Source organism: Macaca fascicularis, chromosome 7 (genome assembly GCF_037993035.2).
Source record: "Macaca fascicularis isolate 582-1 chromosome 7, T2T-MFA8v1.1".
Taxonomy (NCBI): Eukaryota; Metazoa; Chordata; class Mammalia; order Primates; family Cercopithecidae; genus Macaca; species Macaca fascicularis.
This window is the reverse complement of record NC_088381.1, coordinates 137,453,106-137,524,612: the sequence shown is the minus strand read 5'-3', so window position 1 is coordinate 137,524,612 and position 71,507 is coordinate 137,453,106. Positions and strand designations below refer to the sequence as shown.

Here is a 71,507-nt window from a genome sequence, read left to right as displayed (position 1 = left end):
AGACCAACCTGACCAATATGGAGAAACCCCGTCTCTGCTAAAAATACAAAATTAGCCGGGCATGGTAACACATGCCTATAATTCCAGCTACTCGGGAGGCTGAGGCAGGAGAATGGCTTGAACCTAGGAGGCGGAGGTTGCGGTGAGCTGGGATAGTGCCATTGCACTCCAGCGTGGGCAACAAAATAAAGATTTCTTACTTTCCATATCCCCCAATAGAGTGTGTTCGCCAGTTACCAAGGGAGATGGAGGAACAGGAACCTGAGAGGAAGCCTGCCTGGAAGAAGGGGTCCGCTGGTCCTCAGTCCCTTGTGAATGCCTGGCCTCTAGTGGTGGGAGTAAGAATGCAGCCTCTGCCCTCCAACCTTAGGTCAAGACGCTGAAACCCTCTCCCTCCACAGAGTACAATCGTGGCATTTCCCAGCACAGAGCACAGGACAGCTGGGACAATCCTTGTGGGACAAATGGACGATGGACAGAAGCATCTGCTTCCAACGGGAGGGTCTCCACCATCCCCTTAGAACCTATGCCCCCTTTGGATAGTATTTTATGACACCCCCCATCCCACTACCATGAAATGAAAATCAGCATAATCTGCCTACACACATAATTGCAAAAAATAAATGCATGCATAGGTTCACCAAAAGACATGTACAAGAATGTTCACAGCATCATTATTCATAATGGCCAGACTCTAAAAACAACACAAATGGATATGGTGTGTCCACATGATGAAAACAAACAAACTTCTGCCAGGCGCGGTGGGCACAGTGGCTCACACCTGTAATCCCAGCATTCTGGGAGGCCAAGGCGGGCAGATCACTTGAGGTCAGGAGTTTGAGACCAGCCTGGTCAACATAGTGAAACCCCGTCTCTACCGAAAATTCAAAAATTAGCGGGGCGTGGTGGCGGGTGCCTGTAGTCCCAGATACTCGGGAGGCTGAGGCAGGAGAATCACTTGAACCTGGGAGGCGGAGGTGGCAGGGAGCTGAGATCGCACCACTGCACTCCAGCCTGGGAGACAGTGAGACTCTGTCTCAAAAAAAAAAAAAAGAAAGAAAACAAACAAACTTCCAATTCACACAACAACATGGATGAATCTCACAAATATGATTTTGGCTGAAAGAAACCAGACATGAAAAAAGCATGCACCGTATGATTCCATTATATCAAGTTCAAAGGTAGGCAAAATTAATTTCAGGTGTTAGAAGTAAGGAGCGTAGTTATCTAGAGGAGTTGTGACTGGGAGGCACCATGAGTTGGACTTCCAGGATACTGAGAGTGTTCTGGTTATGAAGGTATGTTTATTTTGCAAAAATTCATAGAGCTGTACTCTTAAGATTTGTTCACCTTTTTGAAGTATGTAGTTATTCAATAAAAAGTTTACTTAAAAAAAATCAATACAATGCCCTAACTATAATATAAAAAAGAAAAGGCCGCTTGCACCTAAAGTCAAGTCATAGTAATTACAAATGCAGACAGATGTAGGTGTGGGATTTTAGTGATGCAAATGCCTTCAACAGTGTCGCTGTTATGTTCTGAAATGTTCAGCTCTTGGTAAAATGCTGAAAAATAAAGCACATTTTTCCTGTAGTTGTATTATTATTATTATTATTTGTTTTTATTTATTTTTTTTTTTGAGATGGAGCCTCACTCTGTTGCCCAGGCTGCAGTGCAGTGGCGCCATCTCGGCTCACTGCAACCTCTGCCTCCCGAGTTCAAGCGATTCTCCTGCCTCAGCCTCCCGAGTAGCTGGGATTACAGGTGCCCGCCACCACAACCGGCTAATTTTTGTATTTTTAGTAGAGACAGGGTTTTGCCATGTTAGCCAGGCTGGTCTCAAACTCCTGACCTCAAGTGATCTGCCTGCCTCAGCCTCCCAAAGGGCTGGGATTACAGGTGTGAGCCACCACACCCAGCTCCTGTAGTTGTATTCTGATCATTATAACAGGGTTTTCATTGTTATTTGTTTGTTTTTCCTACAGAAACATCTAGTGGAAGGCATACAAGGGTCTATGACTTTGTATAGGCACACAGGATGGTTCTATGCTGTACAGGGCTATCTACTGCAGACTATGCCCCTTTGTCTGTGAAATGGGAGTGACAGCAGTACCTGCTTCATAAGGCTGTTGTGAAAATGAAATGAATTCACTTCAATAAAGTGCTCAGAACAGCAGTTGGCACACACGAGCACAAAATAAGCACTTGATATTATTTGTATCATCCTGGGCCCTACCCACTAAATGTCAATGGTGCCTTCATCGTCATAACACCAAAAACACTCCCACAGATGTCCAAACAGCCTCTAGGGTTGACACTGCCCATAAAAACCATGACTTTAAACCTACTGGATGAACTGTACTTACAGCAAGTAGCAGTGCCATTCATTCATTCATTCATTCATTCATTTGCTCACAAAGCAGTCTGTGCTGAGGACTGCTTTGTCCAGCTCCTGCCCTCAAGTTTCTGAGTGGGGAGATAAAGGTCTCCACAAGTAATGACAACACAATGCGACAGTGTTTACATAGCCCAGAGGCAGCAAATTGTCTCTGTCAGGCTCCAGCCCCCTGCAGAGGGGTTTGATCTACTTTGTGGTTTGCTTTCATTTATTATTATCATTTTTATTTATTTATTTTGAGACGGAGTCTCGCTCTTTCACCCAGGCTGGAGTGCAGTGGCATGATATCAGCTCATTGCAACTTCTGCCTCCTGGGTTCAAGCGATTCTCCTGCCTCAACCTCCCGAGTAGCTGGGATTACAGGCACTCGCCACCATGCCCGGCTAATTTTTGTATTTTTAGTAGAGACGAGGTTTCACCATGTTGGCCAGACTGGTCTCGAACTCCTGACCTCAGGTGATCCACCTGCCTTGGCCTCCCAAAATGCTGGGATTACAGGCATGAGCCACTGTGCCTGACCATTGCTTTCATTTTTTATTTAGTTGCCAGTATTTGAAGATGAGAAGATTTCCTGCTTCTCTTGAAAAATCGATCACTTTGTAAACATCAGTCCTGCATGTGTATGGTCAGTAGAGCTGTCTTTGCCACAGCCCCCACCTGACCTTCATTTAGTTTTCCTACCAAGCCTTGGCAGACCTTGGGGCTTGGAGCCATCAAGAAGGTCTGTCTCCTGATAGCTACGGGAACTCAGGACAACTAAAAGCTTCCAGAAGGGGCAGAAGAGTCCCAAAGGCTCAGTGCAAGGCAGATAAAGTGGGAAGGGGCTTTCTGGGTGGAAGGAGTGGCATGTTCAAAGGTCCACGCTATAAGAGCAGTGGCATGCCCAAGGGCCATTCCCTCGTTCATGGAGACACTTGGCAGAGTCCTGAGGCCCACTACAGCAGGAGGCCAGGGGTGAGCTAAGAAAGAGGCCTGAGCTTTAAAGTTCCCAGGTCTGACACCAGCCTGCTCTCCTGCTCTGCACACTTGCTTGGCAGAGATACAAGTTCAAAATCAAAGTGAGTTCCAGGCCTGAGGTGCTGTGGGACAATGCTCACAGTCTCCTTGCCCCTGGGACAGCCCTAAGAGAGTGAGGGAAATAGCAGGAACAGCCTGGTCCTTAGGTCCCTGCAGGGCTGACTTAACGTGGTGTGAGTGAAGGGGCAGGAAAGGGCTCCCCTCACGTCTGAAACATATCATTAGGGATGTGCATCCCCTAGCTTGGTGCTTCTCAAACTTTTATGTGCACATGAATCACCTAGGGATCTTGTTAAAATGCGGTAGTTCTGAAGTGGAGCCTAAAAGTCTTCATTTCAAACAACCCACCAGGGATGCTGTGCTGTTTGTCCAAAGACCACACTTACACAGTCGCTGGAGCAGGGTTCTCAAATGCAGCACTATTGTGTGGGATAAGCATTTGTATGGGCTGTCTTGTACCTTGTAGGACATTTAACAGCACCTTTGACCTCTACCCACAAGATGTCGGCAGCAGTCCCCTAGTAGTAACAAGAAAAAAATGACTTTGGGCTGGGTGCGGCGGCTCACACCTGTAATCCCAGCACTTGGGAAGGCTGAGGCGGGTGGATCACTTGAGGCCAGGAGTTCGAGACCAGCCTGACCAACATGGTGAAACTCCGTATGTACTAAAAAATATATGAAATTAGCAGGGCATGGTGGCACACACCTGTAATCCCAACTACTTGGGAAACTGAGGCAGGAGAATCCCTTGAACCTGGAAGATGAAGGTTGCAGTGAGCTGAGATTGTGCCATTGCACTCCAGCCTGGGCAATAAGAGCGAAACTCCGTCTCAAAAAACAAAGAAAAAGAAAAGAAAAGATGACTTCAGACGTTGCCCTGCCCCGTCTCCCCTACCAGAGAAGCAAAACCCTCTGTTAAAATTTTAGAGGAACTCTTTTTTAAAAAATGTATACATAAGGTCTTCTGTAAGGCAGTGGTGTGATCACAGTCACTGCAATCTTGACATTCTGGGCTCAAGTGATCCTCCCACCTCAGCCTCCCAAGTAGCTGGGACTACAGGCACATGCCATCAAGCTCATCTAATTTTTAAATTTTTTGTAGAGACAAGGTCTTCCTATTTTGCCCAGTCTGGTCTTGAACTCCTGGGCTCAAGTGATCCTTCTGCCTCGACCTCCTAAAGTGCTGGGATTACAGGTGTGAGCTACTAAGCCCAGCCTGGAACTCTTAAAAAAAAAAAAAATGCATATGGGCTTTTCTGCAATCTAGAGAGACTCCAAGACACTGAGACAGGGCTGACCATATACTTTGTAAAGCACATTACAAAATAAAGATGCAGTGACCTTATTCAAAGAGCAGGAAAAAGGTGTTGCTAAAGGTACTAGAAAACATAAAGCTTTTGCCTTTAAAAATATTTTATTACGGCTGGGCATGGTGGCTCACACCTGCAATCCCAGCACTTTGGGAGGCCGAGGCGGGCAGATCACAAGGTCAGGAGATCGAGACCATCCTGGCTAACACAGTGAAACCCCGTCTCTACAAAAAAAAAAATACAAAAAATTAGCCAGGCGTGGTGGTGGGCACCTGTAGTCCCAGCTACTCAGGAGGCTGAGGCAGGAGAATGGCATGAACCCAGGAGGCAGAGGTTGCAGTGAGCCGAGATTGTGCCACTGCACTCCAGCCTGGGCGACAAAGTGAGACTCCATCCCCCCTCCAAAAAAAATTTTTTTTATTACTTACAAACATAATGAGGTAATAGTGATACATGAGTAACAACATAAACTCACAAATGACAAAAGAGTACTTTGATGTCATATGTCATGTAATGCAATAAATGTTAATACTTTATTAATATTATAGTATCTTGACCAGATTATCCGGGCTCACTTTTCTGCAAGTTTATTTATCAGGTTATCAAAATTTACAATTTGAGCAACTTTATTTTCAATCAATATAACTAACACTGAAAGCAATGTTAGTTGCCATTGGCAAATCCAAGATCACAAATAATTTCTGATTATTGTGAGCAAATGTACTGCACAAAAATTACCTGGGCATTGGCCGGGCATGGTGGTTCACCCCTGTAATCCCAGCACTTTGGGAGGCCAAAGCAGGTGGATCACAAGGTCAGGAGTTCAACACCACCCTTACCAATATAGTGAAACCCCGTCTCTACTAAAAATACAAAAATTAGCCGTGCATGGTGGCGGGCCCCTGTAGTCCCAGGTACTCAGGAGGCTGAGGCAGAAGAATCGCTTGAACCTGGGAGGCAGAGGTTGTGGTGAGCTGAGATCTCTCCACTGCACTCCAGACTGGGCAACAGAGCAAGACTCCGTCTAAAAAAAAAAAATTAGCTGGGTGTTGTGGCAGGCACCTGTAATCTCAGCTATCGGGCAGGCTGAGGCAGGACAATCGCTTGAGCCTAGGAGGCAGAGGTTGCAGTGAGCGTGAGATCACGCCACTGCACTCCAGCCTGGGTGACAGAGACTTGTTCTTACAAAACACAAAAAAAGCAAAAAACAAACCAAAAAACCCCCAAAACAAATAATTTCTGATTATTTAATTCTTAGGGGTTTTTTTGCCCAGCTAATTTTTGTATTTTTAGTAGAGACGGTGTTTCACCATGTTGACCAGGCTGGTCTTAAACACCTGACCTCAGGTGATTCACTGGGCTTGGCCTCCCAAAGTGCTGGGATTACAGGCACAAGCCACCATACCCCACCAAATTTTATTACATTTAGAGATGATGATTCTCATGGGACAATTTTTCCAAACAAATTTAATTCATACAAATCAGCTTCATGTAGATCTGAATTAATTTACTTTAATTACTATTTTTTATTTTAAAAATTAAAAAAATTATTTTGAGCTAATCTATGGAAGTGGCATAAATTTAGTTTTAAATGTAAGTTTACATGGCCGGGCGCAGTGGCTCACGCCTGTAATCCCAGCACTTTGGGAGGCCAAGGCAGGCGAACACTTGAGGTCAGGGGTTCAAGACCAGCCTGGCAAACATGGTGAAACCCCATCTCTACTAAAAATATAAAAAATATTAGCCAGGCGTGATGGCGGGCGCCTGTAATTCCAGCTATTTGAGAGGCTGAGGCAGGAGAATTGCTTGAACCCGAGAGGGAGAAGTCACAGTGAGCCAAGATCATGCCATTGCACTCCAGCCTGGGTGACAGAGTGAGATTCTGTCTCAAAAAATAATGAATAAATAAATATAAATGAAAGTTTATACAATGGCTTTTTTTTTTTTTTGTAGACAGAATCTTGTGCTATCACCTAGGCTGGAGTGCAATGGCACGATCTTGGCTCACTGCGACCTCTGCCTCCCTGCTTCAAGTGATTCTTTTGCCTTAGCCTCCCGAGTAGCTGGGATTACAGGCGCCTGCCATCACACTCAGCTAATTGTTGTATTTTGCGTAGAGACGGGGGTTTCGCCATGTTGGCCAGGCTGGTCTCAAACTCTTGACCTCAGGTGATTGCCCACCTCAGCCTCCCAAAGCACTGGGACTACAGGCGTGAGCCACTGTACCCAGCCCCACAATGGCCTTTTCATATTTCCTCTGACATATCCCATAATTTGTGGAGGTCACACAGCAAACTAAAAGTGGCTTCATCTTTTGTGTATAATTTAAAACACCTACTATGCATTCTTTCATTGTATCTTCAATTATAAGAAAAATTAATTATGAAATTGTTTTGCTTGTTAATAATTGGTTTCTCCAAAGCTTCATATCAAAGTGTTCTTTTCCATTGAGTACAACGACCTTTAATTTCCCTCTGTAAGTCTGTGAATATTTGCTTGCAATTTTGCAGCACTTTTCAAAACTGAAAATTCAAAATTTTTAATAGATTCTAACAATTGCCTGATATGCTTTATTACGATGTCCATATACATGCTTTTATTTTCTAATCATCTACAGACAAAGTTTACTGCCTGAGAGCCAACAGTTCTTGTCCTGGAACTTAGACCTAAGAGTTATTTATTATTACTATTATTTTTGAGACAGAGTTTCACTCTTGTTGCCCAGGCTGGAGTGCAATGGCAAGATCTCAGCTCACTGCAACCTTCACCTCCTGGGTTCAAGTAATTCTCCTGCCTTAGCCTCCCAAGTAGCTGGGACTACAGGTGTACAGCTGATTTTGTATTTTTAGTAGAGATGGGATGTCACCATGTTGGTCAAGCTGGTCTCGAACTCCTGACCTCAAGTGATCCACCCGCCTCGGCCTCCCATAGTGCTGGGATTACAGGTGTGAGCCACTGCACCCAGCCCTACAAGTTATTTTTTATACAGCCAGGGACAGACAAGCAGACTTCCCATGGTGGGTTCCAGCACTGATGTCTCATGTAGCCCCTTCTCTTTCCTACGGTTGCTGATGCCATCACTGTTGCTGCCACCGGTCTGGGCTCAGGTTCTGGCCCCCTTGGGGCCCAGCATTGCTCCAGACTGTTTCAGGTATGCATGTGCTTGCAGGGCCATCTGGCCCTTTGTTCCATGTTTCTGGTGCTTGCCCTGCCCTGTGTGTGCTGTCGCCAGGTGTCTAATCTCCACTGCTCACATCCAGCCTGCATCAACCCACTGGATTTCACTTATAAAACCCAAATTCGGAGATAAAGTTATTAAGAATTTCAAGATAGAGACAGCAGCAGATTAAACCAAGACAGGGTCCTTCTGGTACAACTGCACAGGTCGCATGCCCAAGCTGGCTCTGCACTTCGTAGTGATGGGCAGTGCATGAGATTGCTGATGCATCTCAATGCAAAATGCATGTGGCAACGCTGATTTGTATGAAGAATTAAATTTGGAAAAATTGTTCCATGAGAATCATGCTCTCTAAATGCACTGAAATTTATATTTTGAAATAATTTATCAGAATTTGGGGGGTAATTTATCAGTATTCCAATGTTGTCACATCCATAAAATACTTAGTGAGAGCAGTGCTTACTGAGAAGCTTAGTGAGACCAGTTACCATGAGAATGCGTTGGCCTCCCAGAGGCAGCAGGAGGGCAGATAGAAAGGGGAGCCAGAAGACTCAGGACAACTTTAGAATCTACATGGAGGCACCTTCTGCACAGCTCCATGGTGGGGCTGGCTGCTTGGCATCCCAGAGGGCACAGGAGTGCTCAGTTGTGGCCAAAAGCCTGTTCATAAGGACTGCTTCTTCTCATAGTAATTCAGGGAGCGACCCACCAGCTACAAGGCCTTCTACCTATCACCTCTTAACTTCCTGCATTTTCTCCATGTGCCGCTATCACATCTATTCCTTTTCCTGACTTCCCTCCAACTTCAACTTTTTCCCTCTTTGTGCTTCTCTTCCAAGTCTTCCAGAGCGCCTGCACGACTCACCTTTGCAGAATGTCTGGGAGCAGGCTCAGATCTTCTTTGGTGGTAAGAAATACTTTCAGAGAGGCCGGGCGCGGTGGCTCACGCCTGTAATCCCAGCACTTTGGGAGGCCGAGGCGGGCAGATCACAAGGTCAGGAGATCGAGACCACGGTGAAACCCCGTCTCTACTAAAAATACAAAAAATCAGCCGGGCGCAGTTGTGGGCGCCTGTAGTCCCAGCTACTCGGGAGGCTGAGGCAGGAGAATGGCGTGAACCCGGGAGGCGGAGCTTGCAGTGAGCCGAGATCGCGCCACTGCACTCCAGCTTGGGCGACAGAGCCAGACTCCGTCTCAAAAAAAAAAAAAAAAAAGAAATACTTTCAGAGAAAAGTTTATTTCAGGGGAACTAGAGAGATGAAAACCCTTCTCTCATCAGCCAAGAATAAATGGGAAAAACATGACAAAGGGGAACGGGTCTCAAAATGCAAGTATCTTTTGAAGGCTTCAGTGAAATCCAAGCCTCCAGCCTCTCAACAGCTTTCAGGGAATGTCGTCTCAGCCTCTGAAGTCACCGCCCAAGAACAAGCCCAGGTCTTGAGCTGAGATGAACAATGACAGCAAAGAGAATTTGCTTAGCTAATGGAACATCCCAGCCCCAGACACGCATTGTCAGTGATGACTCTTGGGCCGCTTCTAATAAATTATATGTGTGTGCAAGGTCTCAGTTAAAAGAGCGTTTCACATTCATAGCTACCCAATAAGGCAGGGATTATCAGCCTTACTTTAGCAATAGGAAATGAGGGCTCAGAAAAGTCAAGTAACTAGTTCAAAGTCACCAGCTAGTAAGTGTCAGAGCCAGGATTCAAACCCAAATCCAATGCTCTTTTTTTTTTTTTTTTTTGGAGACAGAGTCTCACTGTGTCACCCAGGCTGGAGTACAGTGGCATGATCTTGGCTCACTGCAACCTCCGCCTCCCGGGTTCAAGCAATTCTCCAGCCTCAGCTGGAGGTAGCTCCCAAGTAGCTGAGACTACAGGCGCGCACCACCGTGTCCAGCTAATTTTTGTGTATTTAGTAGAGACTGGGTTTCACCATGTTGGCCAAGCTGGTCTTGAACTCCTGACCTCAGGTGATCCGCCCACCTTGGCCTCCCAAAGTGCTGGGATTACAGGCATGAGCCACCGCCCCCAGCCTCCAGTGCTCTTTTCTCTGTTCTGTGGGATAACGTGTCTTTTCCCTAAAGCTGCTCTTAAGTAGATCAGTGTAGTCAGCTAAGTGTATTTTTCATCATGTGTGTTAAGGTCCCCTGGCTTCTCCTTTTTGCCCCCTTGTTTGCCCAGACTCAACTGCCCAGTGCTTCAAACTGAAGTGGCAGAATTTCAGGCAGGCCCAGGGAAAATGGCTTCTAATTGGCATACCTCTCTGGTCCCTCAAATCACCTATTCCAAAAGGCAGTAAGATCAGCTCTGAGTGGCTGGGCTTTGTGTGCAAAAACGTGGTTAACGGATATAGTGCCTACATTATTTCTATAATTTCTCAAATCCTGACTCCTTTGCAAACTTCAGGCATGAAGTTGTTCCCATTTTTAAAACAGGGAGGCCGAGTGTGAAGCTGGAAGAGGCAGGAATATCCGCTGAGTCCTCCGTGGGTGAGGTGTCGGGGAGGTGTTCACATGAACACTTGTTCTGTGCCTTTCTTTCACTTTGGAAATGACTCACTGTGATTCTAGTCTCTTGGGGGGACTGACGGGGGCGCTCCAGGAACCCCTGATGACCGCTGACCCTTCCTAGGTCTCTCCATTGGCGCAGTGTCTGTGGGTCTTTGTTCAATGGTTTTTTTGAGCTATCCAAATCTCAGTCCTTGCCTGCTGCCTGCCTAGCTCTCTGAATGCTCTCGATCCACAGGCAACATCTGCTCCAGAGGCTTAATCCCACGTTTGGAAGGTTTCCCTTCTAAGATCTCTGGCCTGGCACCACTCCCAGCCCTAGTCAGCAAAGAGCTGCAGCGTTTATGTGGCTTTTCCAGCAATAGCTTTGCATGGTGTAGGGGGCAGCTTTGATCTTCGTGTTGCTGGGAAGGGCTGAGAATGGAGGAGGTATACAAAGAAGAGAAGAAAGGAGGGCCTGCACACACTTGTTCAGGCTCAAGACCTTGCGCCCAGCACCTGAAGGCTCCGTACAGCCCTGAGGAGTCAACAGGTGTGATTTACACATTTAAAATGCAACTTTGATACTAACCCTGAGGCAGAAATATTTATCAGTTCTAGGAGTATACTGTGGAATTTGGAGTTAAGGGGGGTGTCTATCAACGCATCTTATCTTTTGGAGTTAGGGGATGTCTATGAATGTACCTAGTTTTCATCTAGTTATGAGACATTTAAATGTTTTGTGATCATATTAACAAAGACACTATGTCTACAGTCCTACTCTCTGGGTGCCTCAGCTTCATAGATTATTCTAAAGTCTTGCTGTATAATACGCCTCAGAAGAGGACACGGCTTTTGTGACAAGTGATAACACAGATGCTCAAAAACAAGAAGTAATTTGACAAGGTTACAGAAATTTTGCAGAGAAAACCACATAATTAACAATCCATGCCAGGCGCATTTGGGAGGCCAAAGTGGGTGAATCACCTGAGGTCAGGAGTTCGAGACCAGCCTGGCAAACATGGTGAAACCCTGTCTCTACTAAAAATACAAAATTAGCCGGGTGTGGTGGTGGGCGCCTGTAGTCCCAGCTACTTGGAAGGCCGAGGCAGGAAAACGGCCTGAACCTGGGAGGCAGAGGTTGCAGTGAGCCAAGGTCATGCCATTACACTACAGCTTGGACAATAAGAACGACACTCTGTCTCAAAAGAATAGCAAAAAACCAACAAACAAACAAATAAAAAATCCAATGACTCCCAGACCCCCCAGATTTACAAACTCAAGGACCCAAGTTCCCCATGGGTCACCCTAGCCTCAGAACCCTGCAGCAAGTCCTCCAGACCCTTCTATCTTGTCCCAGACCCCAAAAACCCTCCTGCCCTCTTCCAGCAGGCCCATCTATAGCCTTTCTAGAGGCACTGAATATTCAGTTTGGGAATCCATCCTTGGATCTCTCAGACTCCCCCCCAACACACATGGTCTGACTCTAGCCTTCCTGATGTCCAGTTCTCCCTAGAGCCCCTTGGAGCCATGAGTCTCAGTAACACCCACCCCCAACCCACCCCAACCTGTACAGGACTGATTCTTTCACTGGGTCCAGGAACAAGATTCAGTGAAAACCCATTGCCTCTGACTGGTCGCCTTCTGCAGCTTCCCTAGGGGACAAGAGCACCTCCCAGGCTCTTGCATCTGCACCCTAGAAGCCTCATTTTTCTCTCCCTGAAACTGGCATTGCTGGATGGAAAAATGGTCTACGCACCTGATGCCAGCCCTGGATAGGATCCTCTGTTCCCATAAGAGGGCCCTCAATGCCAGTGAGTGGTCCTCCCATCCCATTGTCACTTTGGTAAGGCACTACTTCCTCTCCATTCCACATGAGAGGATTTGCAAGGATCAGACCTTGGAAAACATATCTGGGGTTCAGTGGGGGCCATGCCCATCCACCCAGAAAGACAGCCACTTGCATGTAAAGTGTGTGTTCTTCAGATTATCTCTTTGCTATCTTGAGGTCTTAACTGGCTGTTGGCCCAGCACCGTCTGTAACTGTGTTTGAGTGTGAATGTCTAAGAAAACCATGCTTGTTCGCAGCCTGCCATAGTTCCCTCCACTCGGCACTGCCGTATGCCTCACATGTTTACAAGAACCTGCTGTAGAGAATACAGTTATCTGGCTGACATCTGAACATTTTTAAAACAGAGGGCTTTATGGTGAGTGAGGCAGCTCATTTTCAGTCAGATCTTCTCTGGGAGGTGTGAGGAAGGTATTCTCCAGCAACTGGTCCCCTCCCCAGGGACAACCATTGTTAACTAGTCTTTGTACCTCTATGAGCTGACCTGGATTTCAATCCTGATTCCACTAATTATCTGGGGTTAAAAGAGGGTAGGTATAAACCAGTGCTCACCTCTGCTAAATGAATTATTGATAGGCATCAAACATCTTTAAAATCCCCAGTTAAATTATTGTCTGTCCTTAACAAGGCAAAGCAGCTATTTTTTTTTTTTCTTTTTTTTTTTTTTTAGACAGAGTCTCGATCTGTCGCCCAGGCTGAAGTGCAGTGGTGTGATCTCGGCTCACTGCAACCTCCACCTCTCAGGTTCAAGCAATTCTGCTGCCTCAGACTCCCGAGTATCTGGGATTACAGGCGTGTGCCATCATGCCCGGCTAATTTTTGTATTTTTAGTAGATATGGGGTTTCACCATGTTGGCCAGGCTGGTCTTGAACTCCTGACCTCAGGTGATCCACCTGCCTCAGCCTCCCAAAGTGCTGGGATTACAGGTGTGAGCCACCATGCCCATCCGAATATCATTTTTTATGAGGGTTATACATACATATATCTGCTGTTTGTACTAATTATCGTTTGAAGCATAAACAAGAACCTGATTTTGGTGCCACTAAGTTGGGAAACTGGGAAACAGGAGTCACTGGAAGACTTCCTTCCTACTGTATATCCTTTTGTATTGTTTGAATGTTTTACCATTTGTATGGTTTCTCTATCCAAAAATAAACTTTTTTTAAAATGTAAAAAAAAAAAAGTTGGTGGGGGCAGCAGGCGCAGTGGCTCACACCTGTAATCCCAGCACTTTGGGAGGCCAAGGCGGGTGGATCACGAGGTCAAGAGACAGAGACCATCCTGACCATCCTGGTCAACATGGTGAAACCCCGTCTCTACTAAAAAAAACCCACAAAAATTGGATGGGCGTGGTGGCATGCACCTGTAGTCCCAACTACTCAGGTGGCTGAGGCAGGAGAATTACTTGAACCTGGGAGGCGGAGGTTGCAGTGAGCCGAGACCATGCCATTGCACTCCAGCCTGGGCCACAAGAGCAAAACTCCATCTCAAAAAAAAAAAAAAAAGGAAAAGAAGAAAAAGAAAAAAACACAGAACAAAGTCCACATTCTTTAACCCAGTAATTTTACTTCTGTGACTCTATCCAAATGAACCAATCAAAACTGCACCACTCGTAAGGAGTGAAACATGAGAAATACACAATATCTCACATTGGGGGATGTCTCAATAAGCTATGGGAAAATATATGAAGGGATTTTATTCAGAAAATGGAAAGATGTTTATGTACAGTTCTTGACGTCATGTAAAATGCTTATTGTGTTAAAAGAAGGATGGTATTACTTACGTATTAAATATGTAACTTAGGTTTGTGCAAGCACTGTTTTTAGTGTTTATAACTACTATTGGCTCATTTATTCCTCAAATAACTCTCTGTGGTAGACACTAATATTACCCTCCTTTTTCAGATGAGACTGAGGGATGGGAGGTGGAATCCCTTGCTTAGAGCCATACAGGTAATAAAAGGCAGAGCTGGGATCCAAGCCCAGGCCAAGCACCCAGAGTCCGCCTCCAGCCCCCCTCCTCCACTGCCTCGCTAAACATCTATCTATATAAGCACAGACACATCAATAAAATCATGCATATGCACAGTATGATTTCAATATGTTTTCTTCCCTCCCCTCCTTCCTTCCTTCCTTCCTTCCTTCCTTCTTTCCTTCCCTCCCTCCCTCCCTTCCTTCCTTCCTTCCCCTGCCCCATCTTTCTTTCTTACAGAGTCTCAGCCTCCCAAAGTGCTGGGATTACAGGCATGAGCCACCACACCTGGCCCCAGTATATTTTCTTAAGCCTAGAAAACAAATTATGCCAGATGTCATCAATGACTGCCTATAGTAGATATGGGATTTAAATGATTCCTTTTCCTTTTTCTAATACTTATTTCTACTTTAGATATTGCACATATCTCTTTTATCAATGAATAAAAAAGAAAGAAGTAAAAGAAATCTCATTCCTTGTAACTCCTTCCCACGGACCCTAGATTTTTCTGGAGGCGGTGCTTGTGCCTCCCCAGATCTCTGCCAGGAGTAAGTGGTTTTCCCGCCCCATCCTGCTCACCGTCCTGGTGGCAGTTCTCCAGGCGAGACAGTCTAATTTGTCCATGTGCAGCCTGGGAGCATGCAGATCTCCCGGTGGGTCTGACCAGCACACAGGGGAAAGAGTCCATCCCCTTCTCCACCCCAGACACTACTTTGTCAGCGCAGTGCAACTCAAGATCATGTGAACTTTACCAGACCAACTGAGACTCCAGCCTCTCTCACTCAGACCCAGTCTAAGCAAGTCCACAGTACCCTGGGCCCAAGCACAAGACCTGATATTGATCCTAATCAATTTCTTGAAACTCAGCCTAGAAGCACAGATCACTTAATCCATTCAAGTTGATGCTGTTTCTCAAAGATGCCAAACCTACCCCTGCCTACGGGCCTTCCCCAGACACTCCCCACCTGGCTCCTTTTTGCCACAGATGTCACTTCTGAAGAGACATCTTCCCCAGTCACTCAGTGTAAAGTGGCCCTATCCTATTGCCTCACTTTATTTTTATTTTTATTTATTTATTTATTTATTTATTTATCTATCAACCTCATGGGCTCAAGCGATCCTTTCATCTCAGCCTCCTGAGTAGCTGGTACTACAGGCGCATGCCACCATGCCCAGCTAATTTTTTTTTTTTTTTTTATAATCGGGGTCTCACTACATTGCCCAGGCCGATCTTGAACTCCTGGGCTCAAGGAATCCTCTCACTTCAGCCTCCCAGCATGCTGGGATTACAGGTGTGAGCCACCACACCTGGCCACGACTTTATTTTTTATAGCACTTCTGTGAAATTTTTAAAAATTGGTTTACTTCTTTATTCTCAGTCTCCTTCCAAGGATATAAGCTCCATGACAGCAGGACTTTGTCTGCCTTACCTCACATGTCGCCCAACACTTGGAAGGAGTTCAATAAATCTTTGTTGAATGGATGGATGGACGATGGATAGAGGAGTGGAGTTTGTCAGTGCTGGTGAGACTCTCAGACGGTTTTCCAAGCCCAACTCACCACATATTAGCTATGTGACGTTGGGCATGTTGCTTACCCTGCCAAGTCTCTGTTTCCTCATCTGTCACCTAGGGACATCCCTCCCACTTCTTAGAGTCATCATGAGAATACAACGCAAAAGTGTGTGGCAAAGTGAAATGGGCCAGACATATAAATGCTAACTATGATGATTTTCATTATCTGTCTGCCCAGATTAGAGTCATCTTTGATCACTCTATCTACATCCAAGTTATCAATATCCCTTCAATGGCACAGCACTCAGGACAACACTGCCACTAGAGATGCCACCATCTGGCTATAGTCTGATCGGATGTATGCGTCCCCATCCCATCCGCAGAGGGTCTACAGGGGCTTGCTTCTTGTTGCCAGCACTGCCCGGCTCTGCAGCCTACTCAAGAAAAGAAAATGAAAGCAGCCTGACTCCATTCATCATGATTCCTTCTTTTCCTTTTGAGGCTCACAGACCGACCTTTGGCCGGCCTCGCCCAGGGCTGACGTCAAGTTCATCTTTTTCCCTTGCTTGGGCTGGGTCCTCTTGCCCAGCGATGGAACACTTGTGTACCTTCACCTGGTGCCCTGGGCTGCTCTGGACCCTGGCCTCTGTCTGTGCCAAAGCAGGAAGGACAGACTCAGGGTGTTGCCTGTTTGCTCTGGTGGGGAGGCTGAGGAGTGCAGTGACGTAGGGAGAGAAGAAAGATGGACCCATGTGGCAGGAGATTGTGCTCAGGGTAGAGTCAGCAAAACACTGGCCAGATTCCCCAAAACTCCGGCCAGAAAGTGCCTGAGATCTCCGTTTTTAGATTCTGTTCTTTAAAGAGACTTCATCTGTATGCGTCCTTGAGTAGAAGGCAAGTGCTCTGTGAAGGGGATGCGTTTTTCTGCTGTCATCTTAGGACAACTTATTTGAGGAGAAGGAGACTCTAGTTCCCGCAGCCATTTAAGAAGGGGGCGGGAGGGGCTGAGCTAGGAGGTTTTGGGGGTGAGGCCCAGGTAGAAGTTTGTGGCAGGGAGCGCTGGGATGGGAACCCACATGGGGCACCCCACAAGTTGATGGAGATAGGGGGTAAATAGGGAGTGCAGGGATGGAAGGCGTTCTCTTCTCCCCACCCACTTTGCCTGGCTGACTCCCATGTGTCCTTCATATCTCAGTTTCAGCACCAGTTCCTCAGGGAAGCCCTCCAGGCCTCAGAACAAGTAAGATCCCCATGTCATTCCCTCCCAGAGCCTGCACTTTTTATCCATAGCCCTTACCACAGTTACAGTTAAGGCTGTCGCAAGGTGTGCAGGTATCTCACCTCCATTCACAAACTCTCTGCGATGACAGTGGCCAAGTCTGTCTGTTAACCACTGAGTCCGAGCACCCAGCCCTGGGCCTGCACACAGTAGGCACTCAGCAATGTGGAGTGTTGTATGAATGAATACATGAATGGAAGAATGGACAAATAAAACTGGGAGGACACAGTGCAGAGGCACTGCAGCCCCTTCTCATTTTTCCCTGGCCTAGTTGGACACAGAGGACTTGGGTAAGTGGGGGAGGCTGACATTCCATTTCCCATGCTGGGGCAGGGGAAGCGGGTGTTTCCCAAAGATCCATATTGTCATTGTTCCAGCTGCATAATGAATAACAGCCATTCCTCCCCAAGGATGAAGTCATTTTCCCAGAATCAACATAAAACCTACAGGAAAGGAAATAAACATTTAATGCTCACCTACTATGCCAAGCAGTTGGGTATCTTATTTGATTCTCACAATCATTCTGCAAAGCAATTATAATTCTTATTTTTACAGATAATACAACTGAGGCTCAGAGACAATGAATAATTTGCCATGTTCATTTTTTAAAAAAAGAAAGGCCAGGCACGGTGGCTTATGCCTGTCATCCCAGCACTTTAGGAGGCTGAGGCAGGATAATTACTTGAGGTCAGGAGTTCGAGACCAGCCTGGCCAACATGGTGAAACCCAGCCTCTACTAAAAATACAAAACTTAGCCTGTCATGGTGGTGCATGCCTGTAGTCCTAGCTACTCTGGAGGCTGAAGCAGAAGAATTGCTTGAACCTAGGAGGCAGAGGTTGCAGTGAGCTGAGATGCCACCACTGCACTCCAGCCTAGGCAACGGAGTGAGTGAGATTCTGTCTCAAATAAATAAATAAGAATAAAAAAGAAAGAGCTGAAGTTTGGATACATGTATGTGGTTCCAAGCCCGTGCTGTTTGTAGTACACCAAGCTTTGGTGGCAGAGGGTGTCATGGCGAGACATCACTAGTTCTCAGTGTCGGGGAGTGCCCATGGCTGACTCCCTGCTTGCCTCTCAAAAACTGAAGGCGTAGATGAGGAGAATCTCCCAGAAAAGGAGGAAAGCAGAAGAGTATGAACAGAGAAGGGGGACTGAGTGTACTTCCATTTATTCATCAAACTGTTACTGAATATCTATGTCAGACACAGAGGCTGGGGAGGAAATGTCGTAAAATAGAGGTTCTCTCTTCACGGAAGTCACTGTCTAGTAGGTGAACTGGATAAGAAAATAAAACATTACAATTCAGTAAGTTTGGGGTTGTAGGGGGTTATTATTTATTCCTTTTTTATGTTTGAAGTTCTTTTTTATCGATGTATTTTGTTTCCTTGTTTTTTGAGACGGAGTCTTGCTCTGTCGCCCAGGCTGGAGTGCAGGGGCGCAATCTCGGCTCACTGCAACCTCCGCCTCCCGGGTTCAAGCAATTCTGCCTCAGCCTCCTCAGTAGCTGGGATTACAGGCTCACACCACCACATTCGGCTACTTTTTTTGTGTTGTTAGGAGGCGGGGTTTTGCCATGTTGGCCAGGCTGGTCTCGAACTCCTGACCTCAGATGATCTGCTCACCTTGGCCTCCCAAAGTGCTGGGATTACAGGCATGAGCCACCACGCCCATCTCACCCAGGAGTTTTGATATCACACCTAATCACACACTGATTTTGTTGATTCTCTCAAACCAGAGCTACATGGAGATGACCAGAGGAGGGACGCCACCTGGTGGTAAAAGTGTGGAGTGCGCATTGAGTTCCCTTCTCAAAATTTGCCTCCAGTAAACAAAACAATCCTGCCTTCTAGTCAACCCTATCAAAGAGCTGAGCATCAGGGAAAAACTCCGATCTCCAGGAACAAATGGCAATAAAAAGTAGAAGGCAGTGTTTCCAAATGGAGCAGAGGAACTGAAATCCAAGTTAGAGACATGATCTATAAACACACAGGAAAGCAACCAAAAGAAAGCTTGGATTTGCTCATCATTTCATCTAAATGTAGTGATGATAATAATGACTTTCCACTTACTGCATTAATACTACGTTCCAGATGCATGGGTACGCTGTGCTATGTGCTGAACATATTTAATCTCCTTTAATTCTCAGCAACAACCTTATAAGGGAGATATTACTATACCCATTTTATAGTGAACAAATGTCAGTTCAGAAAGTTTGAGTAATTCCCAGGATCACACAGCCAGGACCTGATAAGCTGGAATTTGACTTCAGGTTTGTGGACTCTGAAACTCACGCTATTAACCACTAGGTTAGACACCTGATAGATATGGCTATTCAACAGGTTGAAAGTGGATCTCATCATCTTTGCTTCTCTTCCTCCTCCACTTCACAACTTAGCAAACAGTATGACCTGTCCTCCCCACACCTATCCAGTTGACCAAACCAGACACCCAGGCGACTTTGTTTTTGTTTTTGTCTTTGTTTGAGATGGAGTCTCACTCTGTTGTCCAGGTTGGAGTGCAGTGGCACCATCTTGGCTCACTACAACCTCCACCTCCCGGGTTCAAGCAATTCTCCTGCCTCAGTCTCCCAAGTAGGTGGAGTTGCAGGCACCAGCCACCACACCCGGCTAATTTTTTTTTTTTTTTTTTTTTTTTGAGACGGAGTCTCACGCTGTTGCCCAGGCTGGAGTGCAGTGGCGCGATCTCGGCTCACTGCAAGCTCCGCCTCCCGGGTTCCCGCCATTCTCCTGCCTCAGCCTCCTGAGTAGCTGGGACTACAGGCGCCCGCCACCGCGCCCGGCTAATTTTTGTATTTTTTTTAGTAGAGACGGGGTTTCACTGTGGTCTCGATCTCCTGACCTTGTGATCCGCCCGCCTCGGCCTCCCAAAGTGCTGGGATTACAGGCTTGAGCCACCGCGCCCGGCCCCCGGCTAATTTTTTATATTTTTAGTAGAGACAGGGTTTCGCCATGTTGGCCAGGCTGGTCTCAAACTCCTGGCCTCAAGTGATCCGCCCACCTCAGCCTCCCAAAGTGCTGGGATTACAGGCATGAGCCACTGTGCCCGTCTCACCCAGGAGTTTTGATACCACACCTAATCACTCACCAATTTTATTGATTCTCTCTCATAAATTCACATTATTTTCCCTATGCTCTCTATCCTCGCTGCTGCTGCCTTAGTTCAGGTCATGCCCATCTCTTGCCTGATCAGAGGGTCTCCTAGCAGTCCCTCTGCTTCCCAGCACATGTGTGATTATTTATTTATTTATTTATTTATTTTGAGAGAGAGTCTCACTCTGTCACTCCGACTGGAGTACAGTGGTGCGATCTCGGCTCACCGCAACCTTCGCCTCCCAGGTTCAAGAGATTTTCCTGCCTCAGCCCCCTGAGTAGCTGGGATTACAGGCACCTGCCACTATGCCCAGCTAATTTTTTTGTATTTATGGAAGTTCTGTATTTATGGTTCCACAGGCTGTATAGGAAGCATGATGCTGGCATCTCCTTGGCTTCTGGGGAGGCCTCAGGAAACTTATAATCATGGTGGAAGGCAAAGGGGAAGCAGGCACATCTTACATGGCTGGAGCAGGCAGAAGAGACAGAGCAGGGAGGTGCTACACATTTTGAAACAACCAGCTCTCATGGTCACTCACTTACTCACTATCACGAGAAATAGCACCAAGAGAATGATGCAAAACATTCATGAAAGACCATCCCCATGATCCAATCACCTCCCACTCGGCCTCATTTCCAACACTGGGGATTACAATTGACATGAGATTTGGGCAGGGACACAGATCCAAACCATATCATCCCTTTAAAGAAGTAATTAAGGCTGGATGTGGTGGCTTATGCCTCTAACCTCGGCACTTTGGGAGACCAAGGGAGGATGGCTTGCGTCCAGGAGTTGGAGACTGGCCTGATCAACATAGCAATACCATCTCTAAAACATAAAAAGTAATTAAGTTAAAGTGGAGTCATTAGGGTGGGCCCTAATCCAATGTGACTACTATCCTTATAAGAAGAAATTCGGACACAGGAAACAGAGGGACAAATGTGAAGACATAGTGAGAAGGCGGCCATCTGCAAGCCATGGAGAGAGGCACCAGAAGAAACCAAGCTGCTGACATCATCATCTTGGACTTCTGGCCTCCAGAACTGTGAGAAAATACATTTTCACTGCTTCAGTCACCTAGTCTGGGGCATTTTGTTACAGCAGCCCTAGCAAACTAATACAATCAAGAAAGGAAATCAGACTCAGCAAGGTTGAGGGACTCGCCTAGTGCTGTATAGCTCCTTAGAAATGCATTCATCACATTCTGCCTGTGACCACTGTCTTATGTTATCAGCTGTTGCAATGGATTTAACTCTTATTATTTAACTTCTTGAGTGTTTGGGTCTTATTGCTCCAACTGGCACTCAGGGTAAGGGGCCCTGTCTTCCCCTTCTCAGTATTCCCAGATATCCTAGCTAAGCTTGGTGCATTTTAACAATAACTTTTTGATGCATTTGTTGTTGTTGTTGTGTGGTTGACTGACACATTTAGATTGGTAAAAAGGAGCCTGATGGCTGGGCATGGTGGTTCATTCCTGTTATCCCAGCTGCTTAGGAGGCTAAGGTGGGAGGATTGCTAGATTCCAGGAGTTTGAGGCCAGCCTGGGCAACATAGCAAGAATTCATCTATTAAAAAAAAAAAAAAAAAAAGTAAAAAGTAAATTTGAAAGGAGCCTGATGGTAAATTCCTGATCCCCAGCACACATACACAAAGGTAAATTCCTGATCCCCAAAGGACACATATTCTGCCTGTGATCACGCATATTCCAGAAGTAGAAGATGACTCATCTCTGAATGTCTAAATATATACATTGGGATGACCGGTCTAAGGCATCATGGAAGGCAATGGTGCATAATGGTTTAAATTAGAATTGTCCATTAAGAAGAAAAAGGAGGGGGGGGCTAGGTACAATGCTCATGCCTATAATCCCAACACTTTGGAAGGCCAAGTGGGGAGGATTGCTTGAGCCTGGCAGTTTGAGACCAGCCTGGACAGCATAGTGAGACCTCATCTCTACAAAAAATTTAAAAAGTAGGTGGGCATGGTGGTGCATGCCTTTAGTCCCAGCTACTGGGAGACTGAGGTGGGAGGATCACTTGAGCCATGGGGGGTCAAGGACACAGTGAGCCATGATCGTGCCACTGCACTCCAGTCTGGGCAATAGAGCAAGACTCTGTCTCAAAAAATAAAATTAAATTAAAATTAAGTTAAAATTTAAAAAGGAAAGAAATACATCAGCACGCATGTGTGCACGTGTGTGTGTGTGTGCACGCGTGCATACATGCATGTTGGCAGGCAGGGGCATGGGGAGAGGCCAGTGGGAACAGTGGCTGTAACGCCAGTTTAGCCTCTCTGAAATGGAAGAGGCCTAAAGGGACTGAGCAGAGAAGTGGCTTATGCCAGAGGCGGACGGCCCAGCAGGAGAGGCAGAGACTGGAAACAAGCCTGGCTCCTGAGCACCGGCCCGTTCTTTCAAGCACAAGCATTTCACAGAGGAGATGCCTGTGGGGCAGCACCCCTGGTGCCTGGTCATACTCAGGAAGGAGGATGCTTCTGCAGTATCATACAAAAGGCTGGTGGATGGAACGAGGTGTAGCCCTTCACAGAGTGAGAGAAAAGCTCATTGGATTAATCGTAAGGCTCCCTCTAGATCTCCTCACCGATGCAGCCCCACAGTTAAGGGCAGGCTGGGCCTCTCCTGTCCCACGACACAGTTCTTAAACATGAGCATCACCTGCTTAAGAAGCCTAACTCTGAAGATTCACCAAAGCAGCTTAATGGCTCAGGGTACTTTAGGTAGTTTTATGGTACACACAGTGGGCAAAGTAGCACTACTTAGATCTCGTTCCCTCTCGATGCATCCAGCAGGAGGACTACCACGTACTGGACCCTAAGCAATTGAGAGCAGAAACAGACAAGAACCTGTACTCCTGCAGCTTGCAAGTCCTTGCCACCTACACACCAAGATGTAACAGTGGTGTTCTTTCAGGAATGATTTTTCTACATGTGATTTTTTTCTCCTTCCTTTTCCTGTACTTTTTAATTTCCTCCTTTGATGAACATATATTACTTCATTAAAGTATGAAATAAAACACTTTACTTTTTTTTTTTTTTTTTTTTTGAGACAGAGTCTCGCTCTGTCGCCCAGGCTGGAGTGCTGTGGCCGGATCTCAGCTCACTGCAAGCTCCGCCTCCCGGGTTCCCGCCATTCTCCTGCCTCAGCCTCCCGAGTAGCTGGGACTACAGGCGCCCGCCACCTCGCCCGGCTAGTTTTTTGTATTTTTTAGTAGAGACGGGGTTTCACCGTGTTAGCCAGGATGGTCTCGATCTCCTGACCTCCTGATCCGCCCGTCTCGGCCTCCCAAAGTGCTGGGATTACAGGCTTGAGCCACCGCGCCCGGCCAAAACACTTTACTTTTAACAACTATTACATTTTACCTGCTGGTTTGTGTCCTAAATTTCTTCTTAAGGCTTTAGTCTCAGAAATTGGGAATGGTTACACATTAAGCTGTATGTAGTTCTGGGTCCAATCAAGATACAGAAACCAGATAGCAATTTACACAGAGAAGCCTAACACAAAGAGGTATGAAGCTATGAAAGAAGAGTAAATGTAAAGATATAAAGAGAACTCTAATGGTTCCCCAAGGCTGAAGGAGAGTATTCAAGGAAGGACAACTTGGAAGGAGAGTTCCCTCCTCAAGACTGGGGAGCTGGGTGCAGTGGCTCATGCCAGCAATCCCAGCATTTTGGAAGACTGAGGCAGAAGGATCACTAGAGGCCAGGAATTCAAGATCTTGTCTCTCCAAAAAACAAAACAAAAAACAACAACAACAAAAAAAAAGGATTGGAGTTCAGACCTCCTTAGAGGAAGTATTGTTATAGCCCATTGGGTGGCACAGAAGTCTGCCCAGGGCAGAGCCACTCCAATGCTGTTGGGCAAGCAGGAAACTATAGGTGAGCTGAGGCTGGTGGGAGGGAGCCAGAGCGCCACTATGGGTATGAGGCCTGGAACACCTGGTGTCCACCTCAGGAAGGCACTGGAAGGTGGTCACCAGGCCTGGGCCAGGGCTACAAGGTCACCAAGGGGCTGTTCTGGAAATGCAACTGGAGCACAGTACCACAGACGTTCCCACACAGCTGTACTGCCACTAACCACGCAGCAGGGGCAAGAAAAAGCAAATAGCACCACACGCAGGATTGGGAGGAGCAGCCCCCTTCCTCCTGCAACATCACCCTGGTTCCTCCTACTGGCAAGCCTTCATATTGGGCTCACTCTCAGGCAGAAAACGCTTACAGGACATCACCCCAGAGCAGGTACTGGAGGGAGAATTTGGAGCTATGAGGCAATACATTGATAACTGGCCCAAGCTGTTATCAGTCATTAGGACAGGGGTTGGCAAAGTATTTCTGTACAGAGCCCGACAGTAAATACTTCCAGCTTTGTTGAGTCAGACAGTGTCTGTCCAAACTACTCAAGTCAGCCATTGTGGTGCAAAAGCAGTACGGATACGATACAAACAACTAAGCATGACTGTGTTCCAGTAAAACTTGATTTACAAAAACCAAGCAGTGGATCTGGCCCACAGATCATAGTTTATCAACTCCTGATGTAGAACTTTAGAGTGAAAAAACCTCTGTTCTGCAAATTCGACTCTACTGAGAGGAAGGCGAATGGATGAGCGTGAGTACACCGAGCTGAAGTGGGTGGTGGGGGCTGTGCAAGAGGAATTTAAATGGAGAAGATGATGTCTACACCGCATGGGTATTTGTCTAGAACAGTGAGCTAGTAATGTTAAAGGACCCGATGGCACACCGAATTGTTATTATCTGTCAGGGTCTGTGCAAGGCAAAATAACAGTCCATATTGTGCCTTCCTTTTTGAAAGACTGGAAGTTGAGGCTCAGAGAGGTTAAGAAACACCTAAAATCACACAGCCTGGAGGAGCTGAAATTAGAACTACCCATCTGCCTTTTTTTTTTTTTTCTTTTATTGAGACAGGATCTCACTCTGTCACCCAGGCTAGAGTGCAGTGGTTGCAATCCTAGCTCACCACAGCCTCGAACTTCTGGGCTCAAGTGATCCTCTCACCTCAGACTCCCACAGTGTTGGGATTACAGGTGCCAGCCACGGCACCCAGCCCCATCTGTTTGCCTCCCAAGCCCACATTTTTTACCATCATGTCCGCTATCCCTATTCATAAGAAGCAGGTGAGTGTTCCCAAATTGGGCTGCTCTCTTTACTGGGGACTATAATAAAATTGAATTAACGCTCTTAAACTATGGCAGTCTAGAGCTCCCAACCTGAAGTGAAATCCATTACCTGAAATGTCCAAGGCACTTAAAGATGAGAAGTGGGAGATACCTGACAATTCGATGGCACCGCATTGACTGCCAAGTCAGTTCCAGCAAAGTGGCTGGATAGGTCGGTGTCCTATTTCAAGGCCCCCTTCCCCTGCCCTCTCCTTGCATAACCTTCCCAGATGAAGAATCATTCCTTAATCAGAGGTAGAACATTTGTTGGGCTTCCCCTTAAGAACTTACAAATACTGCAGATGTTGATTCTCACCATGTCTGTAAGATAAGGTTTATCAAAATAAATGGTAACCAGCCGGGCGCAGTGGCTCATACCTGTAATCTCAGCACTTTGGGAGGCTGAGGCGCATGGATCACGAAGTCAGGAGATCGAGACCATCCTGGCCAACATGGTGAAACCCCATCTCTACCAAAAATACAAAAATTAGCCAGGCTTGGTGGTGTGCACTTGTAGTCCCAGCTACTCAGGAGGCTGAGGCTGAGAACTGCCCGAACCCAGGAAGTGGAGGTCGCAGCGAGCCAAGATCACACCACTGTACTCCAGCCTGGATGACAGAGTGAGACTCCATCTCAAAAAAAAAGAAAAATGAAGGAAGAAAAGAAGGAAGGAAAGGAAAGGAAAGGAAAGGAAAGGAAAGGAAAGGAAAGGAAAGGAAAGGAAAGGAAAGGAAGAGAAAGAAGGAAGGAAGGAAAGAGAAAGAAAGAAAGAACAGAAAGGAAGGAAGGAAAGAAAGAAAGAAAAAGAAAGAGAAGAAGAGAAAGAAAGAAAGAGAAAGAGAAAGAAAGAAAGAGAGAGAGAGAGAGAAAGGGTAACCGTTGTATCACTGCTTACTGACAATGTGCTGGTCTAGGTACTTTGCATATAGCTGTTCCAGTTCTGATAATACTCTTGGTAGGTAGGCATTATTGTCCCTATTTAACAAATGTGAAAACTGAAGGATAAAGTTAACATGTACATAGTTTTTCCACAGCCATGATTAACCATTGAGGGAGGCAATTTAATAAGATTCTATGCAAAGAGGGGGAAAATGAGGTTTAGAGAGGCCAACTTGCCCACCCTATTCATCTCCATCTGAATCTGCATGTCTGCAGACACTCAGTTTGGTGTGGAAATATTAATACAATGCATGTGATCCACTTCAGAATCAGACAGAGCCAGGTCCAAATCCCAGCCCCACCTCTTACTAGCTTTGTGACCAACTGCTTGTTTTCTCTGTTGAGAGCAATTTTTCATGTCATTTCTACATCCTTTTTTTTTTTTTTTTTTTTCCGAAAGGGAGTCTCACTCTGTCATCCAGGCTTAGTGCAGTGGCACCATCTCAGCTCACTGCAACCTCCGACTCCTAGGTTCAAGCAATTCTCCTGCCTTAGCCTCCCAAGTAGCTGGGATTACAGGTGTGTACCACCACACTCAGCCGATTTTTGTATTTTTAGCAGAGATGGGGTTTCACTATGTTGGCCAGGCTGGTCTCAAACTCCTGACTTCAAATGATCCACCCGCCTTGGCCTCCCAAAGTGCTGGGATTACAGGCGTGAGCCTCCGTGCCCGGCCAATTTCTAAATGTCTTATAAAGAGGACTATTTTCTTCCTTCCTTTTTTCTTTTTTTTGAGACAGAGTCTTACTCTGTCACTCAGGCTGGAGTTCAGTGGCGCGATCTCAGCTCACTACAACCTCCACCTCCCAGGTTGAAGCAATTTTCCTGCCTCAGCCTCCCAAGTAGGTGGGGTTACAGGTGTCTGCCACCATGCCCAGCACATTTTTGTATATTAAGTAGAGACGGAGTTTCACCATGTTAGCCAGGCTGGTCTTGAACTCCTGAGCTCAAGCAATCCATCCAACTCGGCCTCCCAAAGTGCTGAGATTACAGACATGAGTCACTGCCATGAGTCACCCAGCCATCCTTCCTTTCTTGACAGAGTCTCACTCTGTTCCCTAGAGTGAGAGGCTGGAGTGCAGTGGTGCAATCACAGTTCACTGCAGCCTCCACCACCCAGGCTCAAGCAATCCTCCTACCTCAGCCTCTAGAGTAGCTGGGACTACAGATGTGCACCACCATGCCCGGCTAATTTTATTAATTTTTGTAAAGACGAGGTCTCTCTACGTTGCCCAGGCTGGTCTCAAACTCTTGGGCTCAGCCAATCCTCCCACCTTGGCCTCCCAAAGTGCTAGACTGCAGGTATGAGCCACCATGCCCAGCTGGACTATTTTTCAAGGATGATAGAGATAGAATATCCCTCCAGCAAAGAAGGGAGATTTGTTTGCAGTCCAGAATAATAAAGATAATGCTGTCACTGGGACAATGATTGAGCAGGTTTGCTAATAGCCCTGTTGAAAAGTTTAGGGTTTACTAATCTGTACCTAATTCACCACCTGTCTATGACCCATGGGACGTGTGGAGCAAGGGGAGCCAACAAAAGCACGACCTCATGCTGCCTGCTGTATGAGTAACAAAGTCGGTGGTTTCTGACCCAAGAGTCTCCTGTCTTCTGCCAGCATCTACAGAATGGTGGCAGGCTCACCTGTTGGTATGTAAGCAGGGTAAAATTCCAAAGCCTTCATGTTCTTAACACTACTACCCAAATGTCAAAAGCATCAGTAATTCTAACCTCCCACTGCACCTCAGCCTCCTGCACTTTGGCATCTGCCCCAGTGCAATACTAAGCTGTTTTTACCATGTCACCCAAGACTCACAACTGCCAGTTTCAGTGGGTATTTGACTCCAGGTGAAACCCCCTGGACCTCTGCAGCCCTTAACATGAGGGGCGCACTCTCCTTCTGCAGCGCCCCACTGGTAGCTCACACAAGACCACACTTGGCTGTCTGTCCTTGTTGCACTCCTTGCTGGTCCCCTTCGTGCATTCCTTTTCCCTTAGCAGCCCCATCCATGCCGTGTCAGCCCCTCTCATTGTTCCACCTGCCCTCCCTGAGTGATCTCACTCACACTATTGGCTTTAGGAACCGGGTATATGGTCACGATGTCCTAATTCTAGCTCCAGTCCAGATCTCTGACACAACTTACCGGTCACCTGCTAAGCTGCTCCACCTTAATCAGGAGGTCCGAAAAGGAAACCATCCTTCCCTGGCCCTCCCCATCACTATGTGCCATATTCCTCCTGCCACTGTTCCTCTCTGGCCCCAATCCTTCCTGCCTGGGGTGACCACCGTGTCCAGCTAACTGGGCTTCCTGCCTCCTCTTGGCCCTGGCCAGAGTTATGTTCTTAAAATAAAAACCAAATAATGTCCTTTCCCCCACTTAAAACCCTTTTCTTTCTCCTCATAGCCTACCTGACAATGTCAAGGTTTTTTTTTTTTAATTTATTTTAATTAAAAAAAATTTTTTTGAGATGGAGTCTCACTCTGTCACCCAGGCTGGAGTGCAGTGGTGAGATCTCAGCTCACTCCAACCTCTGCCTCCCAGGTTCATGCGATTCTCCTGCCTCAGCCTCCTGAGTAGCTGGGATTACAAGTACATGCCACCACACCCAACTAATTTTTGTATTTTTAGTAGAGATGGAGTTTCACTATGTTGGCCAGGCTGGTCTCGAACTCCTGACCTCAAGTGATCCATCTGCCTCACCCTCCCAAAGTGCTGGGATTACAGGTGTGTGCCACCACACCCAGCCAAGGTTATTCAATGCATAGTTCAACATGCCCTCTAATGTTTTATCCCATCCTTTCCTTAACTTCCCTCCATCAAGCACTCCTCCAATCTGTCTCCTATGGCCACTACCACTCAAAATGGAAAAGAGGTGGGCAGGAGATGTCTCAAAATAATACTCATTCTATGGCACTAACTGGTTATAATTATTATCTATAACCAGGAAGTCATAAAACATTGCATTAAACACCAGTTACACATGTTCCACCTGCCTCAAACCTATGAGTGTTCTTAGTTTTTGTTTGTTTTTATTTTGTTTAATTTGTTTGAGACAGAGTCTCACTCTGTCACCCATGCTGGAGTGCAGTGGTGCAGTCATGGCTCACTGCAGCCTCAACCTCCTGGGCTCAGGTGATCCTCCCACCTCAGCCTCTGGATTAGCTAGGACTACGGGCACAGGACACCACCCCAGCTAATTCTTTAAAATTTTTTTTAGAGACGGGGTCTCGCTATGTTGTCCAGGCTGGTCTCAAATTCCTGGACTCAAGTAATCCACTGGCCTCGACCTCCCAAAGTGCTGGGATTACAGGCGTAAGCCACCTTGCCCAGCCTGTTTTTAGTTTTTCATTGGAAAAAAATCACACTTTGCATCAGGCGCCATATTTCCACCCAATTATTCGCTATCAAGTTTGTTTGCTCCTCAAGATTTCCTTTAGAAACAATCTGAGCAATTCCTTCATTCTACCCAGTTAGGCTGCTGAAAGACTAGGGTTTCCTGGTGATCTATATATCAGTATCTATCCATATCTATACCTACATCTACCTGTATCTGTGTAGGGTGTATATATACATATTATATGTGTGTATATGCATACGTACGTGTGTGTGCATATACATTTAAACAAAAATTTCTCCTTCGTCCTCGAAGCAAACAAACCAGCACCCTCGAGTGTCCGCCAGGAGGCGCAGGGGGCAGCGTGGGACCCGCGGTACCTCCGGGGTTGTAGAGGTGTAGAGCGATGCAGCAGCGACGGAACCCGGCATCTTTTTTAAAGAATCAGTGTGAGGGAAGGGTGCAGAGCCGCGTTATTTCAGGGAGACTTTGTCGCACTCCCTCCCCCTCCTGCGTGTAGGTAGCATCTGGGGTGCGCGCGCCCTGTTCGCAGACCCCATGGAGAGACGCTGGCGGCGGCAGATGGGGCTCCTTTCGCGGTTGCAGCCGGCAGTAACCCGACCCCGCCGGCGCAGAGACTGAAGAAGCGCAGGGGACAGCGGCAAGCTGCGAACAAAAGCCTTTGGCGCGGGGCCGAAGCCCAGGACGCGGGGTGAGTAAACTGGCTCGGGTACTGGCTGGCCGCCTCGCGCCTCGCTCGGGAACCTGGGCGGCCAGGTTCATTGCGCTCCGGGAGCCCACCCACTGGGATGCTGTGGGGGAATTCGGAGGGCACCCGAGGGCGGGTATCTGAACCCAGACTGGGGTGGATGGTATCTTTAGCACATTCAGACTTGGAGGAGATCCGGTGCGTCTGAGAGCATCCAGGCACCTTCTCCATCTCCAGCAAACACCCGGTGGGGGTGGAGGTGGGGGCGGAGGCAGCATGCAGAGCCCTCTGCAAGCCCCGCCAGAGCTGCTAGAGCAAGAATCCATTACCCCTCCCGGAAAGGCCTTTGGGGACTTCTCCCAGCCCTTTAATCACCCGGGGGCCCTGCGCCCGAGTCTCCTTTGGCAGGGGAAATCAACCATAAACTTCTTCCCTTAGGCAAATGGGGTCCCTTGGGATGCACAGGCCTCTTGCTTTTTTGTTCCTGCAAAGCTGCATCCCCAGTAGCCCGCCTAAGCCACAAACAAATACGCTAATCCTCCCGGGAATCCTCCAGCGCCTCCCTCGCCAGCTCCTGCCTGCACCTGGATCTTTTCATCTTAACTTGCAGCAGAAAGGGGATGCATCTAGCGGGCCAGGTGCCCAGCGGAGCCTCGCCACAGGCCTCCATCCCGCATTCCGGGGCTGAGGGAGACCCAGGCTGCTCTCTGAACACGAGTGTCTGCCCCACCCCCATCCCCGTTCTGGCGTTCAGCCTGGGCTTTCCGACATCGGTTTTATGATTTACGTTCCACCAAAGCCTCTGAGCCTAATCCGAAAGCGGATTAAGTTGGGATGGGGTGACTATGGATGAGGAGGGGGGAACAGCTCTCAGATGTATTCCTCGATGTCCCTCCTTGTGATCCGCAGAGATTCCAACAAAGGACTGGGCTCAGCCATGGTGGACCCGGTGCCTGAAGAAGAGAAGGCAGGAGCGGAGCCCGGTGACTCCGGAGGGGACGAGGCCGCGGCGTCCGTGCCCCCTGATGCCCAGGGCGCCCAGGAGCCCGCAGCCTCCTCGGCCTCGGCCTCCGCGGCGGTGCCCCGCAAGGCAGAAGTCCCGTGTGCAGCCGCAGAAGGCGGGCGGCGGGAGCAGTCCCCGCTGCTGCACCTCGACCTCTTCAACTTCGACTGCCCGGAGGCGGAGGGCAGCCGCTATGTGCTGACCAGCCCCCGCTCGCTAGAGGCCTGTGCCCGCTGTGCGGTCAAGCCGGTGGAGCTGCTGCCACGGGCCCTGGCCGATCTGGTGCGCGAGGCTCCGGGCCGCTCCATGCGGGTGGCCACTGGCCTGTATGAGGCCTACGAGGCGGAGCGGCGCGCCAAGCTGCAACAATGCCGGGCCGAGCGCGAGCGCATCATGCGCGAGGAGAAGCGGCGCCTTTTCACACCTTTGGGCCCCGCGGCGGCTGCGGCCGCCGCCGCCGCCGCCGCGACCTCGGCACCTAGCGCGGGCAGCAGCAGCAGCTGCAGCAGCGCCAGCCTTCCGGCCTCGCCCGCGCCGCGTGCGGCCCGCAAGGCTTCCCCCAGTCCCTCCTCCACCCGGACCCAACCTCCGCCAGCGGGTTCTCGGACAGGCAGGAAGAGCCATTCGCTGGACTCACTGTCCCGCCGGCGTGAGGGCGCCCTCAGCTCCGAGTCGGGCGCATCTTCGTCATCCTACAGTGGGGAAAGCTTGAGGGAGCTGCGCTGGCCGCCTCGGGCCTCGGCCAGGAACAGCTGCCCGGCGGGGTCGGCGTCCTCCACCACCAACGCTCCGGGCCGCCCGTCCGCCCTGACCCTGGTTCCGATCACCGGCCGCAGCTTCAGTCTCGGCGACCTGAGCCATTCGCCACAGACCGCTCAGCACGTGGAGCGCATCGTGCGCCAAGTGCGTGCAGAGCGCGGCCTGCGCAGGGTGCCGGAACGTGACCGGAAGATCGCGGCGCTCATGCTGGCGCGGCACCAGGAGGAGCTCCTGCTGCTGGAGCAACGCGCGGCGGCGCACGGCCAGTGGGAGCTGCAGCGCGTGCACGCCGAGCAGCGGCGGGAGCGCGAGGAGCGGGAGAAGCAGCGCGCCCTGGAGCAGGGCCGCAGAGCCTGGGCCGCGCAGGTGGAAGAGCGGCGAGGCCGCCGTGGCCGCGAAGAGCGCGAGGCGGCGCGGCGGCGGCAGCGGCAGTACGAGCGCAGCGAGGAGCGGCGGCGGGAGCTGGCCGAGCGCCAGGGCCTACTGCGGCGGGAGCGGGCGGAGCGCACGGCCCGGGAGGATCGGCTGCGCAAGCTTCAGCAGGAGCAGAACCTGAAGCAACGTGAGGAAGGCCTGCAGGAAGGGCGGGAGCGGGCTGAGCAGATCCGCAGGGAGCGCGCCCAGCGCGCGGCCCGCGCCAAGCAGCGGCAGGAGGGTCAGCTGCAGCGGGAGAAGCGGGAGCTGAGCCGGGCCGAGCGGGCGCGTCACGAGGCGCTGCTACAGGGCCGGGCCCGGCAGCAGCGCCAGGAGCGAGAGGGCCTGCGGAACTCGCTGGAAGCCAGCTTGGGCCGCGCGCAGGAGAACTACGAGCATTTGGTGGAGCAGCGCACCCGGGAGCTGCGAGAGCGGGCCCGACGAGAGGAGCTGCAGGGTCGGCGGGCCAAGGAGGCGGCAGAGCGCAAAGAGCGGGAACATCAGGCGCACCTGGAGGCGCTGGCCCGGGCGGGGGAGCGACGGCTGCAGCACGCGACGCAGGTGGCCGAGGAAGCAGTGCAGCAGAAGGCGCGGCGCGTGGGCCAGAGCCGGCTGGAGAAGGAACGAGCCCAGCGTGCCAACAAAGAGAAGGTGGAGAGGGACGAAGACTGCCGCCGGCGAGAGCTACTCCAGGCCATCGGGCGCAAGCTGGAGCGCAGCGAGCAATTGTCGCGGGAACGGCGCAGTGCGCTAGAGAGCTCCCGCTCCACAGCCCGGGCCTCCTTCCACGTGCGCGAGAAGGTGCGGGAGGAGACCAACACACGTTCCTTCGACCGTATGGTGCGGGAAGCCCAGCTACACGCCAGCCTGGACCGCAAATAACTGCAACTCTTCGCTAGTCAGATTGGCAAGCACAGCCCCGTGGGGCCTCCCTGGACCACTTTGACCATCGTGGGAGTCCCTGCTCAGTGCGCAGCGCGGTGGCCTCTCAAGGCTTCTGACCAATGAGGCAACAACAGTACAGACATGTGGGACCTATCAGCTGGCCCTCTTTGTTTTTAAAACTTACTTCGTTTGGAGATGACAGCACAATCTGCCCGCATCCACCCTTGATGGCTCCTGCACTGACCCTTGCCAGACTTCCCTATGTGTCTCTTGGGCTGGAATAGAGAAGCTTGGGGGAAAGGGGCTGATCAGGACTGGTGAGAGAGCCCCCCAGGAGAGGGCAGAGGTGGTTGTCCCCACCCCTTCTGCAGCAGTTGCCCCAGGCACCTGTTCGACATTGGTGTCTGAGACAGAGTTGCTACTGCTGAGGGAACATCACCCTGGCTCACCTCCATCTTTCAAAATATGGCAAGCTGCACAAAGCGCGGAGGCCTCGCAGAAAAACACAGCTCCTCCAGGGTGTCAAGCAATGCCCAAATGATCCAAAAAACAGTTGATTTTTTAGACCTGACTTTTAATCGGCCACCTGACCAAATTCTCACCAGTTTTGATAGTTTTTCAGTTCAGTCCCTTGGATTTTCTAGTTAGACAATCATCTGCAGATAATGTTCGATTTTTGTCCTTTGCCCCCTCCCTCCTTATTCTACCAAGCGGCACAGGAAATTGGTTGGTTTGGTGATGCTGTTTAGCTTTAATAGAAGCCCCCAGCCCCTGGAGGGGGTGGATTCCTTTGGCAGCAGTGTTCTATTCCATTAAGCTTCCTTGCAGGGTGGGGCCCACTCCATGAAGACAGCAGTCATGCCTTAAGAAGCAGAGCTACCTTACGTGCCTGCCCAGGCTGTTCCTGCCTAAATCTCCAGCCCTGCATGCAGTCTCAAGGGTGGGCCCCAGAGAGTTTGGAGTGTAGGATTCCCTCTGTGAAGGAATCATCACTTCTCTGAGGACAATTAGGGTATCCTTGGCTGCTTTACTGTGGTGGCCGAAGAGCTGGAATTACCTCTTTGTTGAGAGTTGTGTTCACTATCAATGGCCGTGTACCTTCTCCACCTGCCCCCAGGAAATAGAGTCTCCCCGTTAAATTTCCTGGTACCCCCTCAACTATGCCTGAAAGTATTTCACCCTCTCAATGCCTCACCTTTCCCATTCTCCAGATGGGACCATCAGTATTCCTCTCCTGGTACCGCAAGGCCTCCTGGATCCAAAGCACCATGTCAGTATTATTTGTTGGTCCTTTTTGTGCCTTTCTTGACCTGGAGGGGGAGGCAGGAGGATTGCTGTCAACCTAGTTTCTTTCTGGGAATATGGATCCCTAGTGTTGGAAGGGGCAGTGCATAGTGGACAGATGGTCATTTAGCCTCTGGGGTGAAATACTTGCAATACCAGGTCACTCCATGGTCCAAAAGGTCACATTCAGTTGTCATCAGGCAATTTTAACCCTTAGAGTGCTTCCCTTCCATTAAGCTGAAATTGCCCCACTGCCATATCCACCCATTGACTCTGCCTTCATCAAGGAAGGTGGGAAGTAAAACATCACTTTTTACATTAAACCAGGATCAGGAATAAAAAGTTACCAAAAAAATAGAAAGAAAGGAAACAGGGTAGTGAACTACTACATTAAACGTATTTCATATATATTCTGCTGGGTAAAATTGTCCCTGAAATGGCTGATTTTTACACACACATACACACACACTTTGTCAACCCTTCACTCCCACCCCATCACATGCCAACAAGTATAAAAGGTGTATTGTGTAGAAGGAAGCAGTGCTTGGGTGTTAGGTTTAAGATGTCATGAAACAAGGAAAGGAAATAAACCTGTGTACCGAGGTTTATTTCTTGAATGGGTGAATTTTTTCCTTAAATTTTCTCCTTGTTGGTAACCAGATTGTCAGTGAGTTGAAATAATTGGTATTATCCATGAGTCAGAAGCATTTAACTAAAAGGTTAATATGATTCTGGTTCTTACCTTGTGGTTCTTGAGTTGGTAAAGGGCTTTTGAAACCTTCATAGAAAATTCCACTTTAAAACTACTTACTTCAAAGTATGTGCATTCATTGGAGGAGGCAATCTGATTTTTCAGACAAGGCACTGAAAGGAACATAAGTGGTCTTGCCTGGACCTTTACCCAGTTTGTTTTCTGGCTTACTGAGTGACTTTGGGTAGATTGCTTCTCTGTGCCTTGGTTTCCCCAACCTGTAGAATCAGGGATCATGATTTCTGCCCTCTCTGTCACACAAACACTGTGAGGGTTAATCAGAATCCAGATGGGTTCCCCACTTCTACAACTCTGGAACCAAAGGTGCAATTGCTATAAACAGGAAGGGTCATGTAACTGTACTGAGGTTACAGAGTGTGATGTACTGTCATGACCTGTTGCAGAAAGGTGTAGTCTCAAAAAGCACAAATTATAGTATCCCATGTGTTGCAAAGGCCCAGACCTGAATCTCACCAAATTAGAAGTCTGCACTTAGAGAGATGCACTGTGTAAAGGCAAAATCTTTTAGATTCTTCAAAAAAACAAAAATCCATATAGCCAAGTAGAATTAAGGCAAAAACAGGGCTGGGTATGGTGGTACATGCCTGTAATCCCAACACTTTGAGAGTCCAAGGTAGGAGGATCACTTGCATCCAGGAGTTCGAGACCAGCCCAGGCAACATAGTAAAACCCTTGGGGGGGGGGGGGAAGCCAAAACAGAAGCCAAACCTAGTGACAATAAAGAATGTTCTAGACCATCTGCTAGAGTATAGGCTGACCTCCATATTCTAGGATAAATATCCATATTGCTTTCTGAGGAGAAGCAATTTCCAGAATCGTTGTTGGGCCCCTTGTTTATATCCTTTTCTTGAAGCAACGCCAGAGGGAAGAGGTTGTTTCCTATTCTGAAATGCAGCAAGAGAATGTTGGAGGTGGAACAAGGATAGTGGGTGGAAAAAATGGCTCCTGATGTATATTCTTCTGGGTGGAATTGTCCCTAAATGATATTCTAACGAGTGCTCAGAATTTGCTTTACAGCACCATGCTGGATGTGTTCTTGCCACCCAGGGGATTGCAGCCTTGAAGTGATCACAGACCATCACATTTGTCCTCTTGGAGCATCCCCTTGTTCTACAAAACAGAGAATGTGAAATGAAGTGAGGAGGTATGGGAGGCGTTGGAAGAAGCTTAGGTTTAGTTCATTACCATGGAAGCAAGAAGGACAAAACGATTTCAGATGAAATCATCAGTGAAGCTTAGTTTAGTGTCCTGCTCAGGCAGTGACCCAATGCCTACACCCTATCTAGACAGGATGGTGGAAGATTCTTTTTGGAAGCATGAAGACTGTGACTCCAATGAGGGCAGTAACCAGGATTTGCTAAAGGCAAAGACTCTCTGGGATAGTGAAGATATATAAGAATGCAGTCTGTGTTCAGGCTATTCTGTAAAATCCATCACGTATTTCTTCACCTTTACAAAGTCCATTGAAATAGAGGTGACTCTAAATAAAGGGCTGTATCTTGTTTAGCATAGAATCCCTTACAGCCAATGGTTTTACATCTCACATATGGTAAGCATGTAGATACTGGATGGAGGGAAGGACAGAGGGATGGATGGACAAATGAATGGTGACCAGAGGAAATGTGTATAGACCAGCTAGGCAGGACTCCATTCAGTCAACATATTTTCAGTGAGCCCCTGCTATGTGCCAGGCACTGCCCTTGGTGCTGGAGAAACAGTCTCTCTGATCATTGACCCTGGAGATCACGTATGTACAATGTCATGAGCAGATGACATCTTTGTTTCCATGTTGGGCTGAACAACCACCTCACCTGAGTATCCATCTGCAGGCAGACCTGATGGTCCCTCAAGGCACTAACTTCAAACATTGTCAGCTTCCTAAGGACAAGTCATCCACCATTCAATCATCATTTAGTCACTGTTGCTCTCTTTTTCTTGGAGAAGCCTTGATTAATCAGGTCGAATTCATGCCATGCACTTAATCAGCTTTAAATTTCAGTAAACAAAGACAGAGAGATAAACTGAGAGAGAGAGATGAATCACCTTCAAGGGGCATTGCCTGTCATGCGTTTAAGAGAGGCAGCATAAATAACGATCTTCGACCTAGAGAACCGAGCCTCAGGCTGTGCAGAGTCCTAATTCACCAAACATCATTTGGTACCAGCTCTGTCATCTGACTGTTCTTGCTGAGACAAGAAAGTCAAAATTGCAGAACCATTTCCAGTTTAAAAGTCTCAACAAAAAGAAATTTCTGGTCAATACTGAATCCATAAAAGAATGTAGTAAACCAGAATATCCCACTTCTTAAGCCTTCCAGGTAATTGAGCCCAAAGACTGCTATGCAGGCTTGTCTTTCTCTGCTGTATGAGCACATCTTCACCCAGCGAAACATGTGGCAGAGGAACATAAGGAAACTTGGTATTTCTTCACACAACCTGCAAAGGGGCTTTCAGGGACCCAGAAGCAGAAAACTCTCAGTTCCAGAAATGTCGTTTAGGCCTTATATGTGTCACATCCGGCCTTGGGTGTCTGGCATAGCACCTGAATATCACACCTGATCATATGCTTTGGTTATGTGTGTCTTTAGACAAGAGCAGTTCATCAGTTCATATGTGCTTGTTACACAGAGCTCCCTGGCATCTCTCTCTACATACACCTCCTCCCAACCCCATGGATCTTCCCAACAAGCCCCCAACCCTTCATTACTATCCCTGGTGCTGCTTTGGTTTCCAATAGGTCAGGGCTGGGACAGAGGGTAGAGTTCTTGCCCAGTTTTCAGTGCTGCCTCTCTTAAAGTCATGACAGGCAATACCGTTGAAGGTGATTCATCTCTCTTTCTCTGTCTCCCTCTCTGTCTCTGTCTCTGTCTCTTTCCCTCTATCTATCTTTTTACTGTAGCAGATGTTAGGATATGGAATGTGGGATGGTTTCTTTCAGAGAAACGCTGATAATGTTATCATTTGCAGTATTATTACTTTTCAATTCATCAAATACAGTCATGTCTCAAATGAACACAAAAACCTAATCCAAAGTGATTTTTAAATTAGCTGTCATTTTGAAGTGTTCTTGCCTTTCTTCCTCTCCACTAATACAATCTTTTGTTTGTTTGTTTTGGTTTGGTTTTGAGACAGTCTTACTCTATCGCCCAGGCTGGAGTGCAGTGGCGCCATCTTGGCTCATTGCAACTTCCGCCTCCTGGATTCAAGCAATTCTCATGCCTCAGCCTCTCAAGTAGCTGGGATTACAGGTGCATGCCACCACACCCGGCTAAATTTGTATTTTTAGTATAGATGGGGTTTCGCCATGTTGGCCAGGCTGGACTCAAACTCCTGGCCTCAAGTTATCCACCCACCACAGCCTCCCATAGTGTTGGGACTACAGGCATGAGCCATGGTGCCCAGCCCTCCATTAGTAGAGTATTGATGGCATATTTTTGTGTCAGACACTTACACAGTTCACAGGACTTTCTTGTGAATGATCCATATTTCTGTGTTTGAGGACACATGTGCAAGCGTGCATGCACATACACATGCACACGCCCACCCTTACTGCTTCCAGCATCAGTGTTCTTGCAAAGGGAGGAACTACAGCCATCTTATTCTTTCAGGGAGGGCTAATCTCTGGGAAGGCTGAGCTGCCCCTTGTAAAGTTCCATTGCTCCCACCTGCCTCCAGCCCCAAGGCTGCTTCAGGCTGTGGCTTGTGAGCATGGTGTCCGCATCTCCCAAATCCCTCATCGAGCCTCATATTGACAAAGGGTTTTCATGCTGCCACTACACTTCTCCTTCCCAGTGCATTCTCTCACTGGGTGTCAGAGATGTATTGAGAAATAGAATTTAGATGCCAAAATGCCAACATTCAGGAACATAGTATAACAAAATGACTGACATCCACCAAATTCTGAAAAATCTATTCCCTGTGGTTATCACAACTTAAGGCAAAGAGTTTGGCAAAGGAGCAAGTGTCTTGACTTATTCAAGCTATTCTCAACTCGTTCCTCTTCTCCCCTGTGAAATGGAGACAATAGATCCTATTTGGTAGGGAGTTGTTAAATCGTTTAGTTCTTGGAAAGCAGTTAGCACAATCTGGCAAATAGCACTCAATTTGTGGATACTGATATCCTAAATTAGAGAAGATGGTAAAGGAAGGAATGGGGTAGATCGACCTTAAGCCAAGTGGTCCTGATGGACACTAGGCTTGAATGGTAGCCCTTTGGGGGGTAGTCCTTGCTATGTGGCAATCTTCCAACCATTCCAAATGAGGGGCTCTGGAAAAATGGTTCCCCTGGTAATAAGCAGTAATCCTGGGATTGTGGGGGCTGGGGGAGGTAGGGATTTACTTGTTTACTCATTTACCTTGTTTGGCAATAAAATTGACATCTGATAATAATTTTGGAAATTTTATTTTAAGACTTCTTAAATGATGGGTAAAATGACAGAATGCTTTAAAATTTGTGTCTTTCTAGGGCAAAGAGGGTGTGCTTCTGTCCTGGTGATACCCAAGTTCTACGATAGCATATTCAGCAGGACCAAGTAGGAGAGGTTGTGGGAGAACCACTGTTCGGGGGGACTCTGGTACTACAGCGTGTGGTGGTACTTGGCAGGAATTCTGGACTGTACAGCCATCTTCTGCTATGGCCACACAGGAATGAGGAAGAGGGTCTGGGACAAGCCCAACCGGGGAGAGTGCTGATGGGCTCACTGTAGGGGTAGTGTTGGAGCAGGAAGGAGAGAGCTGGATATGCCTTAGCATCACTTCATCCTCGACTAATGACTTTCCCTGAGAAGCCTCGCCAAATGTCCCCAGTCTCCCTTCCTGGCCCTCTGGCCCTGTTGACAACTGCATGGAGGCTAGCTTCAGGCCTGGGTTTGTAGATGTCTGTTCTCCTCTTTGGACCTGCATCAATACACAGAGATGCTAAACAGGTAGGCTGACCCATCCTGGCTCTCCCTGTGCATGGGGAAGTGAGGATGAAGAGTATGGCAACCTTCTAGGAGCTCTCCTACCTTGTCACCTTTCTTCCATCCTTGGATAACCTAGAGGGATGCCCTAGTGGACCTCAGAGTACTCCTGAATCCTCAGCAAAATTGTACAGTAGGCAGAGTGTGCTTCCCAGGAACATCTGCTTATTTCCAGAGAACCTGCAGGGTGAGCAAATGCATAGCAGAAGGCAGCAATTTGCTAATGCTGGGATTGCAGGGGTAATGATAGCCAATGTGTACTAAGTGTTTACACTGTGCAGTTGACTGTTTTAAGCACTTGATTCTCACAAGATTCTCTATGTGGTAGGTACTGTTATTACTTCCATTTTACAGATGATAAAATTGAGGCATGAACTTTAAGCAATTATATGCCCATAGTCACACAGCCAGTGTTGAGCAAAGCCAGCTTGGATTCCCTTAGTCTGGGTGTACAGCACATGCTTTTAACCAATATGTTCTGTTGCTTCTTGGGAATCAGTGGGAATGATATTTTATAACCCAGGGGACCTCCTGGAGTATCCCAATGGCAGCCATTTGAATCACTGCCAGCAATGTCTATGTATAAGGCCTGCAGGGAGAAAGCTCAGATCTCATTGGAGCTTAGTGCCACCAGGTGGGTCCTGCTGGCACTAAGGATGGACTGAGGCTCACTGCCCAGAGACAAGACGAGGGACTCTTGTGCTGACCCTGAAGCTTACCACATCAGAGATGATGCCTAGTCTAGAGCAGAGGTATTCAAAGGGTGGTCGTTGGGCCAGCAGGATCAGCATCAGATATTCTGGGGGTGGGACCATCAATCTGTGTTTTCACAAGCTCTCCAGGTGATTCTGATGTGCACTTAAGGTTGAGAACCACTGCTCTAGAGCTATGCTTTCCAATTCAATAGTCTCTAGCCACATATGCCTATTTAAATTTAAATTAGTTAAATTTTGTGATAGCAACAGAAAATGAAAAAAAAAGTAAGTTAATTAAATTTAAGTAAAACTAAAAATTTAGCTCCTCAGTCACACTAGCCACATGGCAAGCACTCAGCAGCCACATATGGCTGGTGGCTAGCACAGATATAGAACGTTTCCATCATCACTGAAATTTTTGTTGGGTAGCCCTGCTCGAGAACCTTGCTACTCCAGAGTGTGGTCCACAGACCATCAGCGCTGGTATCACCTGGAAATGTATTAGAAATGAAAAGGTTAGGCTGGGCTCGGTGGCTTATGCCTCCGATCCCAGCACTTTGGGAGATCAAGACAGGTGGATCACCTGAGGTCAGGACTTCAAGACCAGCCTGGCCAACATGGCAAAACCCCGGCTCTACTAAAAATACAAAAATTAGGCGTGGTGGTGGATGCCTGTAATCCCAGCTACTTGAGAGGCTGAGGCATGAGAATTTCTTGAACCCAGGAGGCAGAGATTGCAGTGAACCGTGATGGCACCACTGCACTCCAGACTGGGTGACAGAGTGAGATTCCATCTCAAAAAAAAAAAAAAAAGAAAAGAAAGAAAAAGAAAGAAAAAGAAACGAAGAGCTCAGACTCCACCCCAGACCTTCTGAGTCCGAGTCTGCTTTTTCTTTTCTTTCTCTCTTTTTTTTTTTCCTTTTGCAAGATCCCCAGTTGATTCGTGTTGCACATTAAAGTTTGAGAAGCACTGCTCTAGAAAGCAAGTCCAGCTCAAGGGCAGTTTGTATGTGTGATTGATTAACTCCCACTGGTAGATTCTCCCTCCTCTACCTTCTTGTTCATTGGTAATTATTTACTTTATGGCAAGTTTGTGTCATTTGTGGCTAGGCTTCAACTTCCTAGGCCACCAGATTACAATATTATGGAGCTTAAAGGGAAGTTAGATGCCATCCATCTATTTGAATAATAGGAATAAGACCCCTCTCCTGGCCAGAAATTGTGCTCTAGACCCTCCACACGTGCTGATCTTATTGTGGGTGGTTGCAAGTGTCCAGGACTTGGCTTCCAATTATCACTAGGTATGTAGTTTTCCAGAAGACTTTATTCTGCTAAAAGCAGAATTTTTTAAAAAATCAATTTTAAAGCATTTAATAAAAATCTCCCCTTTGCTCTCTCCCTCTTCGGGCTGCCAGCTGCCTTTTTGTATTTTCTGGGCATTGTCTGTACTCAGTATTCCTACTTATAACTGGCTACTTCTTCTCCACATATAGGTGCCTGTTTTCATCACCACATGAAGCCAGGGGATTGTGTTGGAAAGTCTGGAAGTTCACCTGCTTCCTTCCTGGAAAGGGATATCTAGTGGACTTAATCTCACCTGATCCACAGGTGGCATTTACCAGACAAGCCCCTCTTGCCGCCTGCTTGCAATTCACAACAAAAGGATATGAGGATTGAAGCAGTTCTCATTATTTGATGTGGGTTCAACGAAAAGCTGTGGGCCTGGGTTTCACAGTCTGCCTCTGCTGCCCTAGGTGGGTCTAGAGTTCTGCCTGGACTCCCACTTCTTACAGCCACTAAAAGAAGTGGTAACAGAGGAAGGAGGGAGGGAAGTGTGTAAAAACCTCTGGGAAGGGAAAGGGCTGGTTAAGAGGTTATTAAAATAAGTAAAATCATCTTTATGTTCAAAAAAGGAGAGAATGCAGTGAAAGCATCGAAATCAGGAAAGAAAAGGGAGAGACTGGGAAATACTAGGCTGATGCCACAGACAGAAAAATTAAGGTGGGATATAAATCTCGAGAGGCTGAGGATGGCTAAATAAGCCCATGCCTCAACAGAAAAATAAGAGGCCCGTCACTAGAGCCACCTTAAAGCAGCTGAATCAAGATCTAGGGAGGAGGAAGGAGAGGGCAGATGCCTCAGAACCTGATAGTTGCTATTTGGGTCCTGATGCAAAATGCGTTCATAGTCTGTAGATGTCATATGTACGTAGACAAGGGTAAGCACAGACTTTTCAAAAGTCGCCAAAACTTCTCATAAGAAGAATGGCTCTTCCCATGATCCCCTCCTTCCCTTTGCCATCTTTTCTTTTCCCCTGGAGCTGCCACCCTGAAGGTCAAGTTGTGCAGTTTTAGCGAGTACAAGGTCTACCCTAGACACAGAAGGCGCTACACCAGGATGGACAGGGACGTTTTACAGTTTCTTAATGTAAAGTACAAGTCAGCTTTCCTTTCCAAGAGGGATGCTTGGTAGATAAACCGGATTGTCCTCTACAGAAGAAAGCACAAAAAGGGACATTTGGAAGAAATTTAGAAGAAAAGAAACTGCCAAGCAGTCAGATTCCAGGGGGCCATTAGTGATGCATCTCTTGCTAATCTAATGGCCAAGAGGAATCAGAAATTTGAAGTTAAAAAGGCTCAACCAGAACAAGCTTGCAGGGCTGCTAAGGAAGCAAAATAGGCTAAGTAAGCATCGAAAAAGATCCACAAGGGCGTCCCCTAAGCAAAAGATTGTGAAGCCTGTGAAAGTTTCAGCTCCCTGAGTTGGTGGAAAAATTCTAAGTTGGCAGATCAGAATTTTTTTTTTTTTTTTTTTTTTTTTTTTTTGAGACAGGGTCTCACACTCTGTTGCCCAGGCTGGAGTCCAGTGGCGTGATCTTGGCTCACTGCAGCCTAAACTTCCCCGGTCTCAGGTGATCCTCCCACATCAGCCTCCCAAGTAGCTGGGACTATAGGCTCATGCTACCACACCCAGTTAATTTTTAAATTTTTTGTGAAGATGGAGTTTTGCCACATTGCCTAGGCCGATCTCTAATTCCTGGGCTCAAGTGATCTGCCCACCTCAGCCTTCGAAGTGCTAGGATGAAAAGCAGAGCCACCATGCCTGGCCCAGCTCAGATTTTAAATAAACATTGTACTACATTAAAAAAGAATGTACAAGTAATACAAATATATAGTTTCTTGTGCTTGTGATCAAACCAATTAACACATCTTTGGAGTCCATTAGAAGATACCTTTTCTCTATATGGGCATGGGAATGGATCTAGTCTCTACCTCAAGGAGTAGAAAGAATATACAAACCTTCTCAAGGGAAAGGCAGTATGCTCTGTAGCTTTGAGGGCATAATTAGTAGCATATACATCATTTGGAAGATGAAGACGACATGGACACAGAGTACCAGCATTTAGAATAATTTAGAAGGGAAGAGATTGTATCAGGCAAGAGAAAATCTATTAATGATTTTTTGTAATGATCTTATCTAAGCCTGATGAAAGTGTTAAGTCACCCTGAAGCTTTCAGTTAGGTTGAACAATACGAAATTGTCAATATTCAACTGTTTTTGACCTACAAAGTTGCAGAGAGTGGTGTGGCAGGTGCCCTAAATCGGCTGTCTGAAGTCCTTGCAGGAACTGGGGGTGGGAGGGTGGAGGGGGTGCCCAAGTGGCTAGGACATCTAGGCCCCATGAGGAGCTGGGACAGATGGGTCAAGGGCAGCCTGATGGCATACATAAGCAGAGGGCAGCTTCTCTGTCTGCATGAAGCATAATTTACATCAGAGCATCTCAATGGCTGAGAGCCCACTTGGTCTTCTCCCACAGATTGGGCTGCATGGCAATTCATTTTCCTAGAATCTGCAAACTTCTGCAGAGGCTTTGGCCTTCCGTCTGCCACAAGCTCCCAGGAGTCCTGCAGGAACCAAGGCAACCAGCACTCTGCTGCCTGCACAGAATACCAAACAGCAAACAGCAGTGCAGGCTCCCATCACTCTGCCACGGCTGGCTTCCCTGGCACTAGCTCTGTCCTCCAAGAGCGCTTTCTTTTCCTCCATTGTGGCTTTTCTACAAACCCACTTGTTACCAGGTGGCAGAAATACACCCACAGTTCAACAATATGTTTCTAAAACCTTCTCCATGACAACGCAGAGCAATGAGCAGGCTGCCAGATCAGAGCCAGCCAGAGAGAGGCCCTGGGGGCAGACAGTATAGAAACAGCACAGAGCAGCCAGGGATGCCAGAATTCTGCTTTAGCAGTAAGGCAGTCTGGGGGCTAACACCCCAAATTCTGGGACAGCAGTTAGGAGACCGAGTAGACAAAGGAAGCAGTGAATATATGTCTATGGATGCCCAGCAATGATGATTTATGTACCTTTACTATAGCACAGAAGCCAAATGGTTCAGAGCAGCTTGGACTTTCTTTCTCCTTGAAAGATCTTTTGGCCAGGTGCATGGCTCATGCCTGTAATCCCAGCACTTTGGGAGGCCAAGGTGGGCGGATCACTTGAGGCCAGGAGTTTGAGACCAGCATGGCCAACGTGACAAAACACTGTGTCTACTAAAAATACAAAAATTAGCCGAGCAAGATGGCACACACCTGTAATCCCAGCTATTCAGGAGGCTGAAGTGGGAGAAATGCTTCAACCCGGGAAGTGAAGGTTGCAGTAAACCGAGATCGCACCACTGTGCTCCAGCCTGGGTGACAGAGTGAGACTCCATCTCAAAAGAAAGAAAGGAAGGAAAGAAGGCAAGGCAAGGCAAGGAAGAGAGCGAGAGAGAGAAACAGAGAGAAAGAAAGAGAAAGAAAGAAAGAGAGAGAGGAAGGAAGGAAGGAAAGAAAGAAAAGAAAAGAAAAGAAAAGAAAAGAAAAGAAAAAAGAAAAAAGGAAAAAGAAAAGAAAAGGAAGGAAGGAAAGGAAGGAAAGGAAAGAAAGGGCCAGGTGCAGTGGCTCATGCCTGTAGTCCCAGCACTTTGGGAGGCTGAGCCGGGTGGATCATGAGGTCAGGAGTTCGAGACCATCGTGGCTAACATGGTGAAACCTCATCTCTGCTAAATATACAACAAATTAGCCGGGCATGGTGACACATGCCTGTAGTCCCAGCTATTTGGGAGGCTGAAGCAGGAGAATCGCTTTAACCCAGGAGGCAGAGGTTGCAGTGAGCCAAGATTGCACCATTGCACTCCAGCCTGACGACGGAGCAAGGCGCCGTTTCAAAAAAATAAAATAAAAAAACAAGGAAGGAAGGAAAGAGGAGAGAGGAGAGAGAAAGTATGAGAAACCAACAAAGAAAGACTTGGGTTTTTCAATGGGCTGCCGTTGCCTTGTGATGGGACAAATTATTTATAAATCAAAATGTTGCCAGGCAGCTGGGCGTGGTGGCTCACACATGTAATCCCAGCACTTTGGGAGGCCAAGGCAGGCAGATCACCTGAGGTCAGGAGTTTGAGACCAGCCTGGACAAGATGGTGAAACCCCGTCTCTACTAAAAATAAAAACTAGCTGGGCATCGTGGCAGGCACCTATAATCCCAGCTACTCAGGAGGCTGAGGCAGGGGAATTACTTGAACCTGGGAGACGGAGGTTGCAGTGAGCTGAGATAGTGCCAGTGCACTCCAGCCTGGGTGACAGAGCGAGACTTCATCTAAAAAAAAAAAAAAAAAGTTTCCAGGTATGGTGACTCACTCCTGTAATCCCTACACTTTGGAAGGTCGAGGCAGGAGGATCACGTGAGGCCTGGAGTTCAAGATCAGCCCAGGCAACATAGTGAGACCTCGTCTCTACCAAAAATAAAAAATTAGCTGGGCATGGTGGGATGCACCTCTACTCCTAGCTACTTGGAAGGCTGAAGCAGGAAGATTGCTTCAGCTCAGGAGTTTGAGGGTACAGTGAGCCATGATTACACCACAGCACTCCAGCCTGGGAAATGGAGCAAGATCCTGTCTCAAAAACAGAACTAAACAAAATGGGGTACTGAAGGCTCTGAGCTCCAGCCTGGGATCAGAAGGATATATTAATGTCGGATGCATTGAAATCAGACCCTCTGCCACCAGTCAGGGCATCAAGCAAATCCAGACTCAGGGAAGCTTGAGCCACCTGTCCTTGTTCTCCTGGGATTTTCGAATAGGCCTAGGGCTCCCTCCATCTCTGTTCCACTGGGCTCTTCTGATGGGTTCATTGCCGAGCTCCTGCTCTGACGTCAACACCAGTTCTCACTGCAGGGCAAGCGAATAGACAACTTCCTTGTGTGGTCACTTACTCTCCACACAAACAGAGCACACACAGGAAGGACCCCAGGCACCCCAGCTTTGGTTCTGGAGTAGCTCATGGCTGCAGCTATTCTTGGTTATATCACATTATTTTTAGTCTCCTAAATTGCAGGATCAGCTACATAACTTGCAGTGCCCAGGGAAAAATGAAAATGCATGGTCTTTCATTTAAAAATTAGTAAGAATTTCAAGATGGACAGCAGAACATTAAAGCGAGGATGGGCCCTTCTAAACTCAGGGCCTTGTGTGACTACACAGGTGACAGCCGTGAAACCAGCCTACCAAATCATTGTACCTGGTAGAAGAGGCTGTAGACAAATCACCAGGAGATAACATTTCTGGAGTTTTTAACTTTGAGAGTGATTAGGATTTTTCAGTTGCAAAAGCAGACTTGCATTGGACAAAAGGAAAAAATTCAGACACTCCCTTTTGTTATGTCTTTCTTTATCTAATTCCTGTTCTGATCCTTCTCTACACATGAGAACAAGGGTTAGTGAGTGTTTCTTTAGGACCATCTGACATGGATGGCAGGACACAACCTTTCCCAAAGTGGAAGAAGCTGGTTTCTCCCCTTTCACTAAGAATCAGCCCTCTTGCAAAATTGTGTCAAATCGAGAAAACCCCGACCTTTGGGTCAACTTGGGCAAATGACATAATTTCTCTGAGCCTCATTTTCCTCATCTGTAAAGTGGGGACAATAATGATACCTATCAGGCTGGGGGTGGTGGCTCACTTCTATAATCTCAGCACTTAGAGAGGTCACGGCAAAGAGGATGGCTTGAGGCCAGGAATTCAAGACCAGCCTGGGCAACACAGCAAGACCAAGTCTCTATCCCTAGAAAATTTTTAACAACAAAAAAAGGTATCTACTGCACAGGTTGTTGTGAGGACTAAATGAGAAAAAAGCATGCAGAGAAAACAGCACAGTGCCTGGCACATAATATGTGCTCAATAAATAGCTTTTTTTTTTTTTTTTTCTGAGACAGAGTCTCGTTCTCTTGTCACCCAGGCTGGAGTACAGTGGTGTGATCTTGGCTCACTGCAACCTCCATCTTCCAGGTTCAAGTGACTCTCCTGCCTTAGCCTCCAGAGTAGCTGGGATTACAGGCTTGCGCCACCACGGCCAGTTAATTTTTGTATTTTTAGTAGAGATAGGGTTTCACCACGTTGGCCAGGCTGGTCTCAAACTCCTGACCTCAGGTGATCTGTCCACCTCAGTTTCCCAAAGCACTGGGATTATAGGCATGAGCCACCATGCCCCACAATAAATAACTTTTATTATTAATTTCATCATTCGTTTTAAGTAGGTGGTTCTAAAAGTTAAACTCTGTTGAAATAAAGGTAACCACAAACTAAACTATTGCTTTTAGTTTCACCCTCAGAAAGAATGTGCTGGAAGGGATGCAGAGAGGCTGACTGGGGGTGTCCATGTTCAATCCAGATCACAAAGCCTAACAGTCCACTAGGGTGGGGTCAGTGACCTGTCATTAAGCTCCCAAGTTGTTCCTCCTTCCCAGAGCTGAAGAAAGGCAAGTTCCTTTTCAATTCACAGACAAAGTTAAGTCAAAGCATAAAGCTGTCTTTTAGATTTTCCCCTATGGTGTTTTTTTCTCAAGAACTTTAAAGTCTAAGACCACATAAATTCAAGACTTCGAGGGCTTTGTCACCTGAACAGGTTTACGTAAGATGAACAAGAACTTTGAAGGTGACCTTGTATCAACATTGGCTAATGTAAGCAGAGGGTATTCGTGGCCCCAAGATTCCCCTGTTTGGTGGGCCTCTTTGAAGGTGACCTCCCCTCCCGCCCCACCTCACCCTGTGCTCTACTAGGGAGGAAATATGAGATGACTCATCGAAGACAGGACTGCGGAAAACAGCGCCACTATCAAAGGTCTCCACAAATGTGAGAGCGTCTTGTTCTACCATCAAGGACAGTTAAACCACCATAATCACCTGGTTGCGGTAGAGGGCATGCCTGAGTCAAATATGAGGTCTGAAGCTTCTCCCCCTGAGTTGGCATTTTGCTTTTTCTCAAAAGCACCAGTCTTACTCTTCTTAGGCAACAGGACAGAATGCTCCTGCTCTGGGGCAAACTTAACCTACAAAAATCTGCTTACATGTCCAGGCATGGTGGCTCACGCCTGTAATCCCAGCACTTTGGGAGGCCAAGGCGGGAAGATCACTTGAGGTCAGAAGTTCCTAACTAGCCTGGCCAACATGGTGAAACCCCATCTCTACTAAAAATACAATAAAATTAGCTGGGCATGGGATTAGGCGGGCACCTATAATCCCAGCTACTTAGGAGGCTGAGGCAAGATAATTGCTTGAACTCGGGGGGTGGAGGTTGCAGTGAGCCAAGATCACACCACTACACTCCAGCCTGGGCAATAGAGAGAGACTCCTTCTCGATTAAAAAAAAAAAAAAAAACCTGCTTACACCTCCAGCTGAGGGTGGCTGGCCCCGCTGAGCCCTCAGAAGAGCTGCCACAGCTTCCAGCCCTCCTAAGCAGTGAGATCACAACTGTGTGTATTTGGAGGTCAGTTTAGGAGTGAGGATGATGTTGTGCATTCAGTCCCCAAAGCAGAGGCTGATGGGTGGTGAGGCCAGCCCACTGTCCTCTTCTGAACCCTCAGGCTAAAATGAAAGCCACTGTCTGCAGAAAGAACCCCAAAAGAGGGCCTGGAAAAAGAGAAGGAAACACTAATAAAAAGCAGCAGCATCTAACTGCTGCCAAGGGCAATGCACTCAAGAAATGCCTTCAAGGAAAGGCTGGCTGGGGGCCAGAGCCCTGGCTTTCAGAGTTGGCTGCAAGACCTTGGTCCTTGGAGAGTGCATAGTCCCCTCTACACAATGACCAGAGAAGTCCACCAGGAGTGCCCCATCCCAGATTTGTTTGTTTGTTTGTGTTGAGACTGGGTCTCACTCTGTCACCCAGACTGGAGTGCAGTGGCTCTACTGTGGCTCACTGCAGCTTCAACCTTCTGGGCTCAAGTGATCCTCCCACCTCAGCCGCCCAAAGTGCTGGGATTACAGGCATGAGCCACTGAGCCCAACCCCATCCCAGATCTGTAAATAGACCTCTGTAGATGTGTATAAATTGAAAAAGGTTGCATGCCTTTTCCAATTACATTTGATCTATCAATCTTCCCCCTACCCCACCCTCCTTTTTTTTTAACCAAAGCCTCTGTTTTTGCCTAGATTTTCAAGGCAAAAATAGTCTAGTGGGAGCAACTGCTACTACACTTCATGGACCTGGTCAAACACAACCAGGTCTCACACTGGGGTGGGATTCTGCTAATAACTATGGACTTACAGAAATATACTCACATAGACTGGTGTCCAGCACTGGGCCAGGCCTTGGCCGTAGTCAACAAGGCGCCTTGGGGAGGGCTTCTTTCCAGGGTCTGCTCTGGCCAACGGGACATGGAAGAAAGCCCTGGGTGTGTTTGGAGGAAGGGAGGAAAAAAAAATGGGAATTGTTCTTTTGTTTTTGCTGGAGGTCAAGCAGGTTGAAGTGCTTAAGATCCCTTTAGGCAGAACTAAGCCAGTTTGTAAGCGTGTGGCACTATCATCGATTTATTCAACATTTACTAAGTGCCTACTGTATTCCTGTTCCTGAGAAAACCAGCGCAGATGAGACCATGGTCCCTTCCTCATGGTGCTCCCAGTCTTGCGGGGCTTGCAGACATGAGGACATGGGTGAAGGCCCACAGGAAGTACTGGCCTTGAAGGGTCAGAGATGGTGAAGTGACATCTAATTCAAGGTGGGAGAATGAGCAGAGGCTGAGAAGAGGCTTGTTTTTCTCTTGCATACTAAGCTATAGGTTGGTGAATGGTCCTGGCTGGGAAGATAGTCCCATGTTAAGAGGTTGTCTGGGGCCCATTGCCATCTTCTAGGGTGTTTTCCTCATTTGCATGATCAAAGCTAACACCAGCACCACTCCCACATTCCAGGAAGAAAGATGGAAATTGTGGAAGGCAAACAATTTCCTCTTGAAGAAGCTGCGCACATCAATTTTGCTTGCATCATTCCACGGGCCAGAGCTTAGTCACATGGCAACTCCTGGCTGAAAGGGAGGCTGGAATATATAGTGTATAACTAAGTAGCCATGTGTCGAACTAAAACCAGAAGGGAAGAAGGGGAGATGGGCACTAGTGGGCTATTAGAAATCTCTGTCACAGGAGGGGAATAATGGTCTATGGAACTGCATGGTCAAGGGCAAGAGACACAAGAGAACAATGAAGCTGGGGAGGGATGTGCTAAGCATTGTATCAAGTGCCTTCTTTTCTTTCTTTCTCTCTTTCTTTTCTTTAGACAGAATCTTGCTCTGTCGCCCAGGCTGGAGTGCAGTGGCGTGATCTCGACTCACTGCACCCTCTGCCTCCTGGGTTCAAGCAATTCTCCTCTCTCAGCCTCCCGAGTAGCTGGGATTACAGGCACGCATCACCACGTCCAGCTAAGTTTTGTAATTTTAGTAGAGATGCAGTTTCACCATGTTGGCCAGGCTGGTCTTGAACTCCTGACCTCAGGTGATCCGCTTGCCTCTGCCTCCCAAAGTGCTGGGATTACAGGCATGAGCCACCGTGCCTGGCCAAGTGCCTTATTTCCATTATTTCACTTAAACCTCACAATCCTATAAATAATGGTTTTTACCATTTTCATTTTGCGGAAGAGGACAGTGAAGGTCAGAGAGGTTTGTTAATTTGGCCAAAGTCACTCAGCCATATGGTGAAAACAAGATATTAATCTAAGTAAGTCCACCTGCTCCAGAGTTGCTGGTTTCTTCATGAGGCTACACTTCCTCTCTGTAAAACTACCTAGAAGGTAGGCGATGCCATGGGAGATCCAGGCATCACTGGCAGAATGGTGTCATCAGTGGGGCACTGCAGGGGGTGAATGAAGACTATGAGGTAGGGGGGAATTGGCAACAGTCAGGAGGCAAATCCAAGAAGCAGCACCTGACAAAGCCAAACAGTTGTGAGTCTAAGGGAATCCAAGTTCAGGTTCCAGTTCTGAGTCTAAGGGAATCCAAGTTCAGATTCTACTTTGAGACCATTATTCCTGGTAGTTGAATCTTAGATTTGTGAGGAACCTTTCAAGATACTCAGATGTGAGGATGATCTTGACCCTCATTAACAAGATGGCTTTGATGAACAAGATGGCTTTGATAATCTACAGATATCCAGTCCCACCTCCAACCAGAGCAGGAGCCCCTCCCACAGCATGCCTGATGGTTACTCATCATTTCCAACCCAAATCATCTCAGTGTTGGGGACCTCACCGCTTCTCCAGTCAGTATCTCTGTCAGACAACTCCAGGTACCCACATGCCCTTCTAAATGGTCCAGAACAGGGGGAAATGGATTCCATACAGGTGTAGAGTTTGGGGAGACCCAGCTATCCACTCATGTTGAATATATGCGTGTTTAATCCATCAACCCACAGATTGAAGAGTTCAGGGAGATTAGAATTCCATCCACCAAGGCCAAGACAGTATGAATCTCTGTTCAGGGCATTCTCTTTACTGCAATTGTCCCAGGGCTGTGTGAGCCTGAGACCCTGGGCTGTCTGAGTCCAGGCAACATTTCTCACCTCTGCGAATGTTAGGCATATTCATTACTTCTTTCACTCAGCAGCCTCACAGCCACAACCTTGAAGAAAATTCCCTCTAAAACTTGCAATAGATTCAGCCTATGAATAATTTGGTGTGGCTCCTGACTCAGGGGAAGTATTCTGTTTCTGATGCCTCTTAACCTAGAGAAACAATAGCTAGCACACCACAGGGATGCATCGCCTAGATTTGAGTGAATGGATGGGAGGAAAAAGGAAGGGAAGGAAAAATAAAAGAAGACAGGGAGGGACGGAAGGAGGGAGGGAGGGAGAAAAGGAGAGGGAAAGACACAGAATAAATTTCCTCCTTCAAGTGGTCTTAGAAGTTCCCAAGGACCTTAGCTCATGCTGGGTAACAGGCCCTGAGGAAAGAGCTGTGACCAGGTTGTGGGAGCTGCCTTGGTGACGGGTCACCCTGCCTCCTACGGCAGCTGCAGGGGCATAAGAATTGAATGTGGAGCTCATCCACTATAGAACCATCAACTGAAATAGGAACTTACCACCAGTGTGCAAAGCTCCTCCCAGGATGGCCAAGGACCACCCCCACTTTGGCCCAGCATTACTTCAAGACTCAGAAATGCAGAAGGAGAGAGGAAAGAGGTGTGGACTTGGGTCAGATGTTCCAACCCCAATTCTGCCTTTTGTGGCAGTGGGAGCATGAGAGGGTCACTAGTGCATGTTGTGGGATGAGGACAGGATCATGAGATCTGGCCAGAGACTGTATCCTCCACTCCTGTCCCATCATAGGGCAGGCAAATGCAAATTATTTATTACTGAAACGTTTTTGCCCTGCTGGACCAAGCTGTCCCATGTAAGAGATTCCTTAATGTAGGCTGGGGGCTCACCTAAGTAGGCTATGTTTCTTTTCTCCTGAAATCCAAACCAACTTAACACTCCCTTAGTAAGGAAAGGTGAGTTCAATAAAAATCACACCAAGGAAAAGCGAGCAAGACTTCCTGTGCAAAATCCATGCTGAGTAGGTGGAATCCATCTACCTCACACTCACACAGAAAGGGAAGTCCCAAGGCATGGCAGAAGAGCCTTCCCCCAACCCCTGCCGTGGTCACCCTCCCCACCATGTAGGAGGAGATATTGGGGAGATACCTGAACAACTCACACCTGGCATCATTCTGTTCCTCAAGGATTGAAGACAAGGGCAGGCAGGGCTAGGCAGAGTGGGATTTTGAGGTTCTCTTGAGGCCAGCACTCACTGACCTCTGTTTCCTCATCTTTTTTTTTTTTTTTTTTTTTTTTTTTTTTGAGATGGAGTCTCGCTGTGTCACCCAGGCTAGAGTGCAGTGGTGCGATCTCGGCTCACTGCAACGTCCACCTCTGGGTTCAAGCAATTCTCAGGCCTCAGCCTCCCAAGTAGCTGAAATGACAGGCATGCACCACCACACTCTGGTAATTTTTTGTGTTGGTCAGGCTGATCTCGAACTCCTGAACTCAAATGACCCACCTGCCTCAGCCTCCCAAAGTGCTGGGATTGCAGGTGTGAGCCACCACACCTAGCCTGTTTCCTCATCTTTAAAATGGGAATTGTAAAAGCACCAGCCCTGTTACCTCAAGGGGTGACTGGGGAGTAAGCTGAGGCAGTGGGGGTGACATTATGTCATGGACAGCAAGGAGCCTCACAGTCACACACCCCAGCTGCACCTGGCTCCTGGGAGGCGCACACTGTGTATGAAATGCTGTCCCTACCTGCAGGCTGCTGAAATGCTAGTCAAAAACGAAACACTCTAGGGACACCCCGAGGAAATAGTACAAGATGGCTGAATACCAGTACAACCTGGTATTGGTTCATGCAGATGGTGTGTGCAGTTAGCACGATTGTTCTAGAAGACTCCCACAGCCTTCTCCAATCAGGCGCCTGGCATCCTCTGTGCTTGGTGGGGTCACCAAGACTCCCAGCGTGGTCCTTGACTCTGCAACTCCAAAAATCCTTTCAGAAACTTCTCTCTCCTGGGAAACGCTTGTACCAGCCAGCCCCCCAGTCCAGAAAGCCAATGCATTCTTTACAGTGGAAGAGTACCCCTTCATTTGCACAGAGCACACATCTTTCTGGGATGTAAATCCATTCAAGGAACAGAGTAAGAGACCAGAAGTCTTCCTTATAAAAAGAATGAACCCAGAGGGTGCTGGTCAACCTCCCCTGGTGTCATTTTGCTCCAGCACAAGTGCATAGTAATCACTTCCCATGCCCTTCCTACCCAGAGTGTTTTTCTCTCTGGATCCACTGGGGGTTCCTGAGTCCTCATTTGGACCAGTCACTCTCCTGACAGTCCTTTGTCTCTCCTTTTTCTGTCCTGCATGAACCATTCTGCCAAGAAAACAAGGAGCAGATTAGAATACAGCTTACCTGGTGTGGTTCCCACTTTAGACACTGGCCTTCTTAACAAGACTGACAGTGAGCCGAATCTCCAAGTTCCTCCCCACCTCCCCCAACTCCAGACACCGGTTTCCAGCCCCAGGGAGCACCATTCCTTTCTGTGATGGGCTGGACTGCGGCCACTGTCCCAAGGACCAACACTACTCTTCAGGGGAGACTCCATCCTCCACAGCCAGGGAACTTACAGCAGACAATCTGCTAGGTCCTGGTTCTCAATATTTTTAGCTCACATCTCACCCACAACAATTCTGTCAAGCTTTACTACCTGTGGTTTGAATGACAAAAACATTGAATAATAATCATTATTATTATTATTATTATTTATGTGAGACAGGGGTTTGCTATGCTGTCCAGGCTGGTCTTGAACTCCAGGGCTCAAGGAATCCTCCCACCTCAGCCTCCCTAGTAGCTGGGATTACAGGCACGAGTCACCACACCCGGCTAATTATTATTTTAAATTATATTAGAATACTGGAGGTATTTTCAAACGCTGCTGTACCAGGTCCACACGCTGACACCCCACCCCCACCCACTCCCAGGAGAACATTCCCTTCCACTCCCACCTTGTTGCGAACCGCTGTTTTGGAGTGATCTCTTCAAATGGACCTTCCTGCTCATGCTACTGAATCAATTCCGCCAGCATCCGGAGTGCCAGGCTCTGTACGGATGTAGCTCATCCTCTCTGTGGGTGGAGTGGGGGTGGGAAGAGGCAGTTTCTGAAGAAATCACCGCCACAAAATTCAATAGCTAAAGAGTGAGAATTTTTCTTTTTTATTTATTTTAAAATTTTTCACTATTATTATTGCTTTAGAGGCGGGTCTCGCTCTGTGGCCCAGGCTGGGGTGCAACAGCTCGATCATAGCTCACTGTAGCCTCGAACTCTTGGGCTCCAGTGATCCTCCTCCCTCTGCCTCCTGAGTAGCTGGGACTACATTTCATTTTTTGTAGAGGCAGGATCTCCTTATGTTGCCCAGGCTGGTAGAGCAAGGATTTTTCTAATTCTGCTTTAGAATTCTGAGGATGGCTCTGGAGTGAGGGATGGCACTCCTGTGAGCATAAGAAGGTCTAGTGAGCTATAGAAGGAAAGATAATCTTGGAGCACAGCTGGACCTGCGCAAGGAGCCCAGAGTTGAGGGAGCCGGTGCCTGGCGCCCCCTGGCGGGACCGCGCGGTGCGGCGAGGGAGGGGCACGCGGAACCCGCCCGCGGCCCAGGGACCCCAGCCCTCGGCCTCCACCTCTGCAGTCTGCACGAAGCGCTCCTTTCCCCCAGCACCAGTTCCTGCAGAGGACTGACGCTGCGTGCCACCTCACTCACCAGGCAGACGAGAACCTGGAGGCCTGCCACCAATGGTGTCTCTTTCCGGAGGTCCCTGGGGGCGTCCTCGCTATTAATTATCCCGTGGAGCCCCCAAGGCTTTGTGCTGCCAGTGAGACAGTGAGTGCTGAGCCTCACCGGCGCTGGATGGGAAGGAAGGAAAGAGGCCGTGTCCCGCCCACCCTGGCAAGGCCACAGGCGTGTCCCAGTGTGGGATGCGGGATGCGGGGAGCCAGCCTCTGCGAGGAGATGAGGTCCTCGGGCACAGACAGCAGTAGCCACTGGGTGGGGTTGATACAAGCCCGGGAACAGGAGTGGGGGAAGCGACCGAGACAGGATCCCCAGAGAAGGGGGCGGCCAGGCAAAGCACCTCCCCTCCCACCAGCAGTACATCGGAGCTGAGCGGTAGGGAGGGAGCCTGGCTGCTGTGGATGATCAAAGTCAGATCTTTTAGCTCTAATCTCAAATGTTTATGCTTATTTTATTTATTTATTTATTTATTTATTTATTGAGACAGAGTCTCACTCTGTCGCTCAGACTGGAGTGCAGTGGCGTGATCTCCGCCCACTGCAACCTCCGCCCTCCCATCCCCCCCACCCGCCCGCCCCGGTTTAAGCAATTCTCTGCCTGAGCGTCCAGAGTAGCAGGGATTATAGGCACCTGCCACCAAGCCCAGCTAATTTTTTGTATTTTTAGTAGAGACAGGGTTTCACCATCTTGGCCAGGCTGGTCTTGAACTCCTGACCTCGTGATCCACCTGCTTCGGCCTCCCAAAGTGCTGGGATTACAGGCGTGAGTCACCGCGCCGGGCCTTATGCTTATTTTTTAAAAGGCCACAAATTAGCATTGAGAACCTGTGGACCACAGCAGGATAGTCTTAGGGCAGAGGCTGGGAAACGCAGCCTTGTAAGGAGGTCAACAATGGGGAGAGCAGAAACTTGTCTCTGGGGACCCACGGTACCTGGTCTGTATTACCCATCTCCCTTTTATCATTCCTTGGGCACCCTGGTTTTGAGCAAATCAGCCTTGTTCTCAATCTCCATGGCAGCTGGTCTTCTTGGGGTGCCCCAGGGTTAGACCATTGTCCTGGCTTCTCTCTCACTTCCTTGATGATCTCATCTGCTCTCATAGTTTAAATACCATCAGCATGGATGACTCCCAAACTTCTATCTGCATCCTGGGTCTCTCTCCAAACCAGGCTTATATACCCAGTTACCTACCTGATATATCCACCTGGATGTCTAGCAGACATCTCAAACTCAACATGTCCAAAACTGAAGCAGCTGATCTTTTCACCTCTACCTGCTCTACCAGCAGCCTTCGTCATCTCAACAGACGGCAACTCCATTCTTCCCTGCCAGAATCTTAAGACTCATTTTTCACTCCTCTCTTCCTTTCACACTCCTTGTCCAATTTGTTATGAAATTCTGTGGACATTACCTTCCACATATATACAGAATCTGACATCTCACTGCCACCATTCTTATCACCATGGTCTCAGCCACCATCATTCCTTATCTGGATTTCTGTAGAAGTTTCCTAGCAGGTCCGTCTGTTTCCTACCTTTTCCCCCATGGCCTAGTCTCAATACAGTACTGGGTGGTCACTGAGAACATAAGGCCAATCGTGTGGTCACTCTGGTCAAGCCCCCTGCAATGGTTCCCATTTCTCTCGGAGGAAAAGCCAAAGGCCTTACATGGTGTACAATGCCCTCCCTGCAGGACTGAGTCCCAACACTTCTCTAACCTCACCTCTCACTCTTGTCCTCCTTGCTCTGCCCACTGCAGCCACAGTGGACTCTTTGCTGTTCCTCCAACATACCGGGCACATTCCTGCCCCAAGGTCTTTGCTGTACCCACATCATTGCCTGGAGTGCTCTTCCCAGATATTGTAATTCTCACCTCCTTTAATTCTATGCTCAAATCTCACCTTCTCAATGAGGCTTGGCGTGGACTGAATTGTGTCGCCCCTCCAAATTCCTAGTTGAAGGCCGTGAAAGGAAAGCAAATCTCAAGACCTCCCAAATCACCAAGTCAAAGGGAAAAGTCAAACTGAGAACTGCATCAGGCAAACCTGCCTCCCATTTTATTTCTAAATAATAAGATAGTTACAAAGATAAGAAAGCTACATACCTCCCTCACAATTTCCTCATTAGGAAATTCTGGGACCCCAAGATTTTTACCCTGAAATGGATCTGCTGAATTTTACCCAGACAATGTGAATGCATAACCTGTCTTCACGGGCATGGGACAAATGACAGAACTCTAAGTCATCCCTCTGCTCACTTGAGACACATGCATATCTGATTGCTTCCTCTGATGTAAAAATGCAGATTCAGAGCTAGACATGGCATAAGTGATTATTCCTCTACCATACCCCATCCCCCGCCTCATGTAAATTATGTATTCAGTGAAAGACTCATCAAAGACTCAAAAGAAGGCCGGGAACAGTGGCTCACGCCTGTAATTCCAGCACTTCGGGAGGCTGAGGCGGGAAGATCACTTGAGGTCAGGAATTTGAGACCAGCCTGGCCAATATGGTGAAACCCCGTCTCTACTAAAAATACAAAAATTACAAAAATCCCAGGCGTGGCAGTGGGCACATGTAATCCCAGCTACTCAGGGGGCTGAGGCAGGAGAATCACTTGAACCTGGGAGGTGGAGGTTGCAGTGAGCTGAGATTGCACCATTGCACTCCAGCCTGGGCAACAAAGCGAGACTCCATCTCAGAAAAAAAAAAAATAGGCTGGGCGCAGTGGCTCAAGCCTGTAATCCCAGCACTTTGGGAGGCCGAGACGGGCGGATCACGAGGTCAGGAGATCAAGACCATCCTGGCTAACACGGTGAAACCCCATCTCTACTAAAAAATACAAAAAAAAAAACTAGCCAGGCGAGGTGGTGGGCGCCTGTAGTCCCAGCTACTCGGGAGGCTGAGGCAGGAGAATGGCGTAAACTCGGGAGGCGGAGCTTGCAGTGAGCTGAGATCCGGCCACTGCACTCCAGCCTGGGCGACAGAGCCAGACTCCCTCTCAAAAAAAAAAAAAAAAAAATACAAAAAGTTAGCCGGGTGTGGTGGTGCATGCCTGCAATCCCAGCTACTTGGGGTGCTGAGCCATGAGAATTGCTTGAACCCAGGAGGTGGAGATTGCAGTGAGCTGAGATCATGCCACTGCACTCCAGCCTAGGGGACAGAGTGAGATTCTGTCTCAAAAAAGAAAAAAAGATTGAGACCTGTTTCAAGTTCTTTTTGGTTTACAAGCCCAACCCCCAATGTGATGATGTTTGGAGACAGGGCTTACAAGAGGTAATGAGGGTTAAGAGAGGTCATGGGGTGGGGCTTCATACCATAGCGCTGGTATCCTCATAGAAGAGGAAGAGACACTGCAGCGCTCTCTGTCTGCATAAGCCAGCACGAAGAAACAGGCATGTGAGCCCACAGTGAGATGGCAGCCGCCTGCAAGCCAGGAGAAGAGGCGTCAGGATGAAACCTGCGCCCAAGGACCTCATCTCCTCGCAGAGGCTGGCTCCTCGCATCCTGCATCCCACGCTGGGACATGCCTGTGGCCTTGCCAGGGTGGGCGGGACATGGCCTCCTTCCTTCCCATCCAGCACCGGTGAGGCTCAGCACTCACTGTCTCACTGGCAGCACAGACAAAGCCTTGGGGGCTCCACGGGATAATTAATAGCGAGAACACCCCCAGGGACCTCGGAAAGAGACACCATTGGTTGCAGGCCTCCAGGTTCTCGTCTGCCTGGTGAGGATGAAACCTGCCTCAACAGCACCTTGATCTTGGACTTCCAGCCTCCAGAACTGTGAGAAATGTTTCCACTGCTTACGCCACCCAGCCTGGGGCATTTGTTACAGCAGCTCTAGCAGACTAAGACAAGACTGATCCTGCCATTCTATACGCTATTGCCACCTGCCCCACCCTTCTTCCTGGGGCTCCCAAATTCCCTTCCTTGCTCCACCTTTTCTATTTACCATAACTCTTAATGCCTTTTGATATATTATATAATTATTTTTTCTTACATACATTGTGTATTGTTCATTTCCCCTGCCAGAATATAAGCTTCACGAGGGCAGGGATTTCTGTTTGGTTCACTAATGTATCTAAGTGCCTGGAACAGTAAGTTCCTGGTGCATAATGGCTATTCATTAAATCTTTGTCGGATGAAGGAATGAATTCTTCTCAAAGAGGCAAAAGGAAGCAAGGAGAGGGGTTTTAATTTATCTTAGAGCTGCTCGTCTCTAAAGCAGAAGTCCATCCAGGGGATGGACAGAAGGGCTGAGCCAGCCTCGCTGTGGCCTCGCACATGCAGAGGGCTCAGGAGACTAGAGACAAGGTCACTTGGCCAGCACCGTTCTCATCTGAGAGTCACACAGACTGGAGGAGTCACACATTTTATTTAAGGGAGACAACGTTCTCCAGTGGAAGCAGGAAGACGTTCCAAGCACACAGTATGCTCAAAGACGCAGAGGCAGGAAGCTCTCTGGGAATAGAGATTTGCAGGGAGTGTGATCAGAGGACAGTGGGAGCAACGCAGAGTCCAGAGAGGAGGAGGACTGTCAAGCTCACATACTGAGCTTTATTTGGCCAGGAATCTGGAGCCACTGAAGGATTTAAGCAGGGAAGCAAGCTGATGGGATTCACTTGTTTGAAAGATCACTTGGGCAGCAGCTGGAAGAGAATCTGGCCGCAAGGAGACCACTTAGGAGAGGGGGCTGCACTTGTTCCAGGTACCTCAGAGCAGTGTGCTTTTCCCCATGCCTTGGGAAGAAACGTTAAGTGCGGGCACATACATCTTTGTTAACAGGTAACAGCCATGCACGGGCAAAGCTAGTGCCAGCCTGCCCCCAAAACCTCAGGGGAGGGAGGGAAACCCAAACTTGACACCACAAGGTACTTCTGCTGACCTTCCTACTCAGAGTGAGATGGACCCAAATAGTCGGGCTTTTCTTTCTTTGGCTCTTAGCAAGAGAGGGACTCATTGACAGCCAAATATGATTCAAAACACTCCAGCCTCAGCGTTTTCCTTGAGACCTTCCCATCAGACTGTTGCCATGACAACCATTGCTGACCCAGCCTTGAGAAAGCGGCAGCTGGAGCCCAGAAAGGATGTGGTCCTGCTGCTGCCACTGTTCCTCGACATGACTCACCCTGTGATGCAAAAGTTCGTCCTGGCAGGTGGCACGTCATACACACCCACACCTCCGCATCTATCCTCGGCATGTATTCTCCCTACCATCCAGGCTGGGGCTGCCAGTGGCCGTGTTCTTGTCCAAGTGTTTGCAGTGAGAGAGAGCAAAGCCATCATCACACAAAGAACCAGAGGCAAGCAGAGGGAGCAGCCATCCCTGTGGCAGCCAGTCCCCAGTTCTAGGCGCTGAGGCCCTGGCTACTATGGCTAATTCCGTGATTCAGAGTCCTTCCCAGCTTTGGATGCCACTAGATTGAGGTCAGGAGTTCGAGACCAGCCTGGCCAACATGGCGAAACCCCAAAGTGTCCTATTTCCCAGTGGATTCTTCTCAGTTAGTTCCCATCTACCTCTTTGGCCCCATCTGAAGAAACCGCTTCTCCTCTCTATGGTTAGTTTTCATAGCTCTGAAATGGACAGAATGCATCATGTTTACAGTATCTCTTCTCTCTAGGAGCTGTGAGGGGAGCAAGAAGAGACAGCTTAATGTCAGGAATATGTCATGGGACTCACGGAGTGGCCGAATGGTTCATGGTGAGGAGAGGTGGAGAGGCAGAGAAGGACCAGCCCACAGAGCTGTCCTAAGGATGGGGACAAAGCGGCGCGCTGAAGTACAGCTCCGGCTTGTGGGCTTCTCCTGGAACTCCCAGTGAAAAATGCATTCAGCCGCCACACGGGGAAGAGGGCAACCATGACCCCCAGCTTTCCTCCCTGTCCTGAGGGTGCTCCACGGGCGTTGGCCTCAGCATCTCAGCTCTGACTTACAGGCCTTATGCTGAATGCCAAACGGACCAGCTCCACTGCGAGTGTGCGTGTGCGTGTGTATGCACACATCCAAAGGGGCTTGGAAGGAGGGGGAAAGGCTTTCAAACAAGGGGCTTACAAAGGTCAAATCAGATGCAGTGAGCATGAGCAAGACCACCATCACTCATGCAAGGATTCGTGCGGCCCCTCCTAATGCAGACACTGCTCTCATCGTCACAATGTATGTTTATATAAAGCTTGATGATTCACAAAGGTCTCCCCTGCTTCGGTTCTGCATCCTTTCAACAATGTGTGGGGTAATAAGGGCAAGTATTACAACCACATTTATATTTGAGAATTGTATGTTTATAAATGAGGACTCCGATGCTCAGAAATATTAAGTAATTTGCCCAAGTCATAGCTCATAATTGGTGATGCCCAAACTCATACACAGGGCTTCCAGTGCCTCTGCACCATGGCTGTGTTCTGTATCCTGGAGGCTGTAGCCTTGTATCTAGAGTTACTAGCACAAACTGTACTGAGAAAGTCACCCAACCACCTCCAGTCTCTCTGAGCAGGCAGAGTGGGTGCAATCAGCAGTGCTAAATGATGGGGTTTTCTGGGCACTCCTGAAAAATCTCCTCTGCCCAAAAATATCTCGAGTAGAGAGGTTCATTATTCAGAATAAGCACCACAGGCTTCACTAACCTCATTAGCCCTATGGGTCACCAGGTCTGTTAATAATGTTCACCAGTCATGAACATCTTCCTATTTGGTGGTGTGTCTGATATTCAGGACAGCATCTCAAGAGATTGTGGCACGATAGGCAAGTTGGGGTTTTTGTTTTCTTTTCTTGGAGAGGCCCTAGGCTGCTGGGACTCTCTTCTGCCTGCAAGGTGCTGCTTACAGTATGTAGCACAGACTGTTGACTGCTCATCCACAATAATATTCATCAACATCCTTTTTCCTGGACACTCAAACTACACCTCCCAGACTCCTCTGCAGGCAGATGGGGCCATGTGACCACGTTTCAGCTAATTACATGAAAACAGAGGTGCTCTGAGTCACTTTCAGGCACAATGGAAAGGGGGAATCCTTATGGGTGACTGGAGAATATGACCCCAGGCCATCCTTGGAAGCCACCAGTTGATGATGAAAAAGTAGCTATCCTATAGGTCCTCAAATGACATATAAAGGACTCTGGGCCAGGTGCAGTGGCTCATGCCTATAATCTCAGCACTTTGGGAGGCCCAGACAGGAGGTTTGCTTGAGCTTAGGAGTTCGAGACCAGCATGGGCAACATAGCAAGACCTTGTCTCTACTAAAGTAAAAAAACATGGCAGGGCGAGGTGGCTCACACCTGTAATCCCAGCACTTTCAGAGGCCGAAGTGGGTGGATCACCTGAGGTCAGGAGTTCAAGACCAGCCTGACCAACATGGTGAAACCCCATCTTTATTCAAAATACAAAAAATTAGCTGGGCATGGTGGCACATGCTTGTAAACCCAGCTACACTGGAGGCTGAGGCAGGAGAATCGCTTAAACCCAGAAGTTGGAGGTTGCAGTGAGCCAAGATAACGCCACTGCACTCCAACCTAGGCAACAGAACGAGACTCCGTCTAAAAAAAAAAAAAATTAGCCAGGTGTGGTGGTGGGCACCTGTGGTCCCAGCTACATGGGAGGCTGAGGTTGGAGGATCGTTTGAGCCCAGGAGATCAAGGCTACAGTGAGCTATGATCATGTCACTGCCCTGCAGCCTGGGTGACAGTGAAGCCCTGTCTCCAAAAAATAAAATAAGTAATAAAGGGCTCTGCAGAGTCAACTTGCACAAACAACCAGAGTTTTTGTCTCTATTGTCTCTACTGCTGCATCTAGGACAAGAGCAGTGCTTGGCACACAGTATATATCACCGAACTTACGACACCAGCAAGTACCAGGCACATCGTCATTTTATGTGCCAACAAAAAATTAGAATGCTGCCAATTAAACTATGACACTCTCCTTTCACTTAGAATTTTTATTTTGTACTTATTGAGAAAAGCTTTTATAGATTCAGTTCATCATAGATTTCTATTATAAATCACTTTTGTGCATAATAAAACAGTAAAGAGAAGTGAAAGAAGTTGGCTATTTCTAGAACTTCTTCTCATTCCAAATCTTACTCCTCTGTTTTTGACTCAGAATTGACAATGACCATCTTTTCTCGCACACTGTCATTCTCTGTGGCATCAAGAGTGTTGGTGATGAAACATTTCTCAAAAGCATCCATAAAAGAACTCAGGGTCATATGTGCTGGGTTCTTAAAACCAGCTTCATGGCCGGGCATGGTGGCTCATGCCTATAATCTCAGCACTTTGGGAGGCTGAAGCAGGCAGATCATCTGAGGTCAGGAGTTCGAGACCAGCCTGGCCAACATGGTGAACACTGTCTCTACTAAAAATTAAAAAAAAAAAAAAAATTAACCGGGCTTGGTGATGGGTGCCTGTAATCCCAGCTACTAAGGACGCTGAAGCATGAGAATCACTCGAAATAGGGAGGAGGAGGTTGTAGTGAACCAAGTTTGTACCACTACACTCCAGCCTGGGCAACAGAGTAAGACTTTGTCTCAAAACAACAACAACAACAACAACAAAAAAAAACAGCTTCACAATTTTGTGGATTTAGCTTGCTGTTGACTCCTATAATCACAAATGCAGCCAAACATGTCTAATTTGCCACTTCCCCCACACCATTTGATTCTTATGGGCTAAAAGCATGCTTCATGACTGTGGATTTAGTCCTCCAAGCTATTGACACAGATTCTGCAAGTTCTGATGCTGGAATTTTTTTTTTTTTTTTTTTTTTTTTTTTTTTTTTTTTTTTTTTTTTTTTTGAGACCAAGTCTTAGTCTGTTGCCCAGGCTGGTTTTTTTTTTTTTTTTTTTTTTCTTTTTTCCCTTTTTGAGACCAAGTCTTGGTCTGTCGCCCGGGCTGGAGTGCAGTGGCTCAATCTCAGCTCACTGCAACCTCCGTCTCCTGGGCTCAAGTGATTCTTGTGCCTCAGCCTCTCAAGTAGCTGGAATTTCAGGTGTACACCACCACACCCAGCTAATTTTTGTATTTTTGGTAGAGACAGAGTTTCGTCATGTTAGCCAGGCTGCTCTCAAACTCCTGACCCAAAGTAATCCGCCTGCCTCAGCCTCCCATAGTGCTGGGATTCCAGGCATGAGCCACTGCTCCCAGTCAATGCTGGAACTTTTGATGTTTGCACAGGGAATGATAACCTCACCAAGACTGCAGCATGGCCAACAGCAATTGCAAGATGCCAAGAATTTAAGATACAGCCCAACTTCAGAGATTTTTAAGTTGTGAGGGCAGTGGGGAAGCGTCACAAAATTTTTTAAAATATGTTGTAGGTTATCAATAAATATTTGTTGAATGAATGAGTCGATAAGTCGATAAGTCGATAATTCGATAATTCCAGTTCCCTTTCTGATAATTCGATAAAATTCCAGTTCCCTTTCTGTGATTGGAAAATGCTTTGACTTCCTTGGCAAAAGGCCTTCAGACTTTGAGGATCATACAGTTCTGATAAAGCTAAAGTGACTGTGTTGATTAGACTATTCTTTTGTTTGTCGTTGTTTTTAAGATGAGGGTCTTGCTATATTGTCCAGGCTGGGCTTGAACTTCTAGGCTCAAGTGATCCTCCCTCCTTGGCCCCCCAAAGTGCTGGGATTACAGGCATGAACCACTAGGCCCAGCCTGGTTAGGCTGTTCTTGTTTGCAAATGAACAGAAAACCTAATCGAAATGGCCTAAACTGGCTGGGTGTGGTAGCTCATGCCTATAATCCCAGCACTTTGGGAGGCTTAGGTGGGAGGATCACTTGGGTCCAGGAGTTCAAGATCAGCCTGGGTGATACGGAAAAAAGTTGCAAAACACTGGCTGGGTGTAGTGGCATACACCTATAGTCCCAGCTACTCAGGAGTCTGAAGTGGGAGGATTGCCTAAGTCTGGGAGGTCGAGGCTGCAGTGAGCCCTGATTATGCCACTGCATTCAAACCTGGGTGACAGAGTGGGACCTTGTCTCAAAAAACTAAAACAAAACAAAATGGCCTAAACTGTAAGGAAAGGTAAGTTAGTTCATATCACAAGGAGCCCTGAAATTGGGCAGATCCAGTGTTGGTTAATTCAGTGACTCTACAATTCAGTAAGGACCACGACTTCTTGCCATTTTTCTGCTTGGCCATCTCAGACATGCTGGCTTGGTCCTCAAGCCAGTTGCCCTCACGGTCCCAAGTTGGCTGTCTTAGTTCTAGTGTCATATTCAAACATAAAATATCCTGTAGAGAGAAAAGGATTGTATCTGCCCCATGACTCTTTTTTAAGGAGAGAAAATCTGTCCCAGAAGTCTTCCAGTGGGCTTCTCATTTCAGTGGCCAGCCTGGGTCGCATGCCCACTCCTAATGAAATCTCCAGTAGAGAAGTGAAATTGCCATGATTGGATTAAACTAATCAGGATTTACCCTCGAGCTTGAAATAGAGTTCACCTTCCCCTTAGGGGTGAACCAGGATTTTGTTCTTAAGGAAGAAGTGAATGAATTTCAAGTGGTAGGGTAATGCTATCCAAGTGTTTTATTGTACAGTAAAACTGTTTTCAGCATCACTCCCCATATACATGTATTATATTGTCAGAGAAAATATCTCAAGGCTCAATAGTTGCTTTTTTTTTTTTTTTTTTTGTAGAAATGGAGTCTCACTATGTTGTCCAGGCTGGTCTTGAACTCCTGGTCTCAAGTGAACCTTGCCCTCCCAAAGCGCTGGGATTACAGGCATGAGTCACAACACATAGCCTCAATATTCACTTTTTATGAAGTACATCATTAATGATGAGTGAATGTAAATCCATACTTAAGCACTTTTGTGGCAAACACTAATGGTTGGCTAATTTAGCAGATACTCCTAACTCCCTTCTCTCTTGCTACCACTGCCACAAAGACTGGAAAGCCAAATAGTCCCTCTCATCCTCTTTTGCAACTGGAGGTGGCCATGTGATCCAGCTCTGGCCAATAAAACATAAGCAAAAGTTTTTGAGGTGCTTTGGGAGTTTTCAAGAAAAACAGGTCAAAGGTGCAGACATTGCCTTTTATTTCCTTCCCACCTTCTTCCTGCCTTCAATGCCGATGTGATGGCTGAACATCTTGCAACTGTGAGAGAAAGGCCAAGAGAATGGCAGAGAAGCTGGCCCTCACTTCTTTATGTGATTTAGCAATATCATCAGCTGCCTGCTTTCAGATCTCTAGATACATGAGAAAAATAAGTCTCTGCTTGTATAAACATGCCTATAATCTCAGCACTTTGCGGGGCTGAGGCAGGCAGATCACCTGAGGTCAGGAGTTTGTATAAGCTGCCATGGTTGGGCTTTCTGTTACTTGCAGCTGAATACCTTCCCAGGTTTTCTTAATTATTTCAAATCTAGGGGGCCAACTCCTTGTTAGGTCTGATTAGATCATATTTGTTCCTACCTATTGTAATAGAGTTAACACGGCTCTTATGGGGTGGGGAAAATGTCAGCACTTCTTTTCCTTGTTGTATGCTTGTACCTGCGTTAATAGTATGACTTGCAGCTTCTTTGCAGGAAGTGTTTAGAGCCATGTATGCAGTCTATGAGAGTTAACTTGCTCAAATTAGATGGTGTAATCTGTATACTCATTTCACAAGATATAAACTGCAATGCACCACAATACCCTGAATGTGACATGAGAGAGTGTCATTGTCACTTCCTCCTCCAAATTGTGGCACTCAGAAACCCTCATGTTATCATGACATAACATCCCTGGCATCCAGGGTAAGTGAGGGTGCCAGTGTCAATCCATGTGTTGAAACTAAGGAAGACTTCATTTTCTTTTAATTATTTTAGAGAAGAAGACCCTTCAAGAACAAGTTTTACATGTTTATTCCCCATGGCTCAAATGGGCCATCATGTGTGTCCCCAGGGTGCCCATACCCCTCTTTGGAGACCACTGAAGTTGACCCACAGTGTCTGCTCCAGTGACCTGGATGGCAGGAACCCTGCTCTAGACAGCCACGTGCAGGAAGCTGCCTTCCAGTGGATGAAGGCAGGCGGTCACAGGGGAGAAACAGGGATGGCGTTTAGCAATGTGTCAAGGTAGAAGTTCTATTGACTCCAAAAACAAAAATGATTTTTCAAAAATGTGCTGATATTCATTTCCTGCAAATGTAACATTCTTCCCAAAAAACCTCCATAGGGTAGAAATCTTTTATAATCTACACCAGGATTGGAGGAGGGTTTCGAGAGCATCTAATTTCACACCCTCATTTTACAGAGGGCAGGTTGGATGTCTTGGATTAATTATTGGCTCTTCAGGATCACCCAGGCCTTCAGATCCCTAGCCCAGAGGCTTCCCATTGGCTGCCTCCTCTGTAAGACGTTAATTCTCTTCTAGAGGATACTTGATGTGGGAAGTGTGGATAAGGGGCAAAGGAAAGAGAAAATCAAGAGAGTGCCAGCTTGGAAGTGGTTGAAGGCAGCAAGAAACTAGGCCTGTTGGCCAGGCACAGTAGTTCATGCCTATAATCCCAGCACTTTGGGAGGCTGAGGCAGGAGGATCACTTGGAGTTTGAGACCAGCCTGGACAACATACCAAGACCCCACTTCTACAAAAAATAAAATTAGTTGGGCATAGTGGGACATGCCTGTAATATCAGCTACATGGGAAACTGAGATGGGAGGATCACTTGAGTCCAGGAGTTTGAGGCTGCAGTGAGCTATGATCACACCACTGTACTCCAGCCTGGGCCACAGAGCAAGACCCTGTCTCTAAAAATAAATGAAGAAAAGAAAAGACCTGTTACTTTGGAAAGTTTTTAGTTCAGAAACTCTGAACTTCTTACATTGGACTAACCCGACTTCCAAAAAAGAAGAGTTCTTAGGAGACCAGCAGTTACCAAACAGCTGAGTTAATCCCTTAAGAACTCAGGATAGAAAATCTCTAAGTGAACATTCTTGGGACCTAGAATATAGAGGAGCTCGATATATTTACTGAATGAATGAATGAATGAATGAATGAATGAATGAATGAATGAGGCAACGGAAGAAAGTCACTTTAAATTTTTACATTTGTTTAGGGGATGCTAGAAAAAGCACTGCCCTCAAGCTCAGATACAAGCTGAACTTCCAGTTACAAGCTGTGTGACCTTGGGCAAGTCCCTCAAACGATGTGGGTTCCATTCTTTCTGTAAATCAAGATATGTGAATACAGAAAAGAGAAATCAATCAAACTGAAAGTACATGGTATATAATGGACTCAGTAAGTGATGGCCAAAGCAGAGCCCTTTGTTTCATATCTCAAAGGAGAGAACAAGGGTGAGACTCAACACCAATAGTGTGAAACCTCAGCAGATTGTCACCAAAACCCCTCCACCCCTGCCTTCTCCCAGAGCCTTAGCCCCCTTTCCGTTGGAATTTGCAAGCCAGCTCGGAGCACGCTGCCATCTGCTGGGAAGAATGTAGACGTGAACACCAAAGCATCCCTAACACCAGGCCACCGTGGGGAGGGAGAAACCTGGAAAAGGAAAGGGTGGGAATCCAATTTCCTTTGGCTGTGACTCTCTTGTCCTTTAAGACTTCCAGGGCCTTCCCCTTTGGCCAACAATTTGTCAGAAGAATGAGATTTCAATCAGGTTTTCTCCTGAAAACTGATAGGGCATTATCCAACTTTAAAAAGCAAGGAGATTCTGACATATGTTACAACGTGGATGAACCTTGAGGATGTTATCGTAAGTGAAACAAGCCAGGTACAAAAAAAGACCAATGCTGTGTAATTCCACTTATATAAGGTATATACAGTAGTCAAAAATCATAGAGACAGAAAGTAGAATGGTGGTTGCCAGGGGCTGGGGGTTAGGAGAATGGGGAGTGTCTAATAGATAGAGTTTTGGTTTTACAAGATGAAAAAGTTCTGGAGAGTAGTTGCACAAAATGTGAACATATTTAACACTACTGGCCTGTACACTTAGAAATATATACGTGTGTGTGTGTGTGTGTGTGTGTGTGTGTGTGTGTGTGTGTATGTATTTTGAGATGGAGTCTCATTCTGTTGCCCAGGCTGGAGTGCAGTGGCACAATCTCGGCTCATTGCAATCCCTGCCTCCTGGGTTCAAGTGATTCTGGTGCCTCAGCCTTCTAAGTAGCTGGGATTACAGGTGGGCACCACCACACTTGGCTAACTTCTGTATTTTTAGTAGAGACTGAGTTTCACCTTGTTGCCCAGGCTGGTCTCGAACTCCTGGCCTCAAGTGATCCACCCACCTCAGCCTCCCAAAGTGCTGGGATTACAGGCATGAGCCACCATGCTCAGCCTCTGTACACTTAGAAATATTAATAGTTAAAATGGTAAATGTTAGGTTGTGTGTATTTCACCACAATTTAAGAACCAGTAAGTAAAAGAGATAAGCACATGGTAGGCGCTTGACTTCATGCAATAGAATCACAATAAATACGTGTTGAATGCAGATGGAAAGAAGTGGCTAGGCATAGTGGCTCACACTGATAATCCTACAACTTAGGAGGCTGAGGCAGGAGGATTGCTCCAGCCCAGGAGGCTATAGTGAGTCATGATTATACTAGTACACTCCAGCCTGGGTGACAGAGCAAACCTTGTCTCTCAGGGATGAAAAGAAGTGATGCTGACTGATGGTCTCAGATACAGGGTGAACATGACAATGGGCATATTTTCTTTACCAGAAAGACTTTTCTTTAGCAGAAAAGCCTTCCAAACAACTATGATTAGTCATAGTTACCTTTTCCTTGAGGTGATAAATTAGTTCTCTTTCCTATTCTCATCTCAAAGTAAAAATATATTTTCAGAGAAAATTCTAAGGATGGCATGGCGCTGAGTTCTACCTGAGCCAGAACCTGACATCCTGTATG

General features: G+C 47.6%; 1 protein-coding gene, 1 long non-coding RNA gene and 1 pseudogene across 2 annotated transcripts in view; all 3 read left to right on the top strand.

Annotated features, from left to right (window-relative positions):
* Positions 1-1,591, top strand: part of LOC123574579 (uncharacterized) — a 9,128-nt gene extending 7,537 nt beyond the window's left edge. The window contains exon 2 of the long non-coding RNA XR_006699598.3: positions 220-1,591. This is a non-coding gene — a long non-coding RNA (uncharacterized lncRNA). The remainder of the gene's footprint in view (positions 1-219) is intronic.
* Positions 1,592-29,946: 28,355 nt separating this feature from the next.
* Positions 29,947-35,936, top strand: CCDC177 (coiled-coil domain containing 177). Its single transcript, XM_045396614.3, has 2 exons — positions 29,947-30,294; positions 31,201-35,936. Exon 2 carries the CDS (start codon positions 31,229-31,231, stop codon positions 33,347-33,349), a length of 2,121 nt encoding a protein of 706 aa, XP_045252549.2. The 5' UTR covers positions 29,947-30,294; positions 31,201-31,228; the 3' UTR covers positions 33,350-35,936.
* A 7,407-nt stretch (positions 35,937-43,343) lies between these two features.
* On the top strand, positions 43,344-52,396 carry LOC102126448 (large ribosomal subunit protein eL24 pseudogene; annotated as a pseudogene).
* The last annotated feature ends 19,111 nt before the right edge of the window (positions 52,397-71,507 follow it).

What these genes read in the sequence shown, in the direction of transcription:
- CCDC177 (XM_045396614.3), top strand. Translation starts at nt 31,229, where the DNA reads ATGGTGGACCCGGTGCCTGAAGAAGAGAAGGCAGGAGCGGAGCCCGGT.